Source organism: Grammomys surdaster, unplaced genomic scaffold, assembly GCF_004785775.1.
Source record: "Grammomys surdaster isolate TR1022 unplaced genomic scaffold, NIH_TR_1.0 332257, whole genome shotgun sequence".
Classification (NCBI taxonomy): Eukaryota; Metazoa; Chordata; class Mammalia; order Rodentia; family Muridae; genus Grammomys; species Grammomys surdaster.
In genome coordinates, this window is record NW_021627516.1 from 1 (window position 1) to 72089 (window position 72089).

Here is a 72089-nt window from a genome sequence, read left to right on the forward strand (position 1 = left end):
TGTGTGAGTCTTCTGTCAGACAGTGGGGTCTCCCTGTGTGAGTCTTCCGTCAGACACTGGGGTCTCCCTTGTTGAAAAATTTCCCTTGTTTTTGAAACTTAAATGGCAGTTTTAAGTTCTCAGGCAGTTCGTGAGTTGCTTGATTATAGAAAGTTTTTCTGTATTGTTTACGTTGACAGGGTTTATGCCTGGATACATCACTCCTTGTTGTGTTACAGCCCTGTTATGTCCTTTACAGTCACAGAGTTTCTCACTTGTATGAATTCACTAATGTATGATGAGGTGTAACTTAAACATAGCATCCTGACATTTCCATTTGTAGAGTTTATTACTGGCATGGGTTTTCTGATGTCGGCTGAGATGTAACAGTAGCACATTTTCCTACATGCATGGGGCTTCTCACCTGTGTAAGCTCTCTCCTCAGTCTAACTAGCTTAAGAACCTTCTTCATAATTTACATCCCTATAGTTTCTCACCCAGATAGGGTTTTTCACCATTGTGTGTCTTCTGATGTCGTGCAAGGTATGACTTTCTGGAGAAAGTTTTCCCGCATTTCTTACATTCAAACGGCTTTTCAGATTTATGGATCACCTGGTGTCTAGTGAGGTATGCCTTGAGATAGAAAGTCTTCCTACATTCTTTGCATTCATAGGCTCTCTCGCCAGTGTGACTTGTCTTGTGCTGTATCAGTTGCGACTTACGAGAGAAAGCTTTCCCGCACTCTTTACATTCATAGGGCCTCTCACCTGTGTGGGTTCTCTGATGTTGAGTGAGGTGTGACTTGCGGGCAAATGCATTCCCACATTCTTTACACTTATGTGGCTTCTCGCCTGTATGAATTTTCTGATGTTGAGTGAGGTGTGAATTACGGAAGAAAGCTTTCCGGCATTCTTTACACTCAAAGGGTTTCTCCCCTGTGTGTGTTCTCTGATGTTGAGTGAGCTGTGACCTCAGGTAGAAAGATTTCTTACATTCTTTACATTCGTAGGGTTTTTCAGGTGCATGGATTCCCTGATGCCGGGTAAGATGTGATTTGTGACAGAAAGCTTTACTGCATTCTTTACACTCATGGGGCTTCTCCCCTGTATGAGTTCTCTGATGTCGAGCGAGCTGTGACTTGTGGGAGAACGTCTTCATACAATCATTACATCCGTAAGGTTTCTCAAGAGTCTGAAGTCTGTGGTGCTGAGTGAGGCTTGATATGTAGAAGTAAATTTTCATTAGTTCTTTGCAGTCACTTTGCTGTTCATCTGTATGAGCTCTCTGATACTGAGACAGCAGTGAATCATGGTAGAAAGCCTTACTACATTCTCTACCCTCACAGGCATTCTCCTCTGTATAAAGTCTCTGATGCGGGGTGAGGGCTGACTCATCATAGCTAGCTTCCCTACTTTCCTTATCCCCACAGGCTTTCTCACAGGCATTCGATCTTTGTTGGTTGATGTGCTCTGACTCCCAGCAAAAGGTTTTCCCAGATACTTTACATTCATAAAGTTGTTTCTCTCTGTGAAGTTTTTGATCAACTGTTTGCAGCTCAGCATCCAGGCAGAAGAATTTCAAGTTTTCCTTGTGTGCTTGGGGCTCTTTCCCTACATGTGCTTCCTGAGGTTTTGTAAGGTATAGTGATTTGTTAATGATGGGTTTCTCATAATCACATTTATAATCATTCTCTCCCATGTGTGTGTTGTCATGGTTGCTGAGCTCGATCTTGTTAGGGAACATTTGATGACATATATTCCATCCCAGAGTTTGCTTTCTTAACTGAGTCATATATTGGGCAGGAAGTGTTACCTCACCGAAGGATTTATCACAGTCATTGCACTTCCTAGAGGCTTCCTGAACATAAAACGTCTCAGGTGTTAATATTGCTTTCGTCTGGAAGGTTTCATCTGGTCCAGAATGCTGAAAACAACACTGATCCTTGCTGTGGTGAGTAAAATGGTCAGGACATGAGAGAGCTTCCTGAGCTCCATTCAGATCATGAGGTACTTCTGTACCTTGCTTCTCACCAGCCTCAGTAGACAAAGGTACATCTTGCAATGGATTGACAAGCTCCTGAAGGAACATTCTAGAACAGACTTCATGCTTCATAGTCATATTTGAAATACAGTTTGAGTTCACATCGTATGTGCTTTCTACTTCAACCTTATCTTCACTTGATGTGTTTCTCTTGGTGATTTTGACCTGCCTCAAATGCTTCTCTTGACTTTGCTGGCTTTTTTCAACTGGGGCACTCCATTTATGGACATCTAAAATGATATTGAAGTGGTCATTTAATAAGAGGCATATGCTTTTAAGAGTCAACATTAAAAATTTACATTTGACATCCACAGCTATTTATAGAATTTGACTATCAGTCTGAGAAATTGTGTCTTTTTTAAAAATAAAAATGTATCTGGGAGTGCATAAACTCTTTTCTATATCCTAATTGTGGTAGTGATGGTTACATGGCTATACACTAAGTAGAAGAGTGAACTTTGCTGTATGTTAAAATAAAGAATTAAGAGGTAGGATCCACACCTTCACACATCATAGGTCATTAGACTTCTCTGAAATATTGCTTCCATGTTCCTCCAGGTAGGCCCCATTCTTTTTCATCCTATAGAACACCTGCCTTTTCCAAGATCATACTTCTGTGTGCTGCCAGGCAACAGACTTTATACCTGGTTATTTCAGAATCTCGCTCCTCTATGATGGTTGCCAGACCACCCTTCTTCTCCGGGATACTGCATCCCAATGCCCACAGTCGGTTGTCTGTTTCCACAGTTTTTCAGGCTCCTCCAGGAACTCACTTCCCAGTGCAGCTAAATAGAGCCACTCTCCTCATCCTAGAGGCTGTATAACTCCACATCTAGATTCCCTAGAATCTTGTGCCTCCAATCCACCAGTGAATCACAGCTTACTCACAGAAGGACATTCAGGCATTGAGAGATACCAGGAAGCTGTGAAAGAGTAGGCCAGCAAGGGCTGTGCTGATCACTGCATGACTGTTAGCACAGACAGTAAAGTACTCTAAAGACACTACTAAGCACAGAACCTGTAGGCCTCAATACTGACCCTACAGAGGAAATAAAGTCCTAACCCTCTTACATATTAGTCCTTTCCTGAACAGTGCTCAAACCTCCACTGAATAAGAAAGGGATTTGAGTAAAAAAAAAAGAAAGAAAAACTCAAAGAACAAATTGCTTCATGTCAGGCTTGCACAGAAACAAATGTAACATGAAAATCATGACAACTTGCTCTCCCTCAATTACTAAGCCCACAGTTATGACCCCAATGGAATGATCTGGAAAAATTCTCAGGCAACAAATTCAAAGGAACGATCTTAACTATGTTCAAACAACTCAAATAAGATATGAATATAATCCAAGAGAAGAAAAACAGAGCTGAATGAGATGAAGTCAGTCTAAGACTTGAAAACAGAATTCAACAGACACAGAATTTCTGAAGAAAATTTAAACTGTATCAAACACTGGAAATTAAAAACTCAACAAGCCAAATGAAAACTTCCGTGGAAAGCCTCCTCAATAGAATGGATCATGTGAAAAACAGCGTCCAGGCTAGAAGACAAGGGAGGGAATTATATTACCCAATAAAAGTCAATGATACATTTAAAACTATGAACATAACATGGGAGTGTTTTGGGACACCATAAAAATGCATAACCTTTGAATTATGGCCATAAAAAGAATATCACAACAAAGGCATACATATAAAATCATAAAAGAAATGTCCCAATATCTAGAAAAAGGTACGCCTATCTAGGCACAAGAGGCCTACAGAATACCAAATAAACTGGACCTGAAAAGAAACTCAGCTCCCACAACATATCATAATTAAAGTACTAAAAAGTAGAGAAAGGATGTGGAAACTACGAGAGAGAAAGGTCAAATCATGCATAAATGCAGGCCAACAGCATAGCAGTATTGTGTCATAGAAACTTTAAATGTCAGAAGTGCCTGGAAAGATGTATTCCAAGCCCTGAAAGGCTCTGAAATATCAACTGTCAACCCAGAGAAGAAGATTAAAGGAATTTATGACCAATAAGCTAGCTCTACAGAGGATACTGTGAAGGAAAATGGGAGCTAGCAGAACATAGGCAGTGTGTGTGTGTGTGTGTGTGTGTGTTTCTGTCTGTCTGTTTGTAAAATATTAAGTAGACACACATACACACACGCAGACAGAGGGACACACACACACACACACACACACACACACAGAGAGAGAGAGAGAGAGAGAGAGAGAGAGAGAGAGAGAGAGAGAGAGATAGGTCATGATTTATCAAATGAAAACCTCAGTGCAAGGCATGGGATACCTCCCTATGAGTTATTGGTCACTGAGTCCCCAGGGGCACCCCAAACAATGCAGCCTGTTGATTTGACTCTTGGTTGCCCACTATAACTAGCTGGTAGGACTCTGCTACTGAAGACACTACTCACTGTAGGTGTGGACATACAGAGGTCATCCTTAGCTGGGTAGGAAGCTCTGTCTCTGCTGGTGAGCTTACACAGTGCCAGAAAACACTACTCAGGATTCCAGGGGAGGAAAGGCGTCAGAGGTCTCACTCAGTGCTAGACCCTGCATGTGACAGTACTGACCTTCCTGATGAGATGTGCCTACAGGCACAACAGTGGTAGTGATGGGTTAAGGGGATAAGCAGCCATGTTTTTGCCTGGATATGAGGCTTGCTTCACAGGAAGTATTTTATGCCCACTACTATAAACCTGGTCAAAAGTCCATAACTGTAAGTGTAATACATTAAAAAAAATGATTGAAACAGTAGTGAAAAATCCAATCAAGAGAAGTTCAGAATCAGATGGATTCAGTGTGGAGTTCTCCCGTCTCTTTAAAGAGTATCTGACAACAGTGCGTTCCTCACGGTTTCCTGTAAAGGAAGAGGAACAGTACTGATGTGGATTGTCCTGGTGCTGTTTGTGTTTTGATGATAATTTTGTTTCCTCAAGAGGTGCTGTCCTGACAGGAGTGGATCGTGTACTCAGGTGATTTCATGTGAACTTTCTCCCCATTTTAACTGGCCAAATAAATAAAGCCTAGAGCCTGTGATTGGGCACTGGCAGGGAAAGGTGGGGCTGGAGGTTTTAGAGAAGGGGAAGAGAGGAAGGAGGAGAGGAGACAAGGAGACAGGGGAGACAGGGGAAGATGAAGGAAATAGAGGGGCAAGGAAGACGGAGCAGAACCACGTGACCCGGAGACGGGGCAGAACCACGTGACCCGGAGATGGAGCAGAACCACGTGACCCGGAGAAGCCACAAGTAGCAAGAGATCTCCCAGCTGGGGAACAGAATGGAGTAGTGGTGTATCTGCCCAGTCTAGGTGTGCAGCTTATAAATATTGTATCTGAGTTGTGTGCTCTTTGTATGGGCTTATTGGGGTTGGAGTTTTACTGCAACACACTACACCCAACTCATCCTGAGACTCAGACCCTGTCCTAATACCCAAACCTGGTAAAGATATAAGAAAATGATAGGACAAATTTCCTTACGGCCACAGATGCAAACATCCATAATAATTCTTGAAAACCCAATTCAAGAGCACATTAAAGAGGTCACACACACAAATTGAACACTGCCATTTAAACAAACCAGATACAGACATAAAACATAAACACAGTTGCCAACCCCTCCGATGCCATAAACAGTGGCGAATAAACGGTGTGGTTAAAAAGAAAAGTTAAATGAATAATGAAAGAATGAACTAAAGGAAGGAGGGAGAGAAAGGGGTACAAGAGTGAATGGAAGTTAAATAACACAGGAAAAGGCCAGGCATGGTGGCACATGCCTTTAATGCCAGCACCCGGGAGGCAGAGGCAGGCAGAACTCTGTGAGTCTAAGGGTAGCCTGATCTGCATAGTGAGACCAGGAAAGCCAGGGCCACCATAGACAGACATGTCTCAAAAATAAAATAAAGTAAAAGAAAATGCAGGCCCCAAAAAGGCATGCATAGGAGAAAGCATATAAGTTAAAAGCACTTACTTTAGAACTTAATATAAGTTAGTATTTATAAGTTTATATATTTCTATTATTTTATTATATCAATTATATATAAAATATGTAACATTATAGTATAATATAATATAAAAATGTAAGTTAAAAAGAATTTGCATCGTAAGAACAAAACACGTAAAAATAGAGGTACAAGGAGACTGAAATACAATAGAATACTTAGAAAATGAAAGTAAACAGTAATGTTGATTACCCAGCAAAAATAAAATAGGTCATAGAAGGAACTGGTGAAGCTTTGAATCTAACATTGCCTTCAGCAGCAAGGAGTGGAGACTAAAGTTCTGCCTGGAGTCGAATATCACTGGTCTTATCAGGTAGTACTGAGTGCTGCATACTGGGTGCTGCATGCTGGGTGCTGCATGCTGGGTGCTGCATGCTGGGTGCTTGGTTCTGAGTGTTGACAAAGGGCTGGGCCCTTATGTTCTAAGTGACAGGGCTTCATTTCATTTTGAATTTTTCCTGTTTTCATAAAAAGAGTCATTGCTAACCTCAGCGAACTTCGTGGTATGTGTGCCAGACAGGCTCCCACTTGCTCCAGAGATTAATCTGTGCATGGAGGGAAGGTGATGTCCACTTGAGTCTGACTGAGCTTTTAGACTGTGGAAGTCTAAAGCCTGCTGATTGCAGGCTGAGTCTTGCTGTTATTCTCTGAGGAAACCCAGCAATGACTGGGGCTCAGCTCAGCATAGGGAGAAAGACCAGCAGACGCTCTCCACCCTCTGAATTTCCTCTGGCTTAAGTTTCTCGGTGACTTGGCACCAGACCCTGCTAACCAACACAACTGTGTCTTGTGGCCGTTTTCCTGCATAGAAACCCTGCGAGTGTGTTCAGCACCTCCTTGTTTTGTGATTATTTTCAACTTTCAGGCTCCAAGAACACCTCAGTCTAAAATAATGGGACCACTCTGAAGGTGTCAGCTGCTCCTAGCATCCCAAGAAATATGGAGGAATGCAAAGGACTTCTCCACGATAGTCTGCAGTAAAAGAAAGTCAGACAAAACCACCGCAACGGTGGAGTGGTCATGGAACTCGCTAGCAGAGGAATGTGGATCCACCAGCCACGGGGCTCCCTGCAATCTCCGGGCCAGACTGTGGGTGTGGCTTTAGGTTTCCCTTGCTCCCAGGGGATGAGGTTGGACTTGAGTGTCTCCCATTTTTGTCTACTTTGCCTTTCTGTTTTTCTGTCTTTCAGCTATCCCCACAACGTCTTCCTAATCATATGGGTTTGTTGTCTCTCTGTCCTCAGAATATATTCTCTTCTTTGTTACATGCTGGTCTTCGCATTCCAAATTAGTAAAACCTTCTAATTGCCACTTTCTTCCTGAACCTCTGATTCATTCTTTCCTTGTTTTCTTAAAAATTTCGCAGGTAACTGCAATGATAACTGTATTTTAAAACTTTAAAACGGTGGACCACTGTTTTTTCACATTTGTATATCTAAGTTAAGCAAGATCACGGGTTTTTATTGCTGGGATAAAACACCATAAACAAAAGCAGCCTGTGGAGGAAAGAGTTTATTTGCTTTACACATTTTGCTCATACTCCAACACTGTTGGAAACCAGGACAGGAAATCAAAGCAGGAACCTGGAGGCAGGATCTGAAGCATAGACCATGGGGGAGCACTGGTCTCTGGCTTGCCCCCCATGGCTTGCTCAACCTGCTCTATTAGAGCACCCACAGCCACCTGTCCAGGGGTGGTACCCCACACAGTAGGCTAAGCCCTTCCCAAATCAATCACTAACTAAGAAAATCACACACAGGCTTGGCTACAGACAATTGTGACCCTGGCCTATGTTGATGACAAAAAAGTAGCTCTTCCAATCACGATGCAGTGCTTAGTTGGTAAGTAAGTAACTCACTGGATGCTGGCTCAATCGATGCTCTTCTTAAAATATAACCCCTGTTTTTCCCCCTCCTCCTGCTAAAAAAAATCTTTGTGACCCTTCTTTCTTTGTTTCATTTTTTTCTCACTGAATATAAATTCCAAAGGATGATACATTAGTGTGATCACTATTGCTACCCAAACAATCACAAAGACAACAACCTGTACAACAATCAAAGAGAAAGAACCAAATAAATAATAAATAAGAAAAAGTCAACGAACACCTAATAGAAATTAGTCTATGAAAAGGAGGAAAGGACAAGTGAGAAGTGGAGGTGGGGATGTAACTCAGTTGCTAGAGTGCTTTTTTAGAATATCTAAAGCCCTGGGTTTGATCCTCAGCACTTAAGAAAAAAAAAAAAGATAAAAAAATAGGGAAAGCATGAGAAGTCCCACAGAGCAGTAGAGAGTTTGGGCAAAAACAACGAATCTTCAACAACAACCACCAAACCAAACCAAAACAGGGAAACGGTTAGACAAGAGATCCCAATTTGGATAGTTTATAAAATGAGCGTCTGACTCACGAGCCCACTCTGTCTAGAGCTGGCTTTGTTAAAAGTTGATGAAACATTGAAACATGACTGACACATGAGGAGCTCACGTCTCGCTGACTCTTGCCCAACGGCATTGACTCACCGGGTAGGCGCTGTTCTGTGGCCTCTGCAACACCCCACGGTTCAAATCCTTCTTCCAACTTGGAGATCAATTCAGGTTTGGCAAAACAGTGCCCTGTAAATGGGAAATAATAAAATATTTGTACCAAAGTGCTAAGTCAGGTTTATGGACAGAGACAACAGTCCTATTTTCAGGGTCTTTGCCACAATGGGTGGATCAGAACTTGAGTTAGAGAGGGTTTACATCACAGTCTTCACTTGTTGAGGTATCACTCTTATGTGGGATTAAATTGTATATTACATAACCTAATGCAATGAAGTAACAAAACCTGAAGAAACAGAAGTGAAGAAAACCAAACCAAACAAACCAACAACAAACAAGCAAAAATCCAAAACTAGAGACATTGGTGTGACGGTTTGTATATGCCCAGCCCAGGGAGCGGCACTACTAGAAAGTGTGGCCCTGTTGGGGGGTGTGGCCTTGTTGGAATAGGTGTATTACTTTGGGCACGGGCTTCATCCTAGCTGCCTAGAAGTGATTTTCCTGCTAACATCCTTCAGATGAAGATGTAGAACTCTCAGCTCCTCCTGCACCATGCCTGCCTGGACGCTGCCATGCTCCTACCTTGATGATAATGGACTGAACCTCTGAACCTGTAAGCCAGCCCCAATTAAATGTTGTCCTTATAAGAGAAGCCTTGATATTGTTATTCTTCCTATGGGTTGCAAAGCCCTTCATCTTCTTCAGTCCTTTCTCTTAACTCCTCCATTGAAGACCCTATGCTCAGTCCAATGGTTGACTGCGAGCATCTGCCTCTGTATTTGCCAGTCTCTGAAAGAGCCTCTCAGGAGACATATCAGGCTCCTGTCAGCAAGCACTTCTTGGCATCCACAATAGTGTCTGGGTTTGGTGTCTGCATATGGGATGGAGCCCCAGGTAGGGCAGTCTCTGGATGGGCTTTCCTTCAGTCTCTGCTCCACACTTTGTCTCCATATTTCCTCCTGTGAGTATTTTGTTTCCCTTCTAAGAAGGACTGAAGCATCCACACTTTAATCTTCCTTCTTCTTGAGCTTCATGTGGTCTGTGAATTGTATCTTGGGTATAACAACAATATCAACCAGCCAGACCCTCCAGAGCTCCCAGGAACTAAACCACCAACCAAAGAGTACACATGAAGTGTCCCATGGCTCCAGCCACATATGTAGCAGAGGATGACCTTGTCGGACATCAATGGGAGGAGAGGCCCTTGGTCCTGGGAAGGCTCCATGCCCCAGTGTAGGGGAATGCCAGGGCAGAGAGGCAGGAGTGGGTGGGCGGGCAGATAGGTGAGCATCCTCATAGAAGCAGGGGGAGGGAGGATGGGATAGGGGCTTTCCAGAGGGGAAACTGGAAAGGGGGATAACATTTGAAATGTAACTAAATAAAATATCCAATAAAAAATTTGGAAAAAAAAAGAGTAGCCTTGGTCATGGTGTCTGTACACAGCAGTGAAACCCTACTAAGACAATTGGAATGATAACTCATGATCTTTAAGAGAAATGGAGAAGGTAGATAGTGACCACAAATGAGGACTAGCCAGAAGTTTTGGAAGAAGAGGTCTCAATTCAGGAGATAGTAGAAGAGTACATTATCTTGATGGATGCAACCATTCAATCAGGAGAATGAATTTCAGGCAATTTAAAAATAAGCCATGCAGGTTTACAAAACTGAAAGAAATATAAAGAACAATGAGGCTGTGGATGGACATGCACTGTGGAGAGAGCGAGCATTTCATCACGGTGCTCCAGAAGGAAAGGGGACATCAACACAGACATTCAATGTAAGGATTTCACATATAAGAAGATGCGTATGTCCAGACCGAGGATGCTAAAGAACTCCTACAAGACTGGACCAGGAATAATTTTGAGTCATATTAGAGTCAAACAGACAAAACTCCATGGACAAAATACTAAAATATGCTAGAGAAAAACCTATACTGATTTATAAAACACCATTAAAGTAGCGTGGTGGTTTGAATGAGAATGACCCCATATGATCATATATTTGAATATTTAGCTCTAAGTTGTTGGACCTGTTTGGGAAAGACTAGGAGGTGTGACCTTGTTGGAGGAAATGTGTCACTACAGGTGAGGTTTGAGGTTTCTAAAGCCCATGCCAGGCACAGTCTCTCTCAGTCTCTCTCCCTCCCTCCCTCCCTCCCTCCCTCCCTCCCTCCCTCCCACCACTTGTGGATAAGATATAAGCTTTTAGCTACGGTTCTAGTGCCATTCTTGCCTGAATGCTTGCTGCTATGCCCCCTGCCATGATGGTTACAGACTTACCCTTGGAAACTATAAATAAGGAAGCCCCAAATCATATGCTCTGTTTTATAAGTTACCTTGATCATGGAGTCTCCTGATAGCAATGGAAAAGTAAGACAAGTCAGCCGTAGCCTTACAGACCAACACTACAGTGATTTAAAATGCTGGTGTGGACACAGCAAACTACAGACTAATAGACCTCAGTTCTCAACAAGACAGGAAATTAAATAGAATGGAATATATAAAGATTAAAACAATGATTCTATTTTTGATTTATTTATCTTAGGAGTGTTTCTCCTGCATGTATGTCTGTGTATCATGTGTATGCCTAGTGCCCTTGGAGGTCAGAAGATGACACTGGATTCCTTGGAACTGGAGTTATGGATGGTTGTGAGCCACAAAGTATGTGCTAGAAATCGAATCTGGGTCCTCTGCAAGAGCAACAAAGTGCTTTTGACTACGTAGCCATTTCTTCCAGCCCCTAAGCCACGATTCTCTGTAATTTATTCCAGGGATACAATTTTCATGTTATGGAAATTCACAGCATCACCCTATCAACAGAATGAAGAATGGAAAGCTGTGTGAGCACTGCCATCCACGTGTAGAAAAGACATGAGGAAGTTCAGCATCCTATCTTCATGAAACTCAATAGTTAGCGACAGAAAGACTGTATTTCTGTACTATAGCAGTCACACAGAACAAACCCACAGTCCACAGGTCAATGATGAGGAAAACCAGAGTGTATTTCCTCTAAGTTCTCAAACAAGACAAAGATGCACTTTTTCAACCCTTGTCTTCAGTATAAGCAGTGGAAGATGTAATAGTAGAGTCAGGGAAATAAATAAAAGCAATTCACACCGGGAAGGGTGACTTCAAAATTGTCCTTTTCTGTAGGTTAAGTGATTCTTACACAGACAAGAAACAAAAAACATAAATAAAAATAGAAACAGTCGGAATAGTTGAATCAGTTCACCAAAGGTACAGAATACAAAGTAAAAACACCCAAATCTGAAATTATATGCCTACTACTAGTAAAATTGCTGAGAAATAAATTCAGAATCCAATCTGCAATAGCTATAAAATATTTTTAAATATTTATGTTTTTTTATTATTTATGTTTGTGTGTCTCTGTGTGTAGATGATGGTGGAGGCCAGAGGAGGGAGTTGAGTACTTGCCCTCAGAGAAAGTTTACAGGCAAATTGTGAACCATCTGATGTGGGTACTGAGAATTGACCACACTCATGGATTAAAAGGAAATTATGAATATCTCCAACTAACCAAGGTGAATTACAGATTTAATGAAATTCCCATTTCAGTACCAATCATATTGTTTGAAAAACTGAAAAATAAATACTGTCCTAAACATCATAAGATCTAAAACTGTGAAAGCAACTTCAAACAAAAAGAAAAAAACTAAGAGTCATTCTAATACATGTCTTCAAAGCATCCTCCAAAGATACAATAACTCAAACAGTCTGGATTCAGCATAAAAAGAGACACACACCAGCAGGACAAAGAAGCCAGATACAGCTCCATACGCATAGAGCGCTACACTTTGGATCTGCCTCCCACCCCCAAGTGTTAGGATTACAGGCAGGTACCACCATTCATTCCTGGTTTAAGACCCTCAGTCTTGTGTTCATTATGGTATTGTTCACAAAACAATAATGTGTGATCAACGTAGGTGTCCACCAACCCAGGAATATTAAAAAATATAAGATGTAGTATATATAGAAATGGAATATTTTCTATTAAAATAAGTGAAAATTTTGTCACATGACAGAAAGGGAGAGTGTTATAGGTATAGTACAGCTAGTTTCTCTGTGAACATTTGTCACCAACTTGAAGCAAGACAGCTGTGGCCTACAGGAGGCACGGGCCCATTTATGGCAATAGAATGGAGTGAACCATACAGCAGCAGACGTCTCGGTCTGTGATAATAGTCATGGATGTTAACATTCCCTTTTCTGACGGTCATTAACACAAGACATGAAATTCCAATAATGGCTTCTCCCGCTTAAGTGTGTGTGCTCTTAGTAAGCTAACTTTGGAACTAACAAAGTAGAACTGACAGATATTTTTTCTGTCAGCTGGCACTTATTTGACGTGGTCACGGTTTCTTCTATGTCTCCCCAGGAAAGCGACAATACATTAGTGAAATATATCTTGTTTAAAAAAATTAAGAAGGAAAAAAGAGAGAGAAGCAAAAAGCAGTGCTGCACGCTCTCATTACACTTGAAAGCTTAAGTTGAATCAGAGAAGTAAAAGACAGAATGGTGGTTACACCATATGGAAAACGAGTAGGGGAAGCGGGCTGGTGAGTACATCCTGGGTACAGTGAAAGGGAGCAGTAATTTCTAATGTTGTTTAGTCCCAGTACTACATGTCAGTTAAAAATGAATAGTACCTACTGGTATGAAAAGATTGCACCGATTACCGTCCTTATCAGCAAAGAAGAAAGTAACTGCTAATGAGAGCTGCAGAGGGCTCAGACTCACCCAACCACACCAGGCTCCTGTAGTTCTCCAGCATCACGTCCCTGTACAGGGTCCTCTGAGCAGCATCCAGCTCCTGCCATTCCTGCCAAGTGAATTCCATGGCTACATCCTCAAACGATACCAACCCCTGCAATGACATACTGCTCGTTAACCCAAGGCCTTATCCTTGAGAACACAAAATCAGAGAGATAATGTATTTGTCACAACACACACACACACACACACACACACACTACTCCTCCTCACTACTGTCTTGCTAGTGTTTAATAGAAGGTACAGCTTAATTTATATTCAGTATTATGTGTCAAAGACAACTGACTGTAAATATCCTATTCTTGGCTAACTCATGGATTCAAGAAAACACTACGGGGCTGGAGAGATGGCTCAGCTGTTAAGAGCACTGACTGCTCTTCCAGAGGTCCTGAGTTCAAATCCCAGCAACCACATGGTGGCTCACAACCATCCGTAACGAGATTGGATACCCTATTCTGGTGTGTCCAAAGACAGCGACAGTGTACTCATAAATAAAATAAATAAATAAATCTTAAGAAAATACTACAACTTCCCAAGGAATCACAATATAATAATATAAAATCATAATACAAAGTCCGCAGATGAATAAACATGAAAAGATTTTTTTATTACTTTTAAAATAGAGTTAAAGTAATGGATGTACTGGAGGGATGGCTCCTAGCCACTGAAGCACACCAGCTGCTCCTCCAGAAGTCCTAAGTTCAATTCACAGCACCTTCATGGCTGCTCACAACCATCAGTAACGCCAGTTCTGGGGGAGCTGACACCTTTTGATCTCTGTGGGGACCAGGCATGCACATGGTAGACATAAATTTATGTAGGCAAAGCATTGTGCTGGATAGTTTTATGACAACTTCACACAAACTAAAGTCATCTAAGAGAAGGGAACCCCAATGAAGAGAATAGCTTGACAAGATCCAGTTGTAGGCAGGCCTGGGATTCTCTTCATTAGTGATTGTTTGGGAAGAACCCAGCCCATTGTGGTGGGCCCATCCCTGGGCTGGTGCTCCTGAGAAAGTAGGCTAGCAAGCCAGTAAACAGCACCTCTTCATCCCCTTTGCATCAGCAACTGCCTCCAGGTTCCAGCCCAGCTTGAGTTCCTGTCCTGATTCCCTTCAGTGATGGACTACAATGTGAAAGACAAATAAACCCTTCCCTCAAGTCACTTTGGTGTATTGTTGCAGCAATAGAAACCCTATTTAAGACACTTGTATACATAAAATGAAGTCTTTTTAAAAAAGAGTAATAGAGATCTCAAAGATGGCTCAGTGGGTAAAAAGCATTTTCTATGCAACTGTGAGGACGTGAGCTTGAATCAAAAGCTGGCATGGTTTTGTCCATCCGTAATCCCAGTACTGGGGAGTAAAGAGTGGTGGATCCTGAGAACTCGCTATCCAGCTAGCCTAGGTGAAGTAGTGAGCGTTTGGTTAAATGAAAGACTATCTCTCAGGAAAACAAAATGAAGAATGATAAAGACACCTAATGTCTACCTCTGGCTCTATAAATTTATGCCTATACTTGAACATTTATGTATATGTACCACACACACACCCCATCCCACCTAACAGTCTATATAAATATAACCATAAAAGTAAAATCAAACCTGAAAAGAGAAACAACCCAACGAAAAGGCCTATGTTGGGGCTGGTAGCACAGGACTATGATATACTGTATGTCATACATCTTTCCTCCATTCATGGACAGTCTGAATGAACACCCACATATCTTTCAAGTCTCTCTCCAAGACATGAATGAGTTGACAGACTTTTGTGTAATCAGAACCTGTGAAGATTCTCCCCATTAAATATTAGGGGGCAGCAGAGGCACATCTAGGCATAAATTCTGACTTGGACAATGTGCCATGTCATTGAGAAATGACCCTAATAAGTAACACCAGAAGATTTGGAAAATGCATATGGTACCCTCTCTCTGTAGTCTTCTATAAGTGGATCTTAATTTATATCATGCTAGTGGGGGGGCATTCAGGTCTAGGCAAACATGAGTCTACCTAGACCACAGAATGAACTCATGGGTTTGTGAGGGCTTACAAGTTCTCTCTTTAGCTTCAACCCCTGGGATCAGGGAAGAGGAGACTCAGTTTATCTCTGAAAGAGATATATTAGCACAGTCTACTAATTGCTGAGCTGATAATTAAGCGTTTATACAACCTTCCCCAGAGAGTTAACCCAGTGAAGGTCAGTAGGCCTCTGACAGCTTGCCTGGGAATGCTGCATATCCTGAGCCCTCCCCACTGCCTATCACAATGACATCTCCCAGATCCTCCAGTTCCTCCAAGATGGAATCTGCCATGCACTGAGTGACTCAAATTTAACACACCTTATTTGTGGGAATATATGTCATCTCCAAGCTCTGGGAGCAAAGGCATCTGGACATGTGCAAATTACATTGGATCCCGGAAATACAAACGTCCTAAGCGGACATACATTACTTTCATGGTTTCAAATCTCCAGCATGAACATGGAGAGGGGTGTGAAGCCACAGGTCCTCATTTATTCCCAGAACATTTAAGTACACTTTTCCAGTTCCTACTTAGCATCCTGGCCTCTTACACACTTCCACTGTGGAATGCATACATCCCAGAACACATTGCAGAACCCCTATAGCCTGAGCTCAGTGGTCAATGCTATGATTATAACTCTAACGGACACAAATGTCTTTGAGAGGACACTCGTGTGACAAGAAGGAAACCTGGTGGCATTTAAAATTAATGCATAGGGCTAGAGAGACTGTTCAGCAGATAAGAGTACTGGCAGCTCTTCCAGAGGACCTGGATTTGGTTCCCAGCATTTGTATGATGGCTCACAATCACCTGCGGGGTATCTGGTACTTCTAAGGACAGGCTGTCATGTTTGGAGATGGGACATAACAGGAAAAGGTGTGTATGCCCATCTAAGATATAGAGAGGTCTGGCACCCTAAGGCTGAGTCATGGATAAGAATACCTCTAAAAGTATATACATACTTTAAAAATTTTTCAATGACCACTATCCTTCTTGTCCTTGGATCTCTATTAGAATACTCATTCAATACCTCCAATTGGCTATATATTTAACTACCAAAACAAATTTGGCCCAGATAAGCTAAAGAGAAAAGGCACTTTTATTTATTTTCTTACAAAATAGATTGGTTACAATATAAATCAGACAAACTAGAGTGATGGCTGTTTAGTGGAAGCCTTACTTACACTGTAGTACAATCAGACTTACTTCGTGAGATAAAAATGGTCAGAGATTCCATACATACAAGTCTTCATGGTCTCTTACCAAGAACTCTTGGTTTACAAAGGAGCCCAGAAAGAAGAGACTCCAATATGAACCCTGACACTGTGAATGTCTACTCCTGAGAAGTTCATGTGTGTTAGGGAGAATGACAGTCACCTCCCCTTAACCCTCTTTGCTGTTAACGCTGTACCAACACAAAGGCTTAGAATGTCATCAGACAAACATCTGAGGACCACAACAGAGACTTATCTGCTTTGTGGTAACCTGACTAGGGATGTTTCTACCATGTGTCTTAAAGTGTCCATGTAGAAAAAGTTACAAAGAACTGTTACTACATGGGGACACATATGTGTTCACAGGACATGGTCACTCATATCTTGCTCTAAAACAAATCATCTCATCTCCCCTTTGATGTAAGAGCTCTATCTTTGCAACAGTGGTTTTGGTACCTAAACATGGTGTCCAAGGACAGTGCACTTGCACCAAGGAAATCACATGGCTTTCCCTCAAGAGGATGTTTCGACTCTGAAAATACAGGCTGCTTATTATACTTACATACAGAAAGTTAACTAAATGAGTTCCAGTAGACACCACCAAAAAATTTATACACTGGGAAAACAAAGCTAAAAGTACGACCTAGGACATCTCACAGGACTCCTTTCAACCTCTAACTGGGGATCTACTATCTGGGAAAAGGCATTTGGTGACTTTGCTTTCATATTTACCATCAAAGTCAAATTTGCTTTGCATCTCACAAAATATTCTTCTTGGGGACCAGCTCTTACCTATGCCCTCCAGCCAGCTGGACAGGAACTTGCATCTTTTATTTATTTGACCCCTAAGAGAGATAATCATTTTCTTTTTTAAATTTTTTTAATTTTTTGTTTGTTTGGTTTTTTGTTTTTCGAGACAGGGTTTTTCTGTGTCGCATTGACTAACTTTGAACTCATTCTGTAGACCAGGTTAACCTTGAACTTAGAGATCCACCTGCCTTAACCTCCAGAGTGCTGAGATTAAAGGCATGTACCATGACTACCTGGCATAAATGTTTTAAAAAGATATTTCCCCAGCACTTAGGAGATAGATTAAGGTGAATCTCTGAGTTGAGGTCTACCTGGTCTATTCAACAATGTTTCAGGCCATCTAGGAAAACACAGAAACAGATTTTTAAAAAATTATATTATTTATATGTGTTTGTCTGTATTTATGTGTTCCACATGCAGGCCGAGTACCCACAGAGGCCAAAAGATGCCATTGGAGCTTCTGTTGCTGGAGTTACAGATGGTTGTGAGCTATCATATGGATACTGGGACCCAGTCCTCTTCAAGAGCAGCAACTGTTCTTAAACTCTGAGCCATTTCTCCAGCCCACATTATAAAAGTTTTTTAAGTGACTGATCAGAACATAGTCCAGGGATGGAGCTGTGTGAAGAAAATGTAGAGTGTTTGTGAGAAAAATCCAAGAAAATAGAACAAGAGTCTACTGACTGATGGAATTTTCATGGAATATTTTTTGTGTCCCTCCCAGGTGTAGAAGATAGGAGTGGATTTGCTTCAGCTTACCCACTGGCACTTGCTATTAATATTCACAATGTTTATGGCCTGAACTCATATGAACTTTACTCACATGACCTTTCTTTACCCTAAAAGTGTAAATTTTCTGATGCTGTAAATAAAGGTAGTGATTGAATGAGACTTTTGTCTGCCTTATTCTTTGGCTCCATTCTTTCAGGTCTCATCACCTCTGGAGCAATGACAGTGAGCCATGGAGTTGGTCCAGTGAATAAGGGCACCTGTCACTGTGTCACTACTGTAGTTCAGCGCCCAGAACTCACAAGCTGAAAGATGAGAATTGACTCCTGCAAGTTGTCTGACCTCCACATATGTACTGTTGGATGTTTATGTGTCCTTGTGTGTTGTGTGTCCTTATATGCAACCACTGTGCACAAGCACTGTGTTGATTTGAATAAGAATGGTCCCACAGGCATTTATTTATTATTTTTTATTTATTTAGAGACAAGGTTTCTCCATATAGCCCTGGCTGTCCTGGAACTCACTCTGTAGACCAGGCTGGCCTCGAACTCAGAAATCAGCCTGCCTCTGCCTCCCAAGTGCTGGGATTAAAGGCGTGCGCCACCACAGCACGGCCAGGCTTATATTTAAATACTGAGTCATCAGGGAGTGCCACTACTTGAGAAAAAGTGGGGGTGGCTTTGTTGGAGTAGGCGTGACCTTGTTGGAGGAAGTGTGCTACTGAGGGTAGGCTTTGATGCTTCAAAAGCCCAAGCTAGTCTTGCTCTTCTTGCTGCTTCCAAATCTGGATGTAGAACTCTCAGCTATTCTCCATCCTCATGTCTGACTGCATGTCACCATTCTTTCCGTGATGATAAAGGATTCACCCTCTGAAATTGTAAGCCAGCCACAATTAAATGCTTTCTTTTATAAGACTTCTCTTGGTCATGGTGTCTCTTCACAGCAATAAAACAATGCCTAAGACAACCATTAAGCAAATAAATGTAAATATTTAAATTAATTGGAAATGTTGATGTATATTCATTATGCATGATAGGTTTCACAAAGACATCTTAATGCAAGTATATCATGTAATTTGACCACACACACCCTGCCATCCCCTTTCTCCCTCCTCCACTATTCTGTTTGTACAGTCTTGCTGCTTATGTTCATGTCATATACGTGCACACATGACTCTATGTATCTCCATAGAATTTAAGATATATGGTGAGAAAATATGGTATTTGTCTGAGTCTAACTTATTTCATTTCATATGATGATCTCCAGTTATACCCATTTTCCTGAAGAAGAAGAAGAAGAAAAACAACCTTAATTTTGTTGTGTTTGAATAAAACACAGTCATCTGTTTGAAATCTAGGCTAATTCTGTAAGTTGTCTAGTCTGCCATAAACAGACACACAAGTATTTTTGGATATATATCCAGTAGTGTCACAAATGTGCCACCTAGTCTCTGAGTGTAGCATTTGACCTAACACAAGTGCACACGCTTGAGTACATATGCTGTCAATTCATAAGAAATACGTTATAGTAAAACTATAGCACTGAAATATCTGGGTCAAAGAACTCCTTGAAATAGTTTGGAGACTCTCCATACCGACTTCCACTGGCTGGAATAATTTGTATTCCCATCGATATTGTATAAGCTTACCCAGCATCTATTTGTTTTCTTAATGGTGGTCTGACTTGAGTGAGATGGAATCTCACAGCACTTTCCCAGTGGTTTAAGGATTTTCAATATTCTTTATATATTTACTGACCATCTGTATTTCTTTTTTCAAGAATTTTTTTTTTTTCTGAGACAGATTCTCTACATAACTCTGGCTGTCCTGAAACTCACTATGTAGGCCAGGGTGGCCTTGAACTCACAGAGATCCATCTGCCTCTGCATCCCAAGTTCTGGGATTAAAGACTGTTAAGCTGGAACCCCTGGTCACCCCTCACACAAGCTAGGAAACCCCATCTGCCCTCCTTCCCCTAACCCCTCCAGCATAGAGAAAACTCCCCAACCCATTTGAAAACAAAAAACAAAAACACTGGACTCACATCTTCACCCTGCATCTGTTCATTTATGGTCAAGAGTGCCCACCCAGGAACTCAGTTTTTGACCATGTGTGGACACAATCCCAGATCCTAGCTGGTACACCACCCATCACTCCTTGCCTAAACTCTATAAAAGCCTCTTGCTTTAGCCCTGACTTGTAACTTTACTGACCTCCACTTGTGAGATCAGTGAACCCAGAGCATCTTCCTGATGAACCTGCTTCTATCTACCGTTCTGCATCTGCATCACCAAGGCAGAGAAAAAGCCTACCAAGCCATGTCACTGAGAACTATTTCATTTGGTATTGTAGTTGCTGTGTTTCTGAGTCTCATGCAGCTTATGTTGACTTTGTAATTGCTATCTACTAGAGGACAGCCTTGAACTACATTTTTTTTCTTTGTATGTATTTAGGGCAGAGATGCACATATGTGCACCATGGTCCATGTGTGGAAATCAGAGAACAGCTCTGTGAGTTGATTCTCTCCTTCCATTTTTATGTGGGTTTACACTCAGGCCGTCAGGCTTTGGGTGAGCACCTTTGCCTCCTGGACCATCTCACTGGCTCTGTGTCCTTTGTATGTTCTAGACAGTAATCTTGTCAGCTGAATAGCTAAAAAAAAAAGGGGGGGAGGCTTATTTTATTTGTAGGCTGTGTCTTACTTCCTACATTTTTTTCCTAAGAAAAATTGTTTCTTTTGTTGTAGAGTTTAACATTTTTTTCAAGCCTATGCATCTATTTTCTGAGCAATCAGTCATCCTCTCAGTGTCTGTCTCTATGCCTATATCGTCAAGTGTTTCTCATTTCATTCTTAATTGATTTTGGGGGCAGGCACAGGATGAGGTTATAGACCTACTTTTGTTCTTCTACATTTGTGTGGATAGTTTTCCCAGTACCACTTGTTAAAGAGGGTTGTATTTTCTCCAGCTTTTTTAAACATTGATTTTATTTATTTTTTATCCTTATCAAAGATTAGGTGTCTGAGAACATGTAGGTTTATTTTTGGGTCCTCTATTCTATTCCTGGGATCTACGTGAGTGTTTTAAGTTAGCACCTTGCGACACATTTTTCACATCTCTCTTGTTCGACTTGCTGACCTTTCTCCTTCTAGATCAGGAAAACAGCAGTGAGAGATAACCATAGCGCAGCCTGAATGCTATACTGTGTTGAAAATCATCTCACAAAACAAATCAATCCATCATTTAAAAATTTTGATTACATTTTTTTATGCATTTATCTGTAAGAAGGAAGGGAGTGCATGGGCCATGTACATGAGTGGATGTCAGAAGACAAGTGGCGGGAGTTGGTCCCTTCTTCTACCATGTGGGTCCCAGGGATCAAATTCAGGCCATCAGACTTTCCAGCAAGTGTCTTTACCTGCTGAGCCATCTTACTAACCTGGTCTATTACCTTTGAATCAAGATTCATGCAAGTTCCCATCACATGGACAGAATGAAGCTAGACTCTTTGGTGAGGATGTAGCAAGAATGACCTCCAATCCAGTTCTGGACAAAATACTTGTTTCCCTCTGAAACCTCATGAGCTACGTCTCCATAGTCCACATTTCTCTCAGCACCCAAATGGCTCATTTATAGGATTCTAGGACTTTCCTAGTCTACAAGTCTTCTTCAACATTTCAGTCACAACCTGTTCAGAGCATGTAATAGACACATACCTGAATATGTGTATTTCTGGAAACGGTGGTCCCACTACTGTTATTGGTTTTCTGTCATGGTTATTATTTCATTACTACAATAAGCTATCTGAAAAATCAGCTTAAGGAAGGAAGTTTATTTCACAGTTTGAGTGTCGGACCATACGGCAGGGAAGGCATGGTAGTGGGAGTATGAAGTTGATGGTCACACAACATCCACAGTCAGAAAGCCCAGGAAAAATGGATGCTTATATGTTCACTTTCTTCTTTTTGATTCAGTATGGGACCTCAGCCTATAAAATAACGACACTCACCTCCAGGGTGTATCTTCCAGTCTCAGTTTAAAACTCTCTCTCAGATAAAGACCCTCACAGACATACTCAGAAGTTTGTCTTCTACATTCCATCAAGTAAGCAAGCAAGCAAAAATAACCATTATCACAGACAGATCTGTAATAGCCTAATGGCATCTACAGTTGGAAATAACTTTTTAGCTTGAGTTGGATTAAGGTGGATAAGGCTGTGACATTTACTCTTGCACAACCCATTCATTATGGCTCCTTGTTAAAATTCACCAGTAATCCAGCTTGCATGAGATACAATTACATGAAAGGATGAAAGATGTTAGGTTTCGTAGTTATTGTGTGATGACTGATGGGTGCAATCAGGGCTACAATGACATGCTTGTAATATGTTTTAATACTTTACCCTGCTAGTCAAAAGTACTGCTGTGTGCTACATTGCATTTTCGTCAATAACACAAACAATATTATGATAGCTCTATAAGATAATGTTAACGCAAAACTCTCAAACAGAAGTTGTGTGATGGCTATTCTCAGTTGTCAACTGGACTATATCTGGAATGAACTACAATTCAGAAATGGTGGGCACACCTGTGATCCAGATCTTGAGGCCGGAAGGCATAGAATTTTGATCTGGATCTTTAAGCATAGTGGCCATGCAAAGCTTAGGTCCAGGTAAGGTGATACACACCTTTAATCTCAGGAGACAGAGGCAAGCAGCTCTCTGAGTTCAAGGCCATTCTGGGACATAGCAAATTCCAAATAAAGAATAGCTTAGGTCCAGGCATACAGCTTTAATCTGGGTCATCCCTTCTGCCGTCAGCCTACATAAGGAGTATGGAAGAAAGAAGGCTTCCTTCTCCTTCCCCTGCTTGCACTTACTTGCCAGCACATCTGTTGGAACTTACTTCTTCAGGATTCCAGCTTATACAGAAGACCAACTGAAACACCTATCCTCGTGGGACTGAGCAACTACTAGATTCCGGGACTTCCCATTCACAGCTGCCCATTGCTGGGTTAATTGGTCTGCAGGCTGTAAATCATTCCAATAAATTCCCTTAATATAAAGAGGCATTCCATACATTCTGTGACTCTAGAGAACCCTGACTAACACAGGTTATAACAGTTATGCAACAGTACCAAGTGTGAAATTCTCTGTGCACATTCAAATCCTCATATTCAGAAGGAGCTGTGGGAAGACACTGACCAGGATCAACTTTGTTGCAAGGATCAGGTTCTGCTGACATGGAAATGTGGCTGGCAGGAGCTACTTATAGTGTACAAAAGGAAGATGGATCTGCCTGACCTTCCCTGAATCCATCCTACAGGAATGGGGATATTTGAACTGTCCAATCAGGTGTTTTGCTGCAAGAAAAGGGGTGGGAGAAAGAGGAGCTACTGGGATAAAGTACATGAATACGTGTGACTGTGTTATAGTTGTGACAGATACACACTATGGCCCTTACAAAGTTCATTGGCTGTGCAGTATCCTGTGTCCAACTGTAACCTATATGACAGTCACAGGAGAACACCAAGAAACCTGAAAGCAGGGCACGGTGAATTTGGGCCAGGAAGTCCAGAAGTGTAGATGTATAAGCCACTGACACCTGCATAATTAGCACTTAATCACCTGGGCTTCCCTTGTCGAGAGCCCAATTTCACAGCTGTCCACTCATCCCATGGCTTCTGCCCGTTTGTGGTACAGTTTTGGACCTAGGCTCTTGTCTGAATAGTGTCTTGGGATTTGAGCCCTCTTCAGACATGTCAGTGTCCACATGCTCACAACTCCTCAAACTTTGGAGTGACAAAAGGAGCAGGACAATCAGGTAATGTGTGGGCTTAGTGCATAGGACTGTCCATATCTTAAAGAGAATAAAAAGTACTTTATTCTGAGTCAAAATCTAGTGGCTTCGGCTCAGCAACATGGATTTAGGTAGAAGTGGTTACATGAACTTTGATGGTCACAAAACAAAGTCATAAATGAAGGCATTACTAAACACCATAGTGTAGCTATCAGGTAAGCGGCTGTGCCAGTTACTTCTCTGCTGCTATGATAAAATATCATGACCAAGAGCAACTTAAGGAAGAGTTTATTTTGGCTTACGGTTTAAGAGGAGTGAGAGTTTGTCATAACAGGGAAAGCATGGTACGGTGGGAGAAGCAGGAAACTAGCTCACCACACTCTTATCCATACACAGGAAACAGAGGGAGGATAGAAAGTAGGACAAAGCTATAAATCCTCAAGGCCTGCCCAGGGATGTACTTTCTCCGTCAATGCTGTACCTCGTAGAAGTTCAAAACAGCACAACAAACTGGGGACCAAATGTTCAAATACAGGAGCCTGTGGGGGACATTCCTCATGTAAATCAACACAATGAGTTAAAGCAAAGTGGGCACCCTTTTAGCATAAGCCACAGATGCTATCTGTAGTTAGCTTTGGGTGGTGGGATATCTGCTAAACTAACCCATTCCAAACATTTTACCTGTGACAAAAGGCAACCATTTTAACACAGGTAGTAGTAATTATGTGTTCTTTGTGATAGTTCACTAAGCTATATAATTTTGATGTTCGTCACTTTTTTCTTTTGTTCGAAGAAATGTTTACTACATGAAATATGATGGGCTGAAGCATAAGAAGGAGGGCTTGTACAAGGGCACTACAAAACACAATGGGGTCATGGGTATGCTAATTCTGCTGGCTATGGTACTGGGGTGATAAATGTAAGCATGCCAGTAAACAAAAATATATGTAAATCATGTCAATTATAAGCCAATGAACTTAAAAAGAGAGAAGATACAGCCAACACTAGTGTTAAAATGGAGGAGCACACAATCTTCATTGGAGATAAACAATATTAGGTAAAACAACAAAAGGACTAAGAATTCATTGCCTAATCTCTCATCTCCCTCCCCCCTCCCTCTCCCCCCCCCCCTATCTATCTCGTTGGTTTTTTTGAGACAGGGTTTCAAAAAAAAAAGAGAGAGAGACAGGGTTTCTCTGTGTAGCCCTGGCTGTCCTGGAACTCACTCTGTAGACCAGGCTGCCTCGAACTCAGAAATCCGTCTGTCTCTGCCCCCCAAGTGCTGGGATTAAAGGCGTGTGCCACCACTGCCCGGCATCTCTGATCTCAATAATGAAAACAATTGTTTCAAAATAAAAAACGATGGGGCTGACAAGATGTCTTCTTTGGTGGAGACAAAGGGCTTGACATCAAGGCTGATGACCTCAATTTGATCTCCGAGACCCATATAATGGAAGGAGAGAGTGACTCCTGAACATTTTCTTCTGAAATCCATGCAGTCTGTCTCACTCGTTCGCTCACTCACACACACAAAAATAAGTAAATAAATGCAATTTTCAAAAAAAAAAAAAAAAAGGCTGGAGAGAAAACTTAAAAAAAAATCCAAAAGTAAAGAAAAAAAAAAGTAAAGAAAAAAGTTAAGAGGTATCAAAAGGCATGTATTACAGAAAATGTCACCGATTCTAGGTAACTTTAATATGGAAGAGTTCAATGTTAATTTGTATTATATATTTGAATTCATATCTCACATCGTTAGGATGATTAGGGACACCTAATCATTCTGACATTTTGTAAATATTACCGAGTAAACTTATACAAACCTCAGTTCCATGTTAGAGCCACTGTCATATATGAATCTGCTACGATCATCACATCTTAATGTGTCACACGTCTCTGTATATTATAAAGCTGTAGGTTATAAACTTGGCAATGAGATAAATAGAACTGTGGGTATGAAGACAGAGCCCTTAAATTTAATGTCTTTTAGATCACAGATGGCAGAAAATGGATTACACAGCAATAACTAACTACCCCCTTTCCTTTGAAAAGTACAGCAACAGCAGAGGAACAGTATGGCTACCAATATCTGCATACCCTTCCCTCATACCATGTAAGAACTCATTTCCATAGATACTAAGTAGATAAATATAAAAGCACGCTAAGACATTCGAAAGGTGTTATGGGAAATGGAGTGATTCCTTTAATTGTACACAAAGCTATATTTTAAAAAGAAAAACATGCTCCTAATTTAAATTGCACTGAAATAATTATATTCATCAAATAAAACAAAAGGTAAAAAGATGAAGTGGCCCAGTGGGAGAAATCAATTGTCTTACAAACATCTAATCACTTTTAATAAGGAAGGAAAAGATAGAGACCTAGGAAGGAAAATAGGCAAGAGATTTGAAAAGCTGTTTTATACAGTAGGTATGCACATGCTCAGGAGCTATAAAATACGTAGAACGCATCTAGAAGTGAGAAAAACGACCCAAAAACAAAATAATGAGACAGTAGACTATGAATGAACAGAATAACTGAACACAAATTCCAGGTGGAGAGTAAGTTGCTATTCCTTTGGAGAAAGTGGCTTTGTCAGTGACAAAATGTTCTCTGTCACGGGTATTAATGATGTCGTGATAATACGGGAGACAGAGAAATAACCATTCAAAGAGCTGGAATCCTGGGAGGTGGAGACAAGAGAAGATACAATCAGGAAATGACAAACAATGAGGTGTCCTCCATGCCAGTCACACTCGAGATCTTTTATGTGTGGGTTAATGGTGAAGCCTGGGCTAAGCTTTGCACAGATATTATATGCATGTGACATCTTTCTTAGACACAAAATTTGTAAAGGAAATAGGCAGTACTTAGGAGAAAATAAAAATTCACAGGGAAACAAAGAAAGACTAGACTTCATATACCATCTGTGTTGAAAAGTTTAGAAATAGAACCATTTTCCCCTAAGTTAGTTAATGATATTATCATATCAAAATTTCAACATGCTTAATTCTTAATAGAGGGGAAAAAAAAGCACAAAACCCTGGAAATTTTCTGGAAGATTCAATATATGCATGTATAAATGCATAACATGCATTGAGTGTGTGTGCATGTGTGTGTGCAGTATGTATGAAATTAACCTAGAATAAGAGCAGTAAATATGGCCATTATATATATAAGAGCAGTAAATAAGGCTATTAAATATGATAGTAACATATACTTGTAACTCTAATGCTGTAATGACAAAGACCAAATTATCCCAATATAAATAAAATATGTTGATGGATTTATATGGGTGTGAGATTGTATTAAGAGCAACAAAAAGGCATTTATCAATCCAACCTTATAAAAATATTATTGGTAAGTGGAATAAAAGTTTTATGAATGGGCTTTACAAAAAAAAATCATTATTGGTTAGTAGGAAAAAAATAATAAAAGAGTAAAGTTTGGCATCCAGAATGGATGCTTTCTAATGAACTTTCTAAGCTCCCTACCCCAGCTCGCCCCAACAACAAGGCCCACCAGTCTCTCCTGGAATGAGCTTTAATACACACCCTGTGTCTCAGTTTTAATGCATTCCATTTTAATTAATTAATCCTAGCCCTCTGAACACTGGAAGCAGAAAAGGCTGGGCCTATGCAAATAGCCATGGATCCCAGGAAAAACCAACTTCGGTTTACCCCACTTGGAAGCATGTGTTTGAATGCTTGGCACTGTTAGGAGGCGTGGCCTTGTCGGAGTGGGCGTGGCCTTGTTGGAGGAAGTGTGTCACTGTGGGGGTGGGCTTTGAGGTCTCCTCTGCTCAAGCTCTGCCCAGTGTGGGAGTAGTCCCTTTATGCTGCCTTGGGATTAAGACGTAGTACTCTCAGCCCCTCTAGCACCAAGTCTGCTTGCATGTTGCTATGCTTTCCACCATGATGACAATGGACCTGTGAAGCTGCAAGGCAGCCCTAAGTAAATGTTAGGCAGACACACAAGCACTTCTTTGGCCCTCAACTCCCAACATTAATGAAGAAAAGAGTTAAAAGTCACAGACCCGTGTGACCCCAAAGAGGCTTTGAACGCTCGCCCAGTGGCTACTTGAGTCCCACCAGGGACTGGCTGTTCCACACAGCGGACCACCTGTAGCTTCAGCACAGACTAAATATTATCAAACAGCGCCAGACATGGAAACAACGGAAGTTCCTTTTAGATGACAGTATACCAGGACCTTCCTTCCAGCAGCAGGGCATCTGGGTGCTCCCCTGAAAGACTGCACCCCCACACCTCAAAAAACCTCCTAGAGGAGGGGAGGACACAGTACCCTAGAATAAGAACAGTAAGAATGGCTATCCTTACAGGACACTAGCACGCAGTTTGTAATTCAAATACTGTGATAAAATAGTTCATGGGTCTCAACGCTACAAATATCATCTATGGATAGATATACCTGGATCAAAGGATTGTATCGTTAAGAGCGACACAAAGACATATCAGTATAACACATAAAAATAGAATTACTAATTAATTAGAAATTAATTACTAGGTAATAGAAAAAACCACACACAGTCAGCAGCAAATCAAACAGTGGACCTCTTGGCAGCCTATGAAACCTTGGCACTTCCTTCACATTCTCCCATAGCTCACCCCACGTTTCAGGTCTACTCAGTGTTGCTAAATACCTAAGAGACCAGAGACTGGACGACTGTAAGCATTTGGGTTCAGGCAGTTCAGAAACCTACCACCTGTAAAAGACAGGGGGTCAGGGATGAGGACACCTCACAGTTCCCATGGGGAGAGTAGACAAGAGTATTCTCATAAGCTATCCTAGCCTAGAGTGGGAAAAAAAAGGGACAAAAGACACAGTCTTTTTAAAACAAGGACTTCAGAGTTTCTTCTCTGCTTTACGCTCCTGAAATGTTCACACACAAACATCCTAGAGAGTCAGCTCAGCAGTTAAGAGCAGTTGCTGCTCTTCCAGAGGACCTGGGGCTTGGTTCCCGGCATCCACATCAAGCAACTCGCAGCCTGCTGTAACTTGAGGGGAATCAAGCACGCGCCCTCTTCTGGCACTGTCCTCATTCGGTGCACATATATACACTCTCACACACACATGCACACAGACACACTAAGGGAAAAAAAAAAAGAAAGAAATCCATTTTTCTGGTACCTGGAAGAAAACAAAACATTTTTTTTTGAAAGAAAAATTGTGTTTGGGATATACCGTAAGGAAAATATATCATAAGGAACAAATGGGAGCCTTTCAGTGCAGCGGGTCTGCGGAGCACCTGTAGTAAGCCCAGGACTGTACAAAAAGAGTGAAAGGGTTAATTACTGTGTTGGGAGGTGGGCGGGGATGTGGAAGAACAGGTGGTCAGGCGCCAGTGGAGCCGGCCTAGGTTCTGGATTTGCGACCCTGCTTCCCAAACATTTGTGTTCGGACTAGGTGTGCCACGGAGAGAACGAAGGGGCTGGGGAGTCTAGAGAACACAGTTCCTTTCGTGAATGACCGTCACATTCAGAGACTCTCCCCTGATGATCCATCAATCCTCGTCACTCATGATCCGGAGCAAACAGGCAGCCAGAGCAGAGCTGCTCAGAGAAGGCTCCAGAACCCGCTGCAGTCGCCGCGTCTGGAAGGACAGGACGCCCGGGCTCGAGCAACCCCACAGCCCAGGGGATCCCACGAGGCCTCACCGCAGACCCCGCTCCGCCACAGCGCTTCCCGCTCGCGCACCGTCACCTCTGGGCGCCACACGCACACTCACCATATCTACTTCTGGGGGACGCTGGCGTCTTCTTACCATCGCCCAGCACCCACAGTGTCACCGCGCCACCAAAGCTGCGCAGCCGCTTCCGTAGCAGCGGAGACGGATTCCAACATGGAGGGTCTCAGACAAAGGCTGGGCGACAGCCAAAGCCCGCCCCCGCCCTCCGTTTGCGTGTATGATTGGACATGCCTTGAGACCAGGGCCTCTGATTGGACAGCGCTTCAAGTCCTGCCCCCTGAGTGACAGTAGGTGGCACCTACACACAGCTGAAGGGGCCCAGGATGACAGGTTCTTAGCTGCAGCTGTTGGAGACTCTGTCTCCTGTGTTTGGACCTTAGTCACTTCTGTAGGAGGCCTGACCTTCTATCTCTTTCAGCCATATGGGGTAGGGACGGCTGCCATGAGTCCTGTTGCGTATATGCACAAAGACTTCAGCCTCTGTTAAAACATTGTGCCTTCAGGTCCTTACACATAGCCTTTAGCCTGCTAAAGTCCTCTTTGGATCACAGCTCACATTTGCACTTAACTTATACATAAAGTCATATGTGATTATGAATCAAATATGTGTATATGTATATTTGTCAAATATACGAATGGGAAGAAGATATCAGTTTTCAAAGTCATTCTAAATTTTCTGAAATCCCCCATTAGCTTTGCCTTCAAAGAGGGAAGAGATTTATGTAAAGTTTTCTTGTATTCAGATTAAAAATTACAGGTGAAGTCAACCTTGGCGGGACATGCCTGCGTGTACTCGTAGCACTTGCAAGGCAGAGTCAGGGAAATTGCAATCTCAAGTTCAGCTTGGCTATAAGATGAGTTTTATGGCATCTTGGAATGCATACCTAAACCCTGTCTCAAAATAAATGAATGCAACATGTGACCCATTGCACCCAAAACATCTTTATAGTCTGACCAGTGAAAACTTGATGACTTTTATGTACTATTGGAACAAGATCTTCAAATGTATTTAGAGTCTAGCTTGTCTTAGTTCAGAACATCTACAAAATCCTTTTGAGCGCTATGACTTTCCTGGTCTCAGGAAGTAGAAGGGGCTGTTACACCCAGTTATACCAGATGGGAGGGGATAGAAATTCTTACATCTCTTTCTCCTAAAGCCCAAGGAACCTTAGCAGCCTAAAAGAGAACAGAGAACTTCAACCAGAAGTGCTTGCCAACAGCTATTGGGGACAAGACTATTTTCCCAGAGATTAGACAGAGGCGGGCAGAGACTGTAGGGTCATGGGGGGGGGGGGGGAAGAATGCTATGACTTCACATTGATCTAGAGGAGGAACTATTGACAGTAGAGGACTTCTGGAGGAGGGAGAATCCATTTCTAGGAGCATTGTTGCAGGAGGTAGTAGAAAAAAAACAGCAGCCGTCTGGCTGCCTGTTCTAAGTTCCCGCACTAATGGTGGCACCCGCAGTGCAAAGACCGATGGCTCCAGGTTCTGGCACCATGTTGACAGATTTTAGCACTACTCGCCGGCTACCTTGGCCGAGCTGGGTGTCCTCATTTCAACAGGCTCTCTGGCGAGGCAATGCTAGCCCCACTCCTCCACGGTCATCTACCCCATAGTCCGTTGCCACACCACCCAACAACCAAGTAAATCAAAACTCTAGATGCCTAAAGAGTAACCAAATAGATTTATATATCAGCAAATACTCAGTACACAAGATGCTCACACAATTAGAATGGTTATCCTAATTGCCTAACCTTGACTTCTAGAGACACGAGGGTGACGTCTGCAGCCATCTTGCCTCCTCTCCTTTCCTTCTCTTCCTCTTCATCCTCCTCTCTCTCCCTCTCCCCCAAACTTTTCCGCTCCAACTCCCCTTCTACTGCCCAATCACCGGCTCTAGCCTTTATTTTACAAATTAAGGTGGGCAGAAGGATGATATTTTCTAGTTCCATCCATTTGCCTAAGAATTTCATGAATGCATTGTTTTTTTTGTTTTTTGTTTTTGAGGTTTTTTTTGTTTTGTTTTTAAAGACAGGGTTTCTCTGTATAGCCCTGGCTGTCCTGGAACTCACTCTGTAGACCAGGCTGGCCTCGAACTCAGAAATTTACCTGCCTCTGCCTCCCAAGTGCTGGAATTAAAGGCGTGAACCACCACTGCCCGGCTAACGCATTGTTTTTAATAGCTGAATAATACTCCATTGTGAAATGTACTACATTTTCTATATCCGTTCCTCTGTTGAAGGACTTTTGGGCTCTTTCCAGTTTTTGGCTATTAAGGCTGCTATGAACATAGTGGAGCATATATGTCCTTGTTATATGTTGAGTCTTCTGGGTATATGCCCAGGAGTGGTATAGCTAGGTCCTCAGGTAATGCTATGTCCAATTTTCTGAGGAACCTCCAGACTGATTTCCAGAGTGGTTAGCTTGCAATCCCACCAATAATGCAGGAGTGTTCCTCTTTCTCCACATTCTCACCAGCATCTGCTGTCATCTGAATTTTTGATCTTAGCCATTCTGACTGCTGTGAGGTGGAATCTCAGGGTTGTTTTGATTTGCATTTCCTTGATGACTAAGGATGTTGAACACCTTTTTAGGTGCTTCTCAGCCATTTGAGTTTCCTCAGTTGAGAATTCTTTTTTAGCTCTGTACCCCATTTAATAGGGTTATTTGGTTGTCTGGAGTCTAATTCCTTGAGTTCTTTGTATATCTAGGATGTTAGCCCTCTATCAGATGTGGAATTGATAAAGATCTTTTCCCAATCTGTTGGTTGCCGTTTTGTCCTATTGACAGCGTCCTTTGCCTTACAGAAACTTTTCAATTTTATGAGGTCCCATTTGTCAATTCTTGATCTTAGAGCATAAGCCATTTCGTGTTCTGCTCAGGAACGTTTCCTCTGTGCCCAAGTATTCAAGGCTCTTCCCCACCTTCTCTTCTATTAGTTTCAATGTATCTGGTTTTATGTGAAGGTCCTTTATCCACTTGGACTTGAGCTTTGTACAAGGAGATAAGAGTGGGTTGATTTGCATTCTTCTACATGCTGACCTCCAGTTGAACCAGCGCCATTTGTTGAAAATGCTGTCCTTTTTCCGCTGAACGGTTTTAGCTCCTTTGTCAAAGATCAAGTGACCATAGGTGTGTGTGGGTTCATTTCTGGGTCTTCAGTTTTATTCCATTGATCTTTTTGCCTGTCTCTGTACATGCATCATGTATCATGTATCATGCAGTTTTTATCACTATTGCTCTGAGGTGATTCCCCCAGAAGTACTTTTATTGTTGAGAATAGTTCTCACTATCCTGGCTTTTTGTTATTACAAATGAATTTGCAGGATGGAACTAGAAAATATCATCCTGAGTGAGGTAACCCAATCACAAAAGAACGAACACACATGGTATGTACTCATTGATAAGTGAATATTAGCCCCAAAACTCACAATACCCAAGATACAACTCACAGACTACATGAAGCTCATGAAGAAGAAAGACCAAGGTGTGGGTGCTTTAGTCCTTCTTGGAAGGAGTAACAAAATACTCACGGGAGCAAATATGGAGACAAAGTGTGGGACAGAAACTGAAGGAGGGGCCATCCAGAGACTGTTCCACCTGGGTATCTATCCTATGTGCAGTCACCAAAGGCAGATGCTGCGGATGCCCGGAAGTGCATGCTGACAGGAACCTGATATAGCTGTCTCCTTAGAGGTCTGCCAGAGCCTTGACATATACGTAGGCAGATGCTCACAGCTAACCATTGAACTGATCATGAGGTTCCCAATGGAGAAGTTAGAGAGAAGACTGAAGGAGCTGAACAGCCCCATGGGGAAAGCAACAATACCAATCAACCAGAGCTCTGAGGGTCTAAACCACCAGCCTGGGAGCACATAGGGAGGGACCCATGGCTCCAGCTGTATATGTAGGGGAGGATGGCCTTGTTGTGCATAGGTGGGAGAGGAGGTCCTTGGTTCCATGAAGGCTGCATGCCCCAGTGTGGGGGAATTCGAGGGCAGGGAGGTGGGATTGGGTGGGTGGAGGCACATCCTCATAGAAGCAGGAAGAGGGGAAAGACATGGTGGGGTGGGGGGATGGAGAAAGGGGATAACATCTGAAATGTAAATAAAATATCCAATAAAGAAGAAAAAAAAAAGATGGGTAGAAGGTTCACAAGAAGTCACCTGTATACTGATTCACTCCTCATCTGTAGCCCCTCCCAGGAAAGTGGAATTAGCATCAAAATACAAGACTGGGCTATCCACAACAGAGTATGGATCCTGGTAGGTCATTTCACCCTCCAGTGAATGGTCCTACATCCATGAGTATATAGGCAGCACAAATTGAACCCAATAGCAGAGGAATGGCTTGAAATTGAAGGGGTTTGGGGAAGTGGGGTTAGAGGAACATAGGCAGGCAGGGAAATGGAAGGCAGGTTCTTTGAGATGGTAGCTTCTTGATCACAGAAGACACGGTGAGAGGAAATGGAAGCAAGGGCAGGTATCTAAGCAGGGCCAACTGGGGGGAGGGGTGGACTCAGTGGCCTTATAAAACACACCAGCCAGTTTTCATTGAGCATTGAGCAAATTCTCAGGCTTAGGGCTCTTCTCATCCTTTAAGAATGAAGCAGTTATTTTTACTTTCCCTCGGCTTGCTCTTCTATCTCTCCATAGATTCAATCCATTGTTTAAGGAAACAAGCTCGGAAAAATCTGCAGGGAGTAATAAACACCCTCGTTAGAAAGGGGTGATGACAGTTAGATCTGGAAAGGGAAAGAGTGCCAAGTAAATATGCTGAAAATACATTGTGTGCATGTAAAAATAAGGGGGTATGATGGCTGTTCCTGGTTGTCAATTTAATTATACTTGGAATCAACTACAATCTAAAAGTGGAGGGCACACCTGTGATCTACATCTTGAGGCTGGAAGACACAGGCTTCTGACCTGGATCTTGACATGGGATGACATGCTTTTGATCCAGATCTTGAGTCATAGTGGCCTTGAAAAGTTTAAGCTCAAGTAAGGTAGTATATACCTTTAACCTCAAGAGACTGAGCAAGCAGATCTCTGAGTTCAAGGCCAGCCTGAGGCAGAGCAAGTTCCAAATCCAGGCATGGTGGTTCACACCTTTAATCTGAGCCACACCTTCTGCTGGAGGCCTATTTTTATAAGGACATTGGAATAAGGAAGACTCACTCTTCTTCGCCTGCCTGCACTTGCCAGCACATCTGTTGGAACTTACTTTTTCAAGATTCCAGCTTATACAGAAGACCAGCTAAAACAACCAGCCTTGTGGGACTGAGCAACTACAAGGTTCTTGAACTTCCCATCCACAGCTACCCATTATTGGGTTAGATAGACTATAGACTGTAAGTCACTCCAATAAATTTTTTTAATATATAGAGACATTCCATAAGTTCTGTAACTCTAGAGAGCCATGACTAATACAGAAGTTGGTGCCTGATTTGGTTCTAGAGGAACAGAAGTATAAAGATGAATCTTTATGTATCTGGAATGGGTTTTATAATTCGCCAGGACTTTCTAATTTATCAGTTCCTGAAAACTCTCCAGTCACTCCCTCTTCTGGGAGCTTGGAGACTATTGGAGGCCTATAGTAAAAACTATATTTCAAACTTAAAAGATGCCAATGCCTTTGATTATTTTGATTCATCAATTATAAATTGCCATTCATAATTGGATGGATTAGGTGACCTGGTATAAGAAACTTTCTACAGTTTGGTGAGAAATAAAATGATTTTGCTGGTTGGTTCCTCTTAGCATCTCTGGATCAACTGATAAAGGAAAAGCATGAACTGCATGGTAAAATTGATTGGCTTTAGGTTCTAATAAAGACTCTAAAGGTTTCTAAGTACACCCTGGAAGAGAATCTTCTCTTCAGTGGGCATAGAACTTAAGTTGCAGAAAATCAAACTGAAGCCCCCGTTATAAGATTGGCTGAATTACAGCAAAAATTCAAATCTTAGCCTTAGATGGTGTCAGCAGTTAAAGTAAGGGTATTAATCATCTGAGAATGGAATCCTATAACTTGGGATGGGGATGTGTGGGAGGATCCTATTGAAACTGAGAACTTAAGAATCCTCAGATTCTCAAGGGTTTACCTCACCTGAGGAAGTAGTACCCTCAGCCCCACCCCTTGAAATATTGCCCTTTTCCCTTGAAGAAATTAATTCTTCATTGTCTGATAAACCAGCAGTAATTTTATCTAAAGAAAATGTCAGGCAAGACAATACTGATGTTTCTCAAGGCCCACCAATAGTTGCCTCTAGATTCATAACTAGACTCAAGACAAAGCAGGCCCCTAGAGAGGAGGTAGGAAGTGTAGTCCATGAGGAAATGCACTACACTACTAAGATTTGCTAATTCATTTACTAAGAGTTTGCTAATTCATTCAAGCAGAAGTCTGGGGAATATGTGTGGGAATAGATTTTAAGGGTGTGGGATAATGGTGGAGGGAATATAAAACTAGATCAGGCTGGGTTTATTCATATGGGCCCACTAAGTGGAGGTTCTAGGTTTAATATGGAAGCTTGCACAGTTAATAAACATGTCAAAAGTGTGAGTAGTTGGCTAAAGCATTTATCAAAAGATGACCTACTGAAAAGGAGTTGGAGATGCCTGATGTTCCTTGGCTTAGAGTTGATGAAGGGTTTTAAGGCTCAGGGAAATTGCAATTCTAGACTGGGTACATTGTGTAAAACCTAATCCTCCACACTGGGAAGGCCCAGAAGACACGTCCTTCATGGATTCTATAAGATGCAAAATGGTGAGAGGGGCACCAGCACATTTGAAGTTCTGTTGTTGCCCTTTTCCTTGTGCCAGACCTTAGGGTTGGAGATACTGCTGCTCACCTGGATGAATGAAATGCAGTGGGTTTAGTTGGGACCTGAAGTAACAGCAGTGGCAGCATTGAATTGACAGATGCAAGGTGATCGTAGTTACTATAATGGGCAACACAGACAAAACCATGTTTATAATGACCTATCCTGTAATGGTCAGCACAGGGGAGGATGTAAGCTCTTCTTACAATTTGCTCTGTCCCAGGCTGGCCTTGAACATAGAGATCTGCCTGCCTCTGTCTCCTGGGATTCTTGGGCTTTTCATTCTCAGCTGCCCATTGAAGTTGAATTAGCTGGACTACAGACTGTAAGTCATTTCAATAAATTCCCTTAATATACAGAGACATTCCATAAATTCTGTGACTCTTGAGAACCCTGACTAATACAGGTGGGTAACTTTTTTTTAATTGAGGGCTAGTGAGCTGACTCAGTTGGTAAAGGTTCATGCCTCTATGTCTGACAACCTGAGTCCATCCCCAGGACTAACATGGTAGAAGGAGAGAATCAACACCCACAAGTTCTCTGACCTCTCTCTATATACACCAAGGCACATGGATAACCAAGTAGACATGTGCACTCAGCCCAAAGTTAAACACCAGGTGGTTTCTGAGGGACACTTGATAGGTTTGCCATAAACTAAAAGTCTAGCTCACAGGGATACAAGAAGGCATAGCATCTTTACCATAAATAAATTTAAATCTTGCTTGGTAGAGCTTGGCCATGTCTGGGAAAATCAAGCCCTGCCTAGGATCATTCAACATTCAACATTTACCACATGTTTCTTAGCTACTTTGGCATTAAAGTATCTCTACGTAAGGAGAGCATTAAATCTTATCTTTTACCCCTAATGTGGTTAACTGTGCAGGAGTTTTTGCTTCTTATGGAGCAAGAGGCTTCAATCAGACTCTGGGATGAAGGGCTACTTTATCTTTCTATCCTGTTTCAGTGTTTCAATGTTTACTGTCCCACCCTGACTAATTTTATGCTAACTTGATATAAGCTAAAGTCATCTGAGGCAAGGGACCCTCAACTAAAAAAAAAGTATCCCCAAAAGATCAGCCTGCAGGCAAAGTAAGCTTGTAAGGCATTTTAAAACAGTTACCGATTAGCCGGGCAGTGGTGGCACACACCTTTAATCCCAGAACTTGGGAGGCAGACACAGGTGGATTTCTGAGTTCGAGGCCAGCCTGGTCTACAGAGTGAGTTCCAGGACAGCCAGGGCTACATAGAGAAACAGTTAGTGATTGATGGGGAAGGGCTGCCCATTGTGTACTTTCTTTTGTCCAACTTTCTCCTTTTCATTATAGAACCGCACAAGAGTGATACAATCAATACTAGGTTGTCTTGAAATCTCCTGTGCCAGAACCATCCGTCCAAATCTCTTGAATTAGCCTCAGGCAGATTTTTAGAACAAAGGCAAAAGCAACCATACTTACTAACATTTTTCCCCTCTGGAATTTGAGCTGGCTCCTAATTGATCTCAGCACTGCCATCCTTGGAAGGCCCATTAAGTTCCACTTAGAGCATTCAGCCACTTTGGTTTTTAGTCCCAAGTCCACAATGAGCAAAGTCCATAAACAGCAAGGTCCAACAAAAAGCAAGGCCAGGTCTGTTACAATACCCTGCTTTTTGGTAGTAACTCGTAGTCACTGTTTTATTTCTGAGAAGAGATACCAGGCCCGGGCTCTTTTCCTCCCCACCTGTGGATCAGAATGCAGCTCTCAGCTACCACCCCATCACCGTGTATTTCACCATGCTCTCCACAATAATGATAATGGACTAACCTCTGAAACTGTAAGCAACCCTCCCACCCCCAGTTAAATGTTTTCTTCTGTTAGAATTGCCTTGGTCATGGTATATGCCTTTATTTGTTGTCCAGAATCAAGTGATCAGACCTGAAAATTATAAACACACAAGAAATAGTAAAAGAACCCATCAGGTTTAATATAGAGACCATGAATTTGAGATGGAGAGAAGGAGGGGATATGAAAGGGTCTGGAGGAAGAAGACATGGTAAGAGTTGGAGAGCGGAAAGGGAAGGAAGAAATGATGTAAATATATTTAAAGAATTTTTGAAAAAAAATTGAAGAGAAAAACCATACAGTTCAGTATCACTCAAAGAAAAAAAATCTTTTCATCACAAAAAGTCACACATTTAAGACTGTATATAATTTCTGCCCTGGTCAATACCTTTATCTTGAATTGTTGTTTTCTAGTACTTTTTTTTTTTTTTTTTGGTTTTTGGTTTTTGGTTTTTCAAGACAGGGTTTCTCTGTGTAGCTAGCTCTGGCTGTCCTGGAACTCACTCTGTAGACCAGGCTGGCCTCGAACTCAGAAATCTGCCTGCCTCTGCCTCCCAAGTGCTGGGATTAAAGGCGTGCGCCACCACTGCCCGGCTCTAGTATATTTTTTAAAGTTTAGACTGTCATGGTTATATCAGAAAAAAAGTCTCTAGCTGAGCCTGAAATAGAACCCAGACCTAGTCTAATCGTTAAAAGTCATCGAGGCAGGTACTGTACATAGCAAGCTTTGGGTGTGTGTAAAATCTGCTTCTATACAGGGTTCATAGCCTAAATTAGAGTCTTTTGAAAAATTGCTATCTTATTTCTATTACACACACACCACAAACTTATGTGATTTTTAGGTATAAGAGTATAAGGAATATGTTGAGTTTCACAAGAAACCCTCCCTGTCTTAAAATTAACTGAAGCCAAGAACCTGTCATCCTGGGCTCCTTCAGCTGCGCGTTGGCGCCATCTACTGTCGAAGCCCCATCCAATCGGAGGCCCCGAGTTGAGACGTGTCCAATCAGACACACAGACGAAGGGCGGAGGGCGGGCTTTGGCTGTCACCCGTCCTTTGTCTGGGAGCCGCCATCTTGGGCTCGGTGTTCCTGCCCTGGAGGCTCCTGCTCCGCTTTGGTGGCGCGGTGACGCTGTGGGTGCTGGACGATGGTGGGAGGACACCAGCGTCCCCCAGAAGTGGACTTGGTGAGTGTGCGTGTGGCGTCCGGAGGTGATGGCACGCGAGCGGGAAGCGCTGTGGCGGAACCGGGGTCTGCGGTGAGGCCTCGCGGGCGCTCCCGCTGGATCCCCTGGGCTGCTCGAGCCCGGGCGTCCTGTCCCTCCGGACGCGGCGACTTCAGCGGGCTCTGCGCTGCTCCGGGAAGGCTGCTTGGTTCCTGCAGGTTGTGTGAGGTTGGGTTCTTTCTGTTCCGTCCGTGAGGCTTTCCCACGAGTCTGAGTATGGCCCACCGGATGCTTAGTTCCTCCTCTCTTCCTGTGAGCCTGTTGGTTTCTCTAATTTTTATAGACGTTTGGGTATCGGATCTCAAATCCAGGATCCTGAATGCCAGCCCCTCCACTCCTCATTCTTTGTAAGCGCCCCCCTTCCTTCTCTGCCGTTTTCTCAAACACCAGCTTCCAGTTTCCATTATGTTAGCTGTTCCTCATTGTACATTTCAAATATGCAGTATTGTATAAGGTAGTTTTCAAAAAAATTTTTTTTCCAGAGTACTAAAGAAAAGTACTTTCTCATTTACTTAAATTTTTTTTTTTTCTGTTTGTGAACACATCGCAAACATATCACAAAAACAGAAAGGACAACAGAGGTCCTTTGACACCTGAACATTGTGCAAAAAGTCATTGAGTTTTATATGAATGCTCTGAATGTTTTTCAGCGTGCATATTACCATATATCAACAAAATGTAATACTTGTTAACCATTTGCATACATAAGTATCTGAGAATAACAGTTTAGTTTTGTTTTAATGTTGGTTATGTTTACACATGTCCTCATAAGTTCAATTGTATTTTAAGTTATTTGTGTGCTTACCCTTGGGGCATCCTTAAGAACTGTCATTTTTTGTTTGAATTAAGTGAGTAGCGCGACTTTAGCGTTCGGATGTTTCTTTGTTTTAATGTTGGCTATGTTTACACATGTCCTCATAAGTTCAATTGTATTTTACGTTATAGTAATGCTCACTGAACCTAGGAGAAAACTAAAGTGTTCAGTACCTTATGCACGGTAGGACACATCGAGAATTCAGTTCAATCAAGAACAAACTAATTGCCAAGTCGAGCAAATGATATTATTTAGAAAATATAGGTAAGATTGAAACACCACAACTTAGCAGTAGATTATTTTATTTATACTTGGAGCAGAGGCAGAAACCTCATCTACAAGTAGAGGAGGGTAAATGATAGCGAGATTTGACGTGTCAGCCACTTGCCAGTATTTCTCTGTCCATGACAGGACAGTCCCACCGAAAGGAGCTGTTTCCTGAATGCTGGATCTGGAGTATTGCTTGTGAGGCTGTGAATGCAAATGTGTATCGGTCTGGTGCCTGTACTGCAAAGGTCCTTGAGTGCATTCACTTTCTTTCAGATCCCTGCTATCTGAGTGGAGGAGGCCATTGGAGGAGGAGAGTCAAGATGCTCCAGTTGACAGTCAGGTGACCGTCTGAAGCTCATCTGCCTCTTCAACATCAGGTAAGTGTACATACCAAAGAGAGCCCATCTGATCCTAGCCTAAATTACTGACCAGCCCAATCATGCTGTATTTAAAAAAATTTGAAGGGTCTTGTTATCTAGTGTAGATAATTATCATCCCCTATGATAGACAGGATTCCAAAATTTAATGACACTTTGCTAATATTGGCAAAACAGTAGGTACATTATAGGTCATGATTTCCTCTAAGTGAAAGATGAGTCACATAGAAAAACTGTAGACATGAATACATAGGATTGGTGTTCAGCTCACAGCACCTGTTAGGCTGGCTTCATTCATTTGCGGGTTGGTGACTCTGCTGTTACTTAGGGCCCCAAAGGCATCCCCTCCTGTACAATTGAAGGCACTGGGTTGAGGAGTCGGGCAGATGAACATAGGGGGCAGGTTTTCCCGGTTTTGCTAGGGCCTTTTACTCTGAAGCTCGCCATCTTGGGATGCGTCCCTAGGCTCAGTCTCCTCTACTCTGGAGGTCTAGGTGGCTGTGCTGTAGACTCTGTTGCCCTGTGACGTGCTGGTGCGGGGAGTTCCATAGGGAGGACGCTCGATGTCCTGGAAGCCAGAAATGGTGAGTGTGTGGGTCAGTGTTTTGAACCAGGGACTATAATTGGTGGGAATCATTTGTGGCTCTGGAGTCTACAGGCCAGAACCCTGTACTGGGTCACTGGGCCCCAGGTCCCCTCTTGCTGTGGGGTGGGTGATGGGCTGGTAATTGGGACCCAGGTGGCCTGTCTCATTCCTGCAAGGTGACTTCAGCTCCTCTTGGAGCTCTTCGAGCCTTTAGTTCCTTACCGACTGTAGGGCTGCAGGCTGGGCCATCAATGGGCACAGGGTACATTGTATTCTGTTCCCAAATGATTTTTTAAAAAGTTTTTACAGAATCATGAGTTTAACATTTAACACAAATGATACAACTTTAAAAAATACTTCACGATTTCATACATATGCATAGCATACTTAGATCAATGCCCTATAGCCTGTTTTCATCTTCCCTTCTCACTGAATATTCCTTCCCAAGAAGCCCTTCTCTTTCTTGTCTGTTTTTTTTTGTTCTTAAATTATTTTTTAATGGCCCACTGCTGTCATGAGTGTGGCAGGGGGATTATTGACTGCAAGGTGGCAACATCACTGAGGAATATTCAGCATTTACATAGTGTCCATATTCCTTAAGGAGTGGTGGGGCCTTGTCTCTCCATGGTGGACTGCACTGGGCCCTTCCTGTGTAGGTAGCCACTGCCAGTCTGTTTCCCCAGGCTCCTTGGCCTGCCTGTAGTTAGCCTTTGGTCTTTGGCCCCTTTCTACTCTGTGTTGCTTGAGCTGAGGCCACTGGCTATCTTCTCACTGCCTTGTCTATCTCACTGCATTTTCAGCTTAAAGCCTCCTCTTTCCCCAGCATTCTGCCCCTCTGTTCAGAATAAAGTCTGCCTTTTGTTACACCAATCTTCTTGTTCTTGGAGTCACCTGTAGACAGCTTCTGTTCCTCTATCTGACACAAGAAGTTCCCATTTTCAATCAGTCGTAATCTTCTTTCTTACTTGATATCTTTTTCATTGTAGGATTTAAAAAAAAAATGTGTCAAACTCGGAACTTCACACATCTTAGCTCACTGCTGTGGAAATGACCTACATTCCTAGTCCTCAGAACTGTTTTTTCCTTTCTTTTTTCTGCCTGAACTAGAGGTGGCAACTTTTAATTTATTTTAAAGCAGAAAAGATGGAAACATACTTAGATTTTCGTACTGCGTGTCCTCAGATGTCTGCTGGTTCCTTGCTCCTCTTTCCTCACTGTAAGCTGGCTGGTTACACTGTCTGTTCATAGCTAAATGCAGTGGCCAGCATCTGAGATACACTGATGTCATTTATGTTAAGTCCCTATGGTGAGTACAGGACATGTCATGTAACACTTATGCTCTTATCCTAAATAGTATAAATAAAACGTAGCTGAAGTTACACTGCTTAGTATGTATTAATTGCCATTATTTTTTTTTTTTTTTTTTTTTTTTTGGTTTTTTGAGACAGGGTTTCTCTGTGTAGTCCTGGCTGTCCTGGAACTCACTCTGTAGACCAGGCTGGCCTCGAACTCAGAAATCCACCTGCCTCTGCCTCCCAAGTGCTGGGATTAAAGGCATGTACCACCACTGCCTGGCTTAAATGCCGTTCTTATTTGTAGTATTTGTTGACTTTTAATTAGCATTTAAGACAATGTATAACAGCATCCTTACACTACTTACTATTTCTTATGATTTTTGTTATGGTGCTAATTTTCCAATGAGCTTTTTTTAATCTGTCATCAAGAGCATAGAGCATTTATTTCTCTGACTAAGAGTACCAGAGGAAAAATATTGTTTTTTCTCTGTGTAGTACATTCTCAAACCTCCTGACAAAGGGAAGATGTGAATGTGTGGATGACACTCCTGACTTCTGCTTAGAAGACTGTACATCACTTGCATTCCCAGGGCAGAGGGAGCCCAGATAGCAAAGGGAGGCTCCTGTGAATGAGGCTTCTTCAGTATTTGACTCTGATAAAGCCATGGCAAATCAGAGCTATGATAGTTGAGGTGTTGAACTTTTCCCCATAGCTTCTCTATTGAAGCCTATATCTAAATCCACATGCCAACTGTAGGTGAAGATAGGCCTTACAGCAAGTAATTAGCAGTAAATGAAGAAATATATGTGGGATGTTAACACTATATAGTTGAACTTCCTCATCCAAAAGATGAGGAAAAGCTGGGTGCTAGCACAGTGTAAGAGCATTTATCTACCATGCCCAAATCGACAATTTGAGCCTCAGAATTGAAAACATGAAAACAAGAGGAAGGGAGAATTAACTTGTTCTTCCATGGAAAGATACTCTGATTAGGATGTCACCTAGATGTCAAGAAGGGAGACTGTCAGGAACTGAACCACCTGCAACCTTGACTATTTATGAACTGTGACAAAATTTTGCTTTCACCCATTCTGTATAAGTTTTTATTGCAACCCATGGTAACTAATACTGGGGGAAGCATTGGATTTGGAAGAGTAGGAATAAAACCTATACTACTCTGTTGCTATGTGTGTGTTCATTTTTTAAGACGTAATTTATTTTTTGAAGCATGTATGTAGAGATCAGAGGACCACCTTTGAGAGTTGGTTCTCCTTCCACTGTATAGGACCTAGGGATTGAACTCAGATCGTCAGACTTCCTGATAGTCATCTTTACCCTCTGATGTATCTTGCCACTGTGTAAGTTTTTTTTTTCATAACAACATTGAAATCAACTGTTTGACATCTAGGAAGAAAATTTACTGGCCTAAGAAAAGTTATTGATTCTATGTTGTAGACTTTATCCATTTATTTGCTGTATATTTGTTATGTAAATTTTATGTTCATTAATGTAATTTTTGTTACTCTTTTGATAACCTTAATTTGTTTTATTCTCTGATAAGTTGGTATATTTTTGTTGCTACAGTAGGTACCTTTAATTTGGTATTTTGTTATTGTCTGGACATATTCTTATGTGTGAACATTTTCTGTGATGGCAATTGCTCAACTGAAGTTGCCTCTTCTCAGTTATGTCAAGTTGACAAGTAAGAGTAGCCATCACAGGAAATCTATTAGGCCAGCTGACTAAGCTAGAGGAAGAGAGCCAGTAAGTAGCATTTCTCTCTTGTCTCTGCTTCAGTTCTGCCTCAGTTCCTGCCTACTGGTTCCTATTTGAGTTCTTGACTTAGTACCCCTTGATGATGGGCAGTAACCTGAAAGGTGTAATAAATTTTTTTCTCTTAAGATTGGTTTTGATCAGAAGCAAATTAAAAATTTGCTGTGTTATTATTTATTTGCATTGCTGGATGTTGAAACCAGGGCTTCATGCGCTAGGAAATCTGTCACTGAACTACGGCCCCAGTCTTTTTGTCACCTGTATTGTGTGTTTATTCAATCCTCCTATTGGGAATAATGTCCAGGGAATTCTCTTTGGATTGTAGGTATATGTTGTGAAGATGATAGTCTTTCTTGTTTCTGTTTCATTGGATTTGCAAATTTTCATTATAGAGTGCTAAATACTTCTGCGATTGAGCATATTAACTCTGCAGTTTTGTGAATATTTCTTAGGAAGGCGTCAAATTCTATTCACCCAGACAACACACCAGTGAATAGGTGAAAGAAACTAATTCTACTCCAGTCTTGTTCAGTGAACTTCAGTTAGGATTACTTAGAGTGTTTAGTAACTCGCAAGCAGTTATACCACTGAAGGGAATGTCTCTCTAGTTGTACATCTTTGAGAAGGATTAGAGCCCCTCTTCTTATAACTATCAACTGTCTATAAATCAGAGTTAATGATGTAGATGGTCAAGTGTTACCTTGGTTCATGTTAATTTACGTATCACATAGCACCCGTGTCTCCTTTTAGACTCTTTGATTAAGGAAATAGGTAATAGTTACTTTTATGTGGACCCTAGCAGTAGCAGTTATTTTTGTTTAGTGAGAAAATACAGAATTGGCTATAACTACAATTATTTTTTAAAGCAGGTTTAATTTTTAAAAATTTTATGTATATGAGTGTGTGAATATTTTGCTCACATTTATGTAACATGACTGTGCCTGGTGCCCTTGAACACAATTAGATCCTCTGAATAGGAGTTCTAGATGCTTGTGAACTACCATCTGGGTGCAGGGAATCAAATTTGGGTTCCTTGGAAGAACTGATGAGCCATCTCTCCAGCCTTGGACAATTACTTATGTATATAATCGACTATTAACAAACAAGTCCTTGAAATTAAACTGTTAGAATTACTTAAATACAAAATCATTGGATAGTAAATGATTTGACCATTTACTGGAATTATTACTCATTACACGAGCATACTCAGACACAGTATTCTGTGTAGTTCTGTTAGCCTATCTTATGTCCTTTGTGCTGTTGTAATTGGACTTCTGTTGCTTCATTTTCATGAGAACACATCCATGAAAACATTTGATATTTCTTTCTTGTATAAGTAGCAGATGCTTTCTGTTTTCTACATCATTGTCTTGTTGTACATAGAACATTGCTTTTTTTTGTACACATCAACAATGTGTTTGTTCTTGTGTCTTTGGACTATATCAGGTGCTTTCCTGAGGAGAATTTTATTCATTTATTCCTAGTAATAAGGGTTGTTCAGAAACTTGAAGAAAAACTGGATAATTACATTTTCTTTAATTATTAAATTCATGTGTAGGTAACATAACACTTTCTTCCACGATACAGAGTTTAAAGCAAGTTTTGTTATATAAGACAGGTATCCACATAGGATGAGCTCTCGGCTGAGGAGAAATGTGTCATTACAGGGGTTGGTGTCGTTTGAGGATATAGCTGTGGAATTCACCTGGCAGGAATGGCAGGACCTGAATGAAGGTCAGAGAACTCTCTACAGGGATGTGATGCTGGAGAACTACAGCAACTTGCTGTTCTTGGGTAAGTGGAGAATGGAGTATAAACTGTCTATCAACTAATTGGCCTCATCATGGGATGTCTCCTCAAATGAAGATTCTTTCTTCTCTCTGCCTGGCTTTGAAGTATAATATTTTCCATTTATAGGGCACTGCAAGACCAAACCTGAGCTGATCTTCAATTTGGAGCAGAGACTTGGGTCATGGATTGTAGAAGGTTCACACCAGAGCATACCAGGTACATCAGTGTACAGTAGTTAGGGATTAGGATGATGAGTACTAATAGATACAGTAACAACATTTAGCCCCATGTCTCAGTCCTAAAAATGGCTAATCTCATTAAGACGTTTGTCTAATACACTCTCTGATTGGTCAGGGTTTACTGCTGTGAACAGGCACCATGACCAAGGCAACTCTTATTAGGACAACCTTTAATTGGGGCCGGCTTACAGGTTCAGAGGTTCAGTCCATTATCATCAAGGTGGGAACATGGCAGCTTCCAGGCAGGCATGGTGCAGGAGGAGCTGAGAGTTCTACATCTTCACCTGAAGGCTGCTAATGGAAGACTGACTTCAGGCAGCTAGGGTGAAGGTCTTAAGCCCAAGCCCACAGTGACACACCTACTCCAACAAGGCCATACCTCCTAATAGTGCCACTTTCTTGGCCAAGCATATGCAAACCATCACACTCTCCACAGAAGACTTTTTGTCATTATTATTGAAATATGTTATTTTTTTGATTTACTATAAATTCATTCCCTATATGAATCTTAGAGAAAGAACATATATTGTTTTATTTTAGGAAAAGTCTAATAAACTGAGTTGTATGGAAGTAGGTAGGCATTTATATTATTTATGTAATTAAATTGAGATGAGTATTTTCCAAGTTTGCTACATAATATGCAAGTGGCTGTCTACCAAAGTCTTAGTCATGGGTATTAATAACAGATTTATTAATGAATAACTTATGGCTAGTATTAAATTATAGGTATTGTTGCAGTTATAGGTGAAATTTGTGAGAGTAGCGTTAGAGTGTTCTAGAGTAAAGCAGTAGATTAAGAATGTTTTATGGTTCTCTGAATAAAAAGAGAGATGATAACAAAGGACAAACTATCCCAAGTCTTTAGGGCAAGTAAAAAGAAATCAAAACTATAATGCATGTGCATACACACACATAGAGAACTATAATGTACATGCACGCACACATGCATGCACGGAATAGATAGCCTGTAATTATCTTCCTTTGTGGAGAAAACCCAAAGCCATAAGCCCAAAGCTAAGTCTGGAGAATGTAGGCAGCCCTAGGGACAAGGGGATAGAGAAGAGACCCACAGTTGTCAGAAAGGCTAAATCCAGTTGAGTGTTCCTTGTCTGAAAGTGACTTCTTCATAACAGGCTAGCATTGGAGGAGAAACCAGTTAGGTTACTCCCAGAATACAACTTGAGAGAGGTACTTGAGGTAGTACTCATTCAGTTTTTGAGACTAAGCGATACTGTGGACATGAAATCAAGAAATAATCACAAATCACAGAGGGTATAGACATGCTATCACCATTACTAATTTAACAAACTAGAAGACCTTTTAAGATAAAAGATTTGATATGTATCTTCCAATAAGAATCCTAAGTTTAAGTGTTCTTAAAGCAGATGGCCAGATGGAATAAAGACTTGCTGTGTGTAGCATCTCCTCTCACTGGACAAAGTACATATATGTTTAAAATATGAATAATATTTTTTGAAACAAGCATTGTAAAGGTACTCATCAGTAAGCCAACTTCATACCAAATTAATTTGGATGGGATAAAGAAATTTACTGAATATTCATAAAGGAACCAATCCATTAAAATATAGTTATTCCAAATGCTTATTATGCACTGAATATTGGTGTTTTGATTTCCATTAAAAAAAAAAAGGAAGACAAGTTCTGAATAGAGCAGTAGCATTCTTGGAGTGAATAATGTATCAGAAAAAAATACAACAAAGGAATCTGACCAAGGCAACATCCACTTTTATGAGTGAAATACGAGTAGCTAAACTAGTCTATCAACAGCCAACTCAGTAACAAGATTTAATGGGGCAACTTTATAGTTAAACAATGAGACCGAAGAGACATCTATAGTATATACTGTACCAGTGATTGTGAAATACACATCTAAGTTTTCTCTAAAACAAATCAAAATTGAGGTTGTAAAGCTAGCTCTAATAAATAAAAAAACATTGAAAATAATTTCTTTAACCTTTTAAAATCAAAACCAAAAATGCTAAAACCCAATAGCCAGAGAAATGAAAAAAACAGATAATGTGTTTGAATAGTTTTGAGTGATCAGTGGCTTGTAAAAATATAGGTGAGTTAAATTTCCAGAATGAAGTAAACTCAGAAAAGTAGAAGGGGAGTGTGTGGAAGGAGGAAGAGAACCTGCAGGTGTGGGCAGAGAAAGGTAGATATGCGCATTATCAGTGTACATTGTGTACACATACAAAAACAAGATAGTATTCAATTGTGTACATGCATAAAATCACAGTACATATTAGTTTGTACCATTAATATATGTTAAACTTAGAAGTCACATATGACATTGAGTTACGTAAAGGAAAATTCATACCATTTTGGTAAGCAGTTTAAGAACTTAATTTTTTCATTTTTGGTAAAATGATTTAAAAGCAAATAGATGGGTAAAGCATAAAGATTAAATTAAGAATTTGTGTGTGATGTGTGTGTTATCCCAGGATAGTCCAGTTTGTGCATATTAATATGTCTGTCATTTTAGATTTCCAGAAAATGAATACCCCGAACAAGACCAGTCCAGAAACCAAAGCAAGACATGTGTGGCAAGTTGCCCTCAACAGTGATACATCAAAGGAGTTGGCTGGAATAGGGAATACTTGCAATGTTAGCACAAACCACATTTCAAATCAGACTGTAAAGAATGAGAACTCACTAGGAATGAGTCCTAGAAAGTTCATTCTGTGGAAGGATGTGTATCTCTATAGTGATGTTGATGAGATAGAAGTTGGAGAAGAACCTGATGATCTTAATGGAACTGTAAAATCTGTCAATCGTCCAGAGCATGTTAGTCTATATAAGTTTCAAAGTTCACAAAGTTACTTTCAGAGTCTTATACCAGGGAAATCCTTCAACACAAAAGCAGTATTACTTACTCATAAGTTCAATGAATATGCAAAATCCTTAGGTGATACAGCATTTATTGGCAAAGAGATGGCTCAGATAAGGGTGAAATCTTTTGAATGTAATGAATCAGAGATAAAGTGTAACAAGCCTGACCATAATGAAAATGAACCAATGCATGTGGGAGAGAAACATTACAAATGTAGTGACTTTGAGAACCCTTTTATTATTGAGTCATACCTTCCAAAACATAAAGGACAACATGAAAAGCTCTTTGTCCAGAAGGAATATGAGTTTTCTCAACAGTCAGAAGTGAGTCTTCATCAGAAAATCCGCAGAGGGAAAAAGACATATGAATGTAAAATATGTGGCAAGTGCTTTTATTGGAAAACAAGCTTCAATAGACATCAGAGCACTCACACTGGTGAGAAGCCCTATGAATGTACGGAATGTAGTAAAGCTTTCTGCCAAAAGTCACACCTCACTCAGCATCAGAGAGTTCATACAGGTGAGAGGCCATATATATGTTTTGAATGCAGGAAAGCTTTCTATCGTAAGTCAGAGCTTACTGACCATCAGAGAATTCATACAGGTGAGAAGCCATATGAGTGTAAGGAATGTGGGAAAGCTTTTTGCCAAAAGCCCCAACTTACTCTACATCAGAGAATTCATACAGGTGAGAAGCCCTATGAGTGTGCAGAATGTGGGAAAGCCTTCTCCACCAAGTCCTATTTAACTGTACATCAGAGAACTCACACAGGTGAGAAACCTTATGAATGTACGGTATGTAGGAAGTCATTTATCTGTAAGTCAAGTTTCAGTCATCATTGGAGAACTCATACAGGTGAAAAACCCTACGAATGTAAGCAGTGTATGAAGACCTTCTACCGTAAGTCAGGCCTGACTCGACACCAGAGAACTCACACAGGTGACAAACGCTATGAATGTCAGTTGTGTCAGAAAGCTTTTTACTGCACTTCACATCTCATTGTACATCAGCGAACGCACACAGGAGAGAAGCCTTATGAGTGTAAGGAATGCAGGAAAGCTTTCTATGATAAGTCAAACCTTAAACGGCATCAGAAGATTCATACTATGAAGAAAGCCTCTGAATGCAAACAATCTAACAAATTTTTTCTAAGTAGTACTTCTCAACATCAGACAATGTATTATGAATATGAAGAATGCAAGAAAGCTTTCCACCAGAAAACCAACTTTACTTAAACATCCAACACTCTTACAGGTAAGGGAACCCTGTGATTAGAAAACATTTATCCAAAAGTCAGATCTTATGTACATTGGGCCACTTAAACAAGGGATTAAACCAAATAATGAATAAACAGTGAAGGAAAACTTTGATTCTTGTTTGTTTATCAAAGAACTCACAACTGACTGTGGCAAATAATTTAGCCAGCTATATTAACCCAATATAAGATAGATGTTTATGATGGAGGATCACATAGAGGAAGACACCATGACTTAGGAGAAAATAGGGCAAAGTTTTCTACTTGAGGCTCTCTTTGACATACTACCAGAACCTAGTGTGAAACCAGTGAAAGTGAGGAATGCCCCAAACTCTGAGTAGAATTTGGAAGTCATTGCTGGGTGTTGGGACATGTGTGTAATCTCAATACTTGGCAGTTTGAAGAAAGAAGATGAGTTGTGGTCTAACCTTGGCTACAAAGCAATTTCAAACCCAGCCTGGGTTACATGAGGACTTTAAAAAAAAATGACAATTCAAAATATAAGAATCTGAGAGTCTAAACTTCACAAATGGTATAAAGGGGACAAAGGACAATACAATTTGGGGTAAATTGCTATACCTCACTTCCATTTGAATCAAAGATGCTATAGGAGCTCTATTTGAGTTTTGTAGAAACTTGTGGAACTTTGTGGCAATTACATGACACTGAGCATCACTCATAAAAGTAATCCCACTTGAATTTAAGCAGTTAGGGCTGAGAATGTAGCTCAGTGACAGTGTTTGGCTGCTATTGGTGTTATCTGTCCTTCATATAAATTACATCTACGATCACCTTAAAGGCTGTATTACATTTATCTGTACATGTCCATAGCACAGCATACAGCATATCAAAGTCAGAGGACAAACCCCAGAGTCCGTTCTCTTCTACCTGGTGGGTTCTTAGTATCAAACTCAGGTTGTCAGGTTTGGCAGAAAACATCTTTACTCTCTGAGCCATCTCTCCCGCTCCTGTATTTTATACTCAACAACTGTTGTAAATTAAAGCGATACTGGAGGTATTTTCAGCCAGTCCAGAATGCTTTACTGGGAAGGACATTTCTTTTTATCACTTATAGTAGTCTCCCTAACTTCAGTTTGGAGATAAGGTCTTGGTACAAATGCCCTGAAGTCCCGCTTATCTTGCCTTAGGCTTGTGAGTGCTTAGATTAAATGTATGTGCTACTATGCCCAGCCATAAAATTTTAAGGAAGAAAAAAAATTTTCTGGAGTTATTGGATGGTGTGTTCATGTTCTAAATACCCCATCAATGTTACAAAAAAATTGAGCAAATGAAAAGATTTGATTTTACAGCTCAGTGAAAGGATGACAAATCTGTCTCAAATGGTAATGATGGTATTGTGAAATTTCAAAGATGCTGGATTAGATACCTATATCTTGTTCATCACAGACAAGCAGAAGGCAGGGAAGCTGAAGAAGATAATGAAAGGTGAAATAAAATACACTCTCATTTGGATTGTATTAAAATCCTAAAATGTAAAAACATTCTGATCATATTACTTGGGCGTTAATTGGAAATAATAAATGATTTAAAAATATTATTTCAAGTTGTATTCAGTTGTGTACAAACAAGCAGGATGGTCATTCCCAGTCAGCATAAACTGACCTCCAATCTGGGGCATTTGTGGTTGACATAAATGAAAGTTGATAGTTATAATGAAATCTAGTGGACAAGCTTGAACACAATTCATAATAGAACTATGTTCTGCATTTTATAGTTTTAGAAATCTGAATAAAGGCACTCATCTAGAGTACAGAAAATTTGTTACATATGTAAAAATACATTAAGAGACTAAAGAGGTAGGGTACATGCCTTTTTATGTATGCAGTATTCCTTGCAATTTCAGACTTACAGTATTAAATTACTGTGGTTGTATTATTTAACTTGGTATTGCTGTGGCCAACTATCTGATAGAACCTATTTAAGGGTGTAAATATTTATTTTGGGCCATAGTTTCAAATAGTCAATAGTTTACCCCTTTACTATGGGTAGGTCATGGTTAGCAAAAGGGTCAGGAAAACAATGTTAAAACAAATAGGAAACAGCAAAGAAGTGACTGAATACCAAGTTTACTCTTTAATGATATACTACAGCAACATATATTAAAAACAAATATGTCCCCCCTTCCCCCAAAAAAAGACAAGCAAAAGGTCTTCCTGGATTTTATATCACCTTCCAAAGTATTGGCACTGTCCAAGAACCAAGCATCCAAGCCTTTGGGTAACATTTCAGATTCAACTTGATATATACAGTTTTACATTAAACAACTAACCCATTAATATTTTGTTAAATATATCATGTTTATATAGAGTTGTATGGATATTTTTATATAAACTACTCAGACTGAAACTGACAAGTTATCCACTGCCCCAAAGTGGGTGATTGGTAATGCATTTTCAAGGTTTAATCAACATAGAACTTGATATTCTAATATAAATTCATGTTGAAATGCAGAAGCTGGTATATAATTGTTCATAGTTGACATCTGAATTAAAGCATTTTTTGGCAAACAATTTTTGTTTTAATTTTTTTCCCCTTTTAGTTAAATTATGTGGGGTGGTTGGTTGTGAGAGGCAGCTGGGTACCTGGTCGAGCACACTTCGAACCCTGGAGACCCTGAAGGGACAGTTAGGAGTTTGGTGGTGCTCCTGGGCCCCCTGGTTCCTTTCAAATAGCCACAGCCTTCTACAGCCCCTCCCAAAGAGGTTTGTGGTCATTAGTCACATAGCACAGGTAGAGAGTGTGACTACAGGCTGCAGAGCCTCAAGACAGCTCCGTATTCATGAGATACCTAAAGGCCAGAGGGCCTAGCCGATTAAGCATTCTTTCCCAGACCCTCCTCCTTGCAAAAGGTATTTAACCTGAGGCTCAACCTGAGAATATGGGGTATAGTTTCATCCATTTTCCACCATGACAATAAATGTCTTAAGATCACATCTTAAGACCTGAACTACCTCTCTTCTTTGGGTCTTGCTGTGGGGAACCATGGAGAAGGTCTTCAACTACCAAGTCGCTGTCTAACGTCCTGCTGGCCTCTCTACATTTCAGCCATAGAGGCTGCCAACTCAAGTGAGCCAACTAGAGCTAGCCAAGGCCCAGCCAATAGAGTCACCGTGACTAAGAGTCTCTTTTCTGCGGGACGCTGCCAGAACTCATCCCCCTCGCCCCTTCGGCTGCGGGTTGATCCAGCCTGTATGCCTATTCTTGGTCCTTCCGAGCGGTGCCTGAGAGCCCAAGGGCCTGAGACCAGTTGGTCCCTGGCCGCCTCTTGGCCCAGGGATTCCCAAGCTGAGAGCTCCGGCCCCCATGGAGTCTCAGGCTGTGTTCTACCCACGCCCAGAGTGGAGCCCTGTGGCTTCCCACAGCCAGAAGTTCGCCCAGCACAGTGTGGAATGAACTCGGTAGAATTCCTGTGCCTCTGCTTCCCTGAGCCTTGGCCCTGGCCCCTTGGGGCGGCAGATACGCAGATACTCGGGATCCACAACTCAACCCACAGGACCCACACCCATGCTCAAGACACAGCCCAACAAAATTATAAAAATACCACTTGTCTCCCTTACCCTTTCCCTCTCTGGGTTCTCCCTCCAATTCAATGCCCCAATCCTCACTCAAATTGAGAGCCTCTTTATTTTAGTTACACATATACCTACAAATATATAAATACAACTTACTGAGTTCATTTTTGTTGGTGTGTATATAGATTCAGGGCTGACCCCTTTGTAGTGGATAATCAGTCTAATTGGGGTTCATTTCTGGGAGAGAATAATTCTGTTTCTCAGTAGTCATGTTAGTTCCACAAAATGAGAGTAAAGAACACTGACTTTTTTTTTAAAAAAAGCAATTAAGAATTGCAAGTTAAGAATTTAAGAAGTAAGCAAACTTTGTTTTCTGTCAGGCCCATCTTCATAAGTTAGCATAGCCCCAAACAGGAGAAAAAAATATTAAAAAATATAGCCACTAAATTGCAAGGCCAGGGGATTTTCAAGGGTTTTAAGTTATTGTAGGAACTTGGCAGAACATCTCAAAATTATTTGCTAGAGCATCTTATCAGGGTGGAGACCAGGATATAGTGTTGAATATATCAAATTCCAGAAAATGTGTCAAGACATTGTCCAACTTAAGTTTTACAGGAAACAGGAATGAACTTGTAACAGGATGGCTTCTGAAGATGAAGCCAGGCTGGTTCATCAAATAGTTGCTTCCAGTTCTTTGTTTAGGGGTTGGACCCTGTGAGATCCCCCTGCCCCTTTTACATTAGCTTGTCTTTATATGTTCATTGTTCAGGTTTTACTTATTGTCTTGTTTTCTATTGTGAAGAGATGCCATGATCATGGCGATTTATAAAAGAAAGCATTTATATTAGGGTTCTTTAGAGTAACGGAACTTATAGAATGAATTGCTCTATATAGAGGGGATTTATTAGAATGACTTAGGCTATATACAGTCCAGCTAATCCAACAATTTCTGGCTATGAGTAGAAAGTCCCAAGAATCCAGGAGTTCCTCAGTCCAGGAGACTAGATTTCTTCTCTGGTCTTCAGTCTACACTGGAATCCCTAAGAAGTAGGATCTAGTGCCTATGAAGGAATGGGCTTGTTAGCATGGTGAGAGCAAGCAAAGACTAAAAGCTTCCTCTTTATATAGGTTTTCAGCTGAAGGTCTGGCCCGGATTAAAAGTGTGTCCCCTTCTCAAAAATTGGATTAAAAGTTTATGCCTTCTGTATTCTGAATTAGAAATAGATCTTACTACTTCCTACTTCTATTCAAGAGAAAATATTCCTCCCAGGTATGCATATCATTTTTGGATTTTAGTTAATTCTAGATGTAATTAAATTTAAAACAAAGAATAGCTATTACAGCATTTAATTAGCCCTTGCTTATAGTTCCAGAGAGTGAGTCCATGACAATCATGGCAGAAAGCATAGGCAGGTAGGCATGGTTCTGGAGCAGTAGCTGAGAGTTTACAACTTATCTTCGAGTTGAAGGCAGAGATAGACTGGTCCTGGCATCGGCTTTTGAAACTTCAAAGTACCCTCCAGTGGCTTACTTCTTCCAATAAAGTCCAACTAGCCCTTTTCAAACAGTTCCACCAACTGGGGACCAAGAATTCAAACATATGAGCCTATGGGGGCATTCTCTTCCAAACCACCACATTTATGCAGCTCTTTCCCTCTCTCCCTCATTCCTTCCCTCCCTCCCTCCTTCCTTTGTTTCTTCCTTTGTTTGTTTCTTTCTTCCTTTAAAACTCTTTTTGAAAATTAATTGCATTATTTATTTAGGTCCCAAGCGTTGTCCCCCATCCTGGTCCCCACTCCCAGAGTTCTTTATCCAGCCCCACTTTACCCTTGAGAGGGTACTCCCTGCTTCTGGCATCCTCCTTTCCTGGATTCTACTGAGGCCAGAGAAAGCAATCCTCTGGTACATATGTGCTGAGGGCCTCAGACCAGCCGGTGCATGCTCTTTGGTTGGTGGCTTAGTCTTTGGAAGCCCCCAGAGGTCCGGATTAGTTGGCACTGTTGGTCTCCCTATGGGGTTGACATTCTCAGCTCCTTCAACACTTCAACTAACTCTTCTATAGGGGTTCCTGACCTCAGTACAATGTCTGGCTCTAAGTATCTGCATCTGTCTCAACCAATTGATGATAGAGTCTCTCAGAGGACAGCCATGCTGGGCTGCTGGCTGCAAGCACTGCATAGCATCAGTAATAGTGTCAGGGTTTGGTGCCGCACATGAGATGGATCACAAGCTGGGCTGGTCACTGGATGATATTTCCCTCAGTCTCTACTCCATTTTGGTCCCTGCATTTCTTTTAGACAGCAACAATTCTGGCTGGGTCAAAAATTTTGAGGGTGGGTTGCTAACCCCAACCCATCACTGGAGGCCCTGTCTATCTACTGGAGGTGGTCTCCTAAGGTTCAATCTCCCCACTGTTGAGCATTTCACCTAAGATCATCCTCATTGAGTCTTGGGAGCCTCTCACATCCTAGGACTCTGAGATTTTTCTAGAGGTCTCCCTCACCTCTCACCCCCCGCAAATGCATATGTCTATTCATTCTCCTGCCCCTCTGGGCTTTTCTCTTGACTCCCCCATACCTGATCCTGCCCCCTTTCCCTTTCCCCTCCCTTCTCCCACCCAGGTTCCTCCTTCCCTCTGCCACCTGTGATTATTTTGTTCATCCTTCTAAGTGGGATTGAAGTATCCTCACTTGGACCTTTCTTCTTGTTAAAATTCTTATGGTCTGTGGGTTGTATCATGGATATTCTGTACTTTTTCGCTAATATCCACTTATCAGTAAGTACATACCATGCATATCCCTTTGTGTCTGGATTACCTCACTCAGGATGATATTTTCTAGTTCCATCCATTTGCCTGCAAAATTCATGATGTCTCATTTTAAATAATAGCTGAATAGTATTTCATTATGTAAATGAGCCACATTTTCTGTATCCATTCTTTGGTTGAGGGACATCTGAGCTGCTTTCAGTTTCTGGCCATTATGAATAAGGCTGCTAATAAACATGTGTCCTTGTGGTATAGTGGAACGTCCTTTGGATATATGTCCAGGAGTGATATAGTTGGGTCTTCACGTAGAACTATTTCGAATGTTCTAAGAAACCTCCAGATTGATTTCCAGAGTGGTTGTACCAGTTTGCAATTACACCAGCAATGGAGGAGTATTCCTCTTTCTCCACATCCTCACCAGCATGTACTGTTGCTTGAGATCTTGATCTTAGCCATTTTGAATGGTATAACGTGGAATCTTAGGGTCGTTTTGATTTTCATCTCCCTGATGACTAAGGATTTTGAACATTTCCTAAAGTACTTCTTGGCCATTTGAGATTCCTCTGTTGAAAATTCTGTTTAGTTCTGTGTCCCATTTTTTAATTGGGTTATTTGGTTGTTTGGAGTCTAACTTCTTGAGTTCTTTATATATTTTTGATATAAGCCCTCTACTAAATGTAGGGTTAGTGAAGATCTTTTCCTAATCTGTAGTTGCTGTATTGTCCTATTGACAGTGTCCTTTGCCTTACAGAAGCTTTCAGGTGAATGAGGTCTCATTTATCAATTATTGATCTTACAGCATGAGTTATTAGTGTTCTGTTTAGGAATTTCCCCCTGTGCCAATGATTTCCAGGTTATTTCTCTTTCTCTTCTATTAAATTCAGTGTATCTGGTTTTATGTTGAGGTCCTTGACCCACTTGGACTTGAGCTTTGTACAGGTGATAAACATGGATCAATTTACATGATCAATTTACATTGTGCTACATGCAGATCATCAGTTAGATCAGAACGTTTGTTGAAGATGCTTTCTTTTTTCCACTGTATGGTTTTGGCTTCTTTGTCAAAGATCAATTGTCCATAAGCCTGTGGATTTATTTCTGAGTCTTTGATTCTGTAGCCGTCTAGCAGCCACAGATGGACTGGGTTCACCTGAAAGGGAGGCTGGAAATGAAAGAGATGGAGGGATGAAATAAACATGAAGCCAAGACAAAGTTTTCTGATCAAGGCTCAAATTTTAATATTCAGAACTTGTATATATAGGGAAAGTCCAACAAACTCATTCTTTGTTTCAGCTGGATTATGTGGCAAGACAAGCTCAGTGGGCAGTCTATTCTTCTAAGTTCCTGTAGGAAGTTGTACATGCAGCCAGGGTGGATGACTTCACCTAGGTCCGATTACAATAGGTCTATTGTGGTAAACAGGGTCTTTATGGCCTGCTCAAAGATGAGGAAGGGCAAATTCCCCCTTTTTAGTTTTTTAAAGATGAGCAGTACCAGTAGCTTGATGGAGACACAAGATTTACTTGTTTTCTATAATCCCATCTAGGGTCTAGTGGCCAGGAAACCATGTTTGGCTTAGATTGGTGTCTGTATTGTTCTTTCTTATCCATCAAAGAGGACAAACATAGAAGTATTGATGTTTGCCTCTGTCTTAGGTCAATAGAAGCCCAAGAACATTCTTACCCGTCTTTGACTACTGGCCTTCTATAGCACACTCTTTCCCATACAGACCAAAGCCACATATGAATTCAGACCAAAGAACATATGAGCATATACTCAATGTATTTCTTCATAGTGATGGATAAGTGCCATGGTGAATAGTGATCCTGTATGAAGGCAACTAAACTGTTTAAGATATAAAGTCCAAAAGTTAAAAGTAACAAGATTATAAGTAATGTTCTAAGCAGTGTAGCCATTAAAAGTTGTAAGTGGGAATGTCCCAGGTACCTAATCTCGCTGCTAATTGGCAAGGATCAAACAAAAAGTAAGGCCACCAGGTATATGGGGGGTGGCTTTGAGTACTGATAGAAAATACTTTCTCTCCAGTAAGAGTGGAGACAGCCACAGCACAAGGTACAACCTTGGCTATCTCTGGGACTCAGCTTCTGTGCTCTCAAAAAAAAAAAAAAAAACCACTTCCTAGAAGATTTTACCTTAGTGATGCTGATGCTGGTCTCTTCTTAATCACAGCTAACTTCTTAGCTCTAGCTAACCAGCATCAATAGTCCCAGTAATGCAAAAGTTTTGCTTTAGTAGTTCTGGTATATGTTAATCATCGCTGATTCTTCAGCCCCAGCTAACCAAAACCACAGAATCTTCACAATCAAAATAGCAACAGCACTGATACGAGTCTTTAATCTTCTCTCTGAAATTTCATAAGCCAGGCCTCCATCTTCTGCACTGGTCTCAGCATTACCTTCTAGGCTTCTACAGAACATCCCACAGAGCTCTAAGCATCCCAGTGGCTCTTCTAGCTCAGAGTTCCAAAGTCCTCCCACAGTCCTCCCCAAATCATGGTCAGGTTGTCACAGGGATACCACACTATGCTGGTACCAATTTGTCTTAGTCATGGTTTCTAATCCTACACAAACATCATAACCAAGATGCAAGTTGGGGAGGAAAGGGTTTATTCAGCTTACACTTCCACATTGCTGTTCATCACCAAAGGAAGTCAGGACCGGAACTCAAGCAGGTCAGGAAGCAGAAGCTGAAGCAGAGGCCATGGAGGGATGTTGCTTACTGGCTTGCTTCCCCTGGCTTGCTTAGCTTCCTTTCTTATAGAACCCAAGACTACCAACCTATGGATGGAACAACCCACAATGGGCCCTCCCACCTTGATTACTAGTTGAGAAAATGCCTTACAGCTGGATCTCATGGAGGCATTTTCTCAACTGAAGCTCCTTTCTCTGTGATAACTTCAGCTTGTGTCAAATTGACACAAAACCAGGCAGTACACCACCCTTGGAACACAGCTAGCAGGATATGGGTCTTCTCAAGTGCTAATAGTTGTATGAGTAAGGCTTCTTTGTATAATAATGTGCATATTTTGCTTTATGTTCTTCCTTCAGGGAATGCTTTCCCTGCCAAAGTTATTGGGGAATGTCTTCCTGCCAAAGCTAATGACTCCTTGATAATCAGAGACAGCACAATTCCAGGAATTGAGACTGTGTCTCTGATGCTGAGACTTTCAGGAAAGCTCTTAAGGCTGTGGGAAAAAACTCACATGTGTTCAAGAATATTTCTCTTTACAGGAATTTTCAACTATGCAAAATATAAGGATGCAATATTCTTGGGAGCCATTTGCCTGTTCCTCTGAGGCAGAGAGAGAGAGAGAGAGAGAGAGAGAGAGAGAGAGAGAGAGAGAGAGAAGAAAAGTCTGCCTACCAGGCAGAGTCAAGGCAGGTTGGGGTCTGTTGGCAGATTTTCTGGCCTGCTGAATGATAAGAGGAGGTGTACTTGAAGCTCAAGGCAAGAGACTGAAGATTCTATTGACCTTAGTGGAAGGAACAGAAAGGATTTTGGATGAGAACTTATGTCCTATGTGTAATTTCAGTAATCATTTCTCTTAGCTTGTGGCTTTGCTCCCCAAGGTATTGAGAAGTATAAAAAGCTAAGAAAAATAAACTAGAGGATGATGTGGTATTGACCTGCAGCTCTTTTGTATCTGTCTCTTGCATCTTTTTTTTGGCCTTTAGTATAATCATCCTCACTCCCTCCTCAGAGGCTGTTTGACTCTGTGTCAGTGGGCCCAGAACACAATATGAATTGTATGAGGGGCTTCACAGACCTAAAAGAACAGAGGGTGCTGCACTAATGAGTCAGCTTGTCAGAAAGATATTAAGGAAGGAGATAAAGAAATTTATTTGAGTGGAGATTTCAGGGCAAGCTCCTACCCGGCTCAGTTTATTGTTTGTGTTTACAAAGTCAGGCGGATTTCTGAGTTCAAGACTGATGTAGAACAGAGCAAATTCTAGTTGAAGAAAAGCTTGGGTCTAGGTGTGGTGTTACATGTCTTTAATCCCAGAATTCAGGAGACAGAGCCATTATAGATCTCTGAGTTCAAAGTCTTTCTACAGAGCAAGTTCCAAGTCAGCCAAGCATAGACAGTGAAGGAGTTGGAAAACAGAAAGCTAACTTTCTCACATAAAAATAACCTCGATGTCTGTAATTGGCGACCACAAACACTGTACCTAGCAAACTGCATAGGACTTGCTCTGTTAAAAATGTTCTTGCTGTCTGGTTCTTCTGTCTCAAGTGTGCTCTGTGTTTCAGTTTTTTTTTTTCTTTTTCTAAGAGTCAAGGGGCTAAGGTCATAAAATGCTGATTCATGAGATAATCAAAAGAGAACCTGGGATAAATGATTGAAATGATCTGCAGTCCCTAAGAAAGTAGCTTATGCAAATAAAGACTGGGTTTTGGTCTGCAAGAGTTGAGTTACCTAGAGAGCGATCTAGAGAGCTATCTTGAACAGACTACAAAGCTGTCAGCTTGCATTCATCACTGATGTTTTTGTTTTTCTACTGCTCCCATTCACCCTTTCCTCAGTACTCTCAAGCTGAGACTGGTCCTTGGCACTAGGAGTGATAGGCAATCCAGAGGCAGGAATGCAAATACTATATGTTCTTATATTTGTTTTTCCTAGCTCCAAATCTTCAGATGTGAATATATAACAGAGTAACCACAGAAACAAGGAAAGTGTAAAGGAACCATGGGATATGGGCTTGAAAGAGGAATGTCAAGATATAGGTGATATGTAGGAAACAAAATAAAAAAATAGGGAAGGGGTTCTGATGGGCAAGGGAGATCAATATAGAAGGAGGGAGGATGGCCAACACCAAAGGTGTCTGATAAAGTATAAAGGAATCTTGTTTTATATTTACGTAAAATAATACAGAATTCACAACACACATACACATACATACATACATATATAGATATGTATCTTTAATAAGATGTCATGTTACGTGAACCAACAATGCTTTCTACCATAGACTAATAAAACCCCTAGTGCCAGACGTGAAAATACTTTCAAGTAGTTGGACAGTGTAGTCTAAATGACTCCTCAAACAACATAGGTTGTTGGTGTTGCCCTTAGATGCCTTTCAGGTGTTGAAGGTAATCCTTTTGCTGAAGACAGAGCATACTTAGGACAAAAGACTCAGATTATTTAAGTTGAATCTAACCTGAAAGCTTCCTTCCTGTAGGCTAGCTTCCATGGTACCAGAAAGTTCTATACAAGCTGCCAAGGGAGGGAAGCAATTATTCGTTCTATCCAGTTGTGATGCTTATGAGCCACAATGATGACCAGAATGGTAAGATATCCCTAAAGGTGAAATAGGGACATTTACAACTTGATGGCAACCAAGACCTAAGTGGACTTAAGGTCTGCTCAGCAGGAGGGAAGTCATATCCGGTACTAGAAACCTAACTAACTACCCAGGGCTAGTGAGGTCATGGATCTTAGAAGAGAATCTATTACTGACACTTTGCTAGACCAGCATACTTACATTAATTAGGATTAATCACTTTTCAATTGGTTTAGAGTTCCAGACAGGAACCTGGTGAAAGGAGCTGATGCTGAGGCCATAGAGGGGTGCTGCTTACTGGCTTGCTACTCATGCCTTGCTCAACTTGTTTTTTTGTAGATTTCAGAACCCCCAGACCAGTGATAGCACATTTTCAGTGGGCTTGGCCCTCCTCTTTCAATCATGAATTAAGAAAATGCCCAACAGGCTTGCCTATAGGATCTTATAGAGGCATTTTTTTCTTTCTTTTAAAAAATAATTTACATAAAATTTAATTTTGTATTGGGTCATCTTGGAAATAAATATTTATACATTACCACAATTATTAAAATTTTCTTTCCAGATTTTCTCTCTGCCCCTCTCCATCTCTGTCTCTGTCTGTCTCTCTCAAGGAAACAAGTTAGCTTTATTTTTTATAATTCTTTTCCTTTTATTGAAAAATAGAATCTTTTTTCATACACTGTATCCTGATTACAGTTTATCCTCTCTCTATTTTTCCCAGTTCCTCCCATCCCCCTGTTCTCTGGATCCATTCTGTTCAGCCTATCATTAGAAAAGAATAGGTTATAAGAGATAACAACCAAATATCACAAAATAAAATATAAGATAAAAAACCCATCAAGGCCAGACAGGGCAATTTAACAGAAGAGAAAGAGACCAAGAGCAGGCACAAGAACCGGAGACCCATGTGTTCATACACTCAGGAGTTCTTTAAGAAAACTAAGTTGAAGGCTATAATATCTATGGAGAGGACCTGGTTCAGACATCTATTTTCATTATTTGATCATCTTTGTATTTTTAATTCTAGTATGTGTGAATATACTTGGTTATGGTTACAAAACAGTTCCACAGATTTGACTGAAAGTTCATTGATAATAGATTCCATGCACCGTCCTTATGAAAGCTGTAGCTATTTCAAACAACTCAAGGCCCCTTCACTTTGTGCTCAGATGCCTTGATAAATGTTATCCCCAGATACATAACTGGAGATTGCAGAATACTCTATCTTGACCACAGGGACTTCTGCAGCTGTTATGGGAATTACCCCAAGTGTGGCTTTACTTGGGAAACACTTCTTTGGCCTCTCTGTATACTATGTTACATCCTGGAGATGTTTCTTTATCCATGACAGATGAAAATGTCCTTTAGGTGACCCTGCTTTCAGACACTGTGCATGGGCTTCTCTTTCGCTGCTTCTGGATTCTTTATGTTTAAATGTGGTGATAGAACATGTGTCTGAAACACAACAGGCACAGGCATCACACTTCTCATTTTCTGGTCAGTGCAAGAGCTAACTCTCCTGAACACTTACTATATTATTCCTAACATTAGGACCCGCTGAAGCCTTATACAGATGGCCGTATTACTATTTTGGTAGTTATCCTAGGCCAAGATGGCCAAGATGGTTGCTCAAAGGTCAGAAAACTCAGCGTCTAGTTTGTAACTGCAATATTCCAGAAAGTATCTAGAAGAAGAAACTACTGACTTCTAAGACTGAGAAGGTACAGAGTAGGAGACAGTTTGTGGCTGTCCAAGATTTTTAAAGTCACAGGAAGAAAGAAAGCCTCAGCTGTAGGAGGACATCTAGAGATCCACCAAGACCTACTAACCCCAGATAGAAAGGAGCCATGTAGAGCATCAAAGAGTTAAAGGCAGCATCTCCCAAAGCTCCAATCTGTAACACTGAATGCTACCTTCAGGTCAAGCCGATGGGACTCATAGCCCAGAGCTATAAGTAATTGGCTTTGAAACACTCAAGTTATAGGCCAATATTTCTCAACCTGTGGATTTCATCTCATTTGGGTGGCTGATGTGCCTTTTCAAGGGGTCATCTAAGACCATTAGAAAACACCATGTTTACACTATGATTTGTAACAGTAGCAAAATTGCAGTTGTAAAGTAGCAACAAAAATAATTTTAGGGTTGGAGGTCACCCCAACATGAGGAGCTATATTAAAGGATCACAGCATTAGAAAAATTGAGGACCCTGTATAAGATAACAACTTATCATATAAGCCCTTTGTCATAAAGACCTACAGGTAGAAGCCCATTGTTCTGAAGTCTAGATACATAAGCTTCAGGCACTGGAGTACACAGGTGATAGCACAAAGCAAGCTCCTGCTTTTGTATTTCTGGTATCTATCCAAATAGAGCAAAGTTACATTAGGATTGTAGACTGATCTACAATTCAGCACCTTCTAGATATTTGTGGCATGGCCACACCAAGGCACAGTAACACATAACATGATTTTATGGCATCTGCCTGTATCCTATCAATGTTCCCACATCGGATTAAGCTCAAGATCTCTACCAGATGAACATTTTCTTTGGGTACCATCATTCCAGTCTTTGGCTCTATGGACATTTGTTACATTCAGGATGAGAAATGTTATCTGAAGGGGGAGAATCAGAAATCTGTAGAGTTCCATGTCTACACAGGTTTTCCTACTTTATGTCCCAGGAGTGCCTAGTAATCAGGAACTTCTCAGTATATGCCATTCTCTCTGTTCTGAAGAAATGTGAACATTTGAAGACATGAAGTACAGTGTTTCATACATGAGCATGTCTTCTCAATAATAGCATATAGATGAGCAAGTGCCTACTGTTGGATATGGCAATTGCTTCCTCAGTGTCTTGAATCTGCAGAGGTATATAGGGGCACTTAGACTAGAGGTTACCCAGTATATGGAATCCTTCAGCTACTTTTGGATTTTAGGCTATATTGCTCAACTAGGACAGTTTCATCATTTTGATGGTGCACAAAGTTGGACAAACTAAGAGAGTCTGAAGGATTTGCTACATAGAAATAGGACTGTTCTTAAGTCCAAACTGTTAGATGTTCAGTTGAAGTGAGGAGTGGTCTCAGTGTGCTATCATGAGAAATTCTATTTGGAATAGCAGTTATCTATTTCAGTTATATCTGAAAAAAAAAAACACAACTCAGGTTAGAGCTTTTCATGGTGTCTTAAAATTTTCTGTTCCTAGGATAAAATATCATGGCTGAAAGCTATTCGAAAGGGAGCTTTTATTTCCCTTACTTTTATATCACTGTCCAACATCAAAGGAAGTCAGAGCAAGAACTTAGGCCAGGAACTAGGAGGCAGGTACTAGAGGAGAAGCCAAGAAGAAGTGCTGATTACTAGTTTATCCTCCCACTGATTGATTAGCCTGCTTTCTTATAGGACCTAGGACCACCAGCCTAACCACAGTGAGCTAGGCTATCCTCCTCAGTCAAGAAAATGCAGCACAAGCTTGCCCACAGGGTCATCTGGTAGAGGTATATTCTCAATTGATAGGCTTGTACCAAGTTGACATAAACATACCCAGCACACATAGCAAGTACCATTTCTTCCTGAGCTATCTTGCTATCTCAACCATACTTCAAAACATGTTTCTGTTGGAAAGACCAGAACTAAGGATTTGATGTTCTTGGCAACACTTGGTTTTGGGGTAAAGGTATTGATTTAAACAAGCAATGCTTATAACTGTACATTGAGATACCATAAATTATATTAGCAGCCATCACAAGATTTCTTGTAATTCAATCTGGAAAAATAGAATAAGAAAATTGGATGGAGGCATTATAGGGTTCTTCTAACTCTAAGTGAGACTTCTGTGTAGAGGGTACAAAAAACAAGTTAACGAAATCACAATTCATCATGCTTATAAGGCTTTAGGTGGAATCTCGAGAGCAGATGTAAACCATTACTATTTTCATGATTGGGCTAAGGGGTTTAACGGTGTCTTAGTCACTGTTCTTTTGCTGTGAAGAGACACCATGACCAAGAAAACTCTTATAGAAGAAGGCATTTAATTGGGGGTTTGCTTACCATTTCAAAGGTTAGTCTATTGTCATCACAGCGGCACGTAGGCACACATGGAGCTGGAGGAGTAGTTCAGAGTTCTACAACCTGATGTATAGGCAGGAGAGAAAGAAAGAGAGAGAGAGAGAGAGAGAGAGAGAGAGAGAGAGAGAGAGAGAAAATGGACTTTTGAAACCTCAAAGTCCACTCCCAGTGACACATGTGCTCTAACAAGGCCACACATTTTATTCCTTTCAAATAGTTATACTCCATAGTGACAAAGCATTCAAATATATGAGCCTATGGTGGCCATTCTTATTTAAAACACCACACTAAGGAAAGGGATGGGAAAGCAGGGCAGAGGAAGTGGAGGGAAAGATAGCACTAAGGATGTTTGGAAACAGCTTGTAAAATCTTAGTATTTTATAAGCTTTATATATAGTAGTTAAATGTGTATATGAGTTAATTGCCATTACTGTACACAGAGCATAATACTTCTCTAAGAAGCCATAGGTTCCAGATAAAAAGCCTCATGGTAGCTTGGGATACCTTCCTCTGAGCTGTTGGTCAAGTCATCACAGAGATTCCACAAACAATACAGACATTTTAATGATAAGGCTATTGCCATTGGTCTTGGTTTCTGACAAGACTTTGTTGCTAAAACCCTAATGCTTGTGTTGAGGAGTTAGCTCATCAATTTATGACCACTGGATATCTTCCCAGAGTACCCAGGTTTGATACTAGCACTCATTTGTAAATCCAGATCCAGAGAATTGATTGGCTTCTTCTGGCCTCTGAGTTTACTAGACATGCAAAGGGTACAACCAGCAAACATGTAGGCAAAACACCATTGTACATAAAACAAGCAAGCAAGCAAGCAAGCAAGCAAACAAACAAACACATTGTCAAAGAAATGACATACTTTTGTCACAGGATATGGAGAAATCAAATGAGTATTGCTCAGGAAACTTGATTCCTTGCTGGTTAGCTTTCATAGAACTGGAATTTGCAGTTTTATGGGGTAGAAAAGTCATTAACAATCTTATCCATCTATGAACCATGAAAGCTACAATTATGATTAACCTAGAAAGATATGCCTAGACACAACAAGAATGTTATGGGGTAGCCATTTGATTTCTAATTGGATAAAAACCCTCTTTAAGGTTATATTGTATTAGTCAGGGTTCTCTTGAGTTAGAGAACTTATGGAACTCTCTATTAAGGGAACAGAATTCTCTATGTATTTGTTGGGGTCTGGGAGTCACCACACAAGCCATGCATACACAAATCTCAGTTAAGCAAGAATAGTTCATTGAATGTACACCATAATACTGGATGTCCATGTCCATAAGAAAGAAAAATTCAACTGTGGCACCAGTCTGTCCTCAGAGGAGGCCTTTTATATGAAATACGAGATTTAAAAGTTCAAAGGCAAGTAGAGAAGTGTTACAACATTTTGGTCTAACTAGACAAAATATTATCACCTAAACTTGAGTGAGTCCTGAGTGAGGTAAGAAGGGTGGTGGACAGGTAGTGAACAGGGGAATTTCAGAACATTGGTATAACAGGATACAAGTGATTCAACCATAACTTTTTGGCTTATCAGTAACATTTTTTAGTGTCAGCTATGGATAATTACTTCTGGGAAGTGGAGTCTGAGAATCTGAACTTAATTTCACTTTATGAGCAAAATGGAGACCAAATACAAAATGATTACAGTTATGTTAAAAGGAGTGGGCCTCAACATATTGTTTCCATAGTTTAAGGGAATTTATTGGAATGAGTTACAGTCTGTGGTCCAATTAACCCAACAATGGGCAGCTGTGAATGGGAAGTCCTGGAATCTAGTAGCTGCTCAGTCCCACAAGGCTGGTTGTTTCAGCTGGTCTTCTGTATAAGCTGGAATCCTGAAGAAGTAGGTTCCAACAGATGTGCTGGCAAGCAGGTGAAAAAGAGTGAGTCATCTTCTTCCAGTGTCCTTATGTAGGCCTCCAGCAGAAGGGATGACCCAGATTAAAGCTGTACACTATCATGCCTGGACCTAAGCTATTCTTTACTTGGAATTTGCTATGTCCCAGGATGGCCTTGAACTCAGAGAGCTGCTTGTCCCTGTCTCCTGGAATTAAGGGTGTGTACCACCTTGCCTGGGGCTAAACTTTTCATCACTACTATGCCTCAAGATTGGGATCACAGGTGAGAACCTCCATTTCTGGATTGCAGTTCATTCCAGATATAGTCAAGTTGACAACTGGAAATAGCCATCACAGTTAGATTTAACTTTGTAATTGTGGTTTTGAATACAGAAGGCATCTGCTCTACCCAAGAAGTGAGATAGAAAATAGCTATCTTTTTTGAAGTAGTGTCTCTATGTAGCTCTGGCTGTCGTAGGACAGATTATGTAGAGCAGGCTGACCTGGAGCTTACAGAGACTCACTTGCCTCTGCGTCCTCGGTATTGGGATTAAACTTATGCATCATGCACAATTAGTGAATAGTTACTTTTAATTTTTAGTGAAACACAATAAAACATTTATTTTGTGTCCCAGTTATCTAACACTAGAAACACAGCCAAAATATGTTAAACTTTGAAGCAGAAGAGTACATTACTACCTGTCCCTGCTAGTTTTACTTCCACCTGACACAGAATAGAATCATTTGGGAAGAAAAAGCTTAATTGAGAAAATTTCCTCAGCAGATTGGTCTGTAGACAAGCCTGCTGCTTTATGTGCAAGGTGGACAGCTCTCTGTTGGTAGTTCCTCCCCTGCATCAATAGTTGTGAGTGCTACAGAAAAAAAGGAAGCAGGAGGAGGAATCCATTAAGAGCAAGTCAGTGATCACTGACTCGGCATCAGCTCCTGCCTCCAGGTTCCCACTCTTCTTGAGTTTCTGTCCTGACTTTTCAGTGACTATTACTGAAAGTATAATATGAAGTATCCTTTCCTCTCTTTCTCAAGTTGATTTTGGTCATAGTGTTTTACCACAGCAATAGAAACCTTAAGATACAATTCAAGTACTTTAAAAACTTTCTGGAAACTTTAAAATGTCATTGTAAAATTGTAAGAGAGTTGCATGGGTTTTAAAATTATTATTTCTTTGAAAAACCTCTTTTTAAAAAGAGGCATCCACACTTGAAAATACCATCCTGAGTGAGGTAACTCTGTCACAAAAGAACACACACGATATGCACTCACTGATAAGTGAATATTAGGCATCCCATATACAGTCACCAAACCCAGATGCTATTGTGAATGTTGGGAAGTGCTTGCTGACAGAAGCCTGATATGGCTGTCTCCTCAGAATCTCTGCCAGAGCCTGACAAATACAGAAGCAGAAGCTTGCAGCCAACCATTGGACTGGCCATGGGGTCCCCGGTGGAGGAATTGGAGAAGGGACTGAAGGAGTGGAGGGGGTTTGCAGCCCCATGGAGGGAGCAAAGTGTCAACCAGCTAGACCCCCGGAGCTCCCAGGGACTGGACCACCAACCAAAGAGTACACATGGAGGGTCCCATGGCTCCGGCCGCATCTGTGGCAGAGGATAGCCTTGTTATCATCAGTGGGAGGAAAGGCCCTTGGGCCTGAGGGTGTTTGATGCCCTAGTGTAGGGGAATGCCAGGATGGGAAGACAGAAATGAGTGGGTGGGTGGGTGGGGGAGCACCCTCATAGAGGCAGGAGGAGGGGAGATGGGATGGGGGCTTCCAAAGGGGAGACCTAGAAAGGGGAAACATTTTAAATGTAAATAAAGAAAATATCCAATAAAAAAAGAAAAAAGGAGGCATCCAGCGTTAAAAAGAATCCTAAAATCACATACATCTTAAATCAAATGTGCAATATATTAAAATTAAAAAAATAAAATGGCATGGCCACAGATCTAACACCCAAAGTCAATTACATAAAAACATTTATAATGAGCAAACATGACACAATTAGTTTAGTTGAGGATTCCCACATTGGAAAAATATTATCAAATGTAATGTGTGAGAAACAAAATCTGGAGAAACACACAAGTTTTGTTGTTTGTGGGTTTTGTTTTTGTACCTTCACAATATATATATATATTCCTGATATATATATATATATCAGGAATCTTAATTGAAAATCTTAAATCTCTGCATTTAAATTAAGATGCTAATCTGAAATTTATGAATTCATCATGACAAAAACTACTACCCCCCAGGATTAAGCTAGAGACTGTTTTGGAAAATGGGGAAACATGGATGAAATATTGAAATACAAACAGGCATGATACATTTGCACAGACAGTTTTAGAGGGCAAGTTGTCTTCTTTTCTTTGACTGGGCCATGCCTAGTTTTGGGCTTTTTGGACCCTTTCATCTTTGACCTAGCGCAACAAACATCCTCTGATGTAACACTTTGCATCATCCTAAGTGGCTGACACATAAAAGTTTCTTGGTACAGTGTTCTGTATGAGTAGTTTTCATCCCTAAAGTATTGGTGTTTGTAAGTTCTAAATGAAATCATGGTGCCTGCAGCTGTAGAAGATCTACAAGCATACTTAGCAGAAGAAGGACTTCCCCTGAATCTCTTAAATTTCAGGTCTGTATTTAGTTTCCTGTAGCAGACTCATCTCATACCTGACTTCCTGGTCTAAAAATGTGGCTGTAGATTCCAAACAAGCATTCAGTTTTGGCAGTATCAGAGTCTCCAGAGATCTGCTTGCCATGGCAGCAGGAGGCTCTTCTGTTACATGTTGCAATACTTTAGTGTACACAACATCCTGCTCCCAGGATGGGGTGGTACTGCTTCCAGCTCCATCTCTCCTGATCCAATGCAGGCTTCTGCAGTTGAAAAGACTGCATAGTCCACCCAACCCTCAATTAAAGGGAAAGATAGGAAGATTCAGGACTTCTATTAATTGTCCCCTTTCCCAACACAGACACACATATGTGGCCTAATCTCTGCTCTGACAGAAGTCACTCTGAAGCTGTGATGGTCTGGAGATCCCATACTCAGAGACCCTGGCTATAAGCCAAGACTGTTAGAGAATCTTTTGTCTGAGTCAATAGTCTCCACTTTGTCTTGGAAAGAATTCTCTATATGGACCTTGCTGTATTCCTAAAACTGGGGGCCTTATGTACTGAAAACAGAGGTGGACTTCTTGTGTGACCCCAGGATTATAAGCAGGTATAAGAAAATCTTGGGGTCATAGTGACAGCTCCTGCTGCCTTTGATAGTGCATACACATTAACTCTACTTTGTGCTGATGCCCAAGGGTCACACAGAAAGGTTTGTCAGTCTGAAGGGAGTACCAGATAAATCCAACGAGAATGTTCCTCTGGTAACTGTCATTGCATCTTGTGATCTTGAATTATGCTGTGTGTGTGTGTGTGTGTGTGTGTGTGTGTGTGGCACTGACCCAGCACTATTGTCAGAGGACAATGTGACTGCTATATTCAATAACCCTGGTGTTGAGGCTTTCTGGCCAGCTTTGTGCTGCTAAGTTTTTTGGTTTTTGGATTTGTTGTTCCCTTTGAGATTTTCTTTAAATTATTCATCATGCACTACCCGCTTTCGAGCAGTAGGTGGCGATAAGAGACATAGTGACACTAGAGAAAGAATGCAATGAGGTTGAGACATGGTACTGACACAAGAAGGATGCAAGTAAGGCAGTAAAAGGAAAGAAGAAGATTCAGGAGAAGTCTAGGGGTGCTGGGGTATGAGGAGGCTAGGGCAGGCCCTGAGAAGTCTTCT

The 72089-nt window shown here is 41.1% G+C and overlaps 2 protein-coding genes across 4 annotated transcripts; one reads left to right on the top strand and one right to left on the bottom strand.

The window, feature by feature from the left end:
- Window positions 1-21: 21 nt before the first annotated feature.
- On the bottom strand, window positions 22-29776 carry LOC114616475 (zinc finger protein 883-like). Of its 2 annotated transcripts, XM_028761927.1 has the most exons (4): window positions 29666-29764; window positions 13320-13446; window positions 8542-8634; window positions 22-2249 (listed from the first exon to the last, which is right to left on the bottom strand). In XM_028761927.1, exons 1-4 carry the CDS (start codon window positions 29702-29704, stop codon window positions 463-465), a joined length of 2046 nt encoding a protein of 681 aa, XP_028617760.1. In that variant the 5' UTR covers window positions 29705-29764; the 3' UTR covers window positions 22-462. The 2 variants fall into 2 exon arrangements, 1 of the variants encoding a protein (XP_028617760.1); XR_003710638.1 differs by lacking the exons at window positions 22-2249; window positions 8542-8634; window positions 13320-13446 and adding an exon at window positions 18635-18994 and having other exon boundaries at window positions 29666-29776.
- Window positions 29777-39344: 9568 nt separating this feature from the next.
- Window positions 39345-53283, top strand: LOC114616473 (zinc finger protein 39-like). Of its 2 annotated transcripts, XM_028761925.1 has the most exons (6): window positions 39345-39457; window positions 40854-40957; window positions 41446-41541; window positions 46280-46406; window positions 46530-46619; window positions 49149-53283. In XM_028761925.1, the coding sequence occupies exons 3-6, from the start codon at window positions 41521-41523 to the stop codon at window positions 50729-50731; spliced, it is 1821 nt and encodes a 606-aa protein (XP_028617758.1). In that variant the 5' UTR covers window positions 39345-39457; window positions 40854-40957; window positions 41446-41520; the 3' UTR covers window positions 50732-53283. The 2 variants fall into 2 exon arrangements, with proteins under 2 accessions (XP_028617758.1, XP_028617759.1); XM_028761926.1 differs by lacking the exon at window positions 41446-41541.
- Window positions 53284-72089: the final 18806 nt, after the last annotated feature.

What these genes read in the sequence shown, in the direction of transcription:
- LOC114616475 (XM_028761927.1), bottom strand. Translation starts at nt 29,704, where the DNA reads ATGGTAAGAAGACGCCAGCGTCCCCCAGAAGTAGATATG. An exon ending in GTCCCCCAGAAGTAGATATG is followed by an intron (nt 13,447 to 29,665) that starts GTGAGTGTGCGT and finishes ATGTCATTGCAG; the next exon opens with GGGTTGGTATCGTTTGAGGA. An exon ending in CAGGAGCCTGGTGTGGTTGG is followed by an intron (nt 8,635 to 13,319) that starts GTGAGTCTGAGC and finishes TCCCATTTACAG; the next exon opens with GGCACTGTTTTGCCAAACCT.
- LOC114616473 (XM_028761925.1), top strand. Translation starts at nt 41,521, where the DNA reads ATGTCCTGGAAGCCAGAAATG. An exon ending in CAGCAACTTGCTGTTCTTGG is followed by an intron (nt 46,407 to 46,529) that starts GTAAGTGGAGAA and finishes TTCCATTTATAG; the next exon opens with GGCACTGCAAGACCAAACCT. An exon ending in TTCACACCAGAGCATACCAG is followed by an intron (nt 46,620 to 49,148) that starts GTACATCAGTGT and finishes CTGTCATTTTAG; the next exon opens with ATTTCCAGAAAATGAATACC.